The sequence below is a fragment of the Urtica dioica genome, chromosome 3 (assembly GCF_054948205.1).
Source record: "Urtica dioica subsp. dioica isolate 48M chromosome 3, U.dioica_male_clone48M_v1_H2, whole genome shotgun sequence".
Lineage (NCBI taxonomy): Eukaryota > Viridiplantae > Streptophyta > Magnoliopsida > Rosales > Urticaceae > Urtica > Urtica dioica.
The window spans coordinates 16,343,579-16,415,667 of NC_142758.1; the positions used below are offsets into that span (position 1 = coordinate 16,343,579).

General features: G+C 39.3%; 2 protein-coding genes and 2 long non-coding RNA genes across 4 annotated transcripts in view; 3 read left to right on the plus strand and 1 right to left on the minus strand.

Annotated features, from left to right (window-relative positions):
- Positions 1 to 326, plus strand: part of LOC149402433 (leucoanthocyanidin reductase-like) — a 3,642-nt gene extending 3,316 nt beyond the window's left edge. The window contains exon 5 of the mRNA XM_089608872.1: positions 1 to 326. This exon is cut by the window's left edge and continues 92 nt beyond it. Within this exon, the coding sequence (XP_089464998.1) occupies positions 1 to 171 (171 nt within the window). The 3' untranslated portion in view covers positions 172 to 326.
- Positions 327 to 663: 337 nt separating this feature from the next.
- LOC149402434 (uncharacterized) lies at positions 664 to 5,296 on the minus strand. Its single transcript, XM_089608871.1, has 14 exons — positions 5,060 to 5,296; positions 4,398 to 4,488; positions 4,207 to 4,291; positions 3,941 to 4,010; positions 3,744 to 3,813; positions 3,482 to 3,551; positions 3,227 to 3,272; positions 2,874 to 3,126; positions 2,550 to 2,776; positions 2,394 to 2,468; positions 2,012 to 2,072; positions 1,816 to 1,896; positions 1,229 to 1,308; positions 664 to 1,098 (listed from the first exon to the last, which is right to left on the minus strand). The coding sequence occupies exons 1-14, from the start codon at positions 5,194 to 5,196 to the stop codon at positions 1,020 to 1,022; spliced, it is 1,425 nt and encodes a 474-aa protein (XP_089464997.1). The 5' UTR covers positions 5,197 to 5,296; the 3' UTR covers positions 664 to 1,019.
- Positions 5,297 to 33,606: 28,310 nt separating this feature from the next.
- LOC149402435 (uncharacterized) lies at positions 33,607 to 34,244 on the plus strand. The gene is made up of 3 exons (XR_016296148.1): positions 33,607 to 33,743; positions 34,020 to 34,061; positions 34,177 to 34,244. It is a non-coding gene; the product is annotated as an uncharacterized LOC149402435 (long non-coding RNA).
- Positions 34,245 to 34,729: 485 nt separating this feature from the next.
- On the plus strand, positions 34,730 to 36,324 carry LOC149402436 (uncharacterized). The gene is made up of 4 exons (XR_016296210.1): positions 34,730 to 34,830; positions 34,981 to 35,046; positions 35,784 to 35,891; positions 36,110 to 36,324. It is a non-coding gene; the product is annotated as an uncharacterized LOC149402436 (long non-coding RNA).
- Positions 36,325 to 72,089: the final 35,765 nt, after the last annotated feature.

Below are 72,089 nucleotides of genomic sequence, written 5' to 3' on the forward strand. Positions count from 1 at the left end.
GACGTGGACGTGGAAGCTTTGTATCCCGGAGAGAGCTTCAAGACTTTGGACAAGTGCTTCGACGATTTTGCGGTGAGAGTGAAGGACATGCCTGAGCCCAAAGACCACAAAGTCCCTCCCAATACCCATGTCATCAAAGCCACCCCTGTCGCCGCTACCTGCGCTTCATGAGAAGCTCTTCCAACATTTCCAATTACTATTTAATGTCTATTTTTTTTCATCTTATTTAAATATATATGTTAATTTAGTTGCTCCTCTGCCTGGATATGTTTATGGAGCAACTACTTGGAATTTGAACATCTTATGGTCTTAAGGGTTCATATGTCTCTCTGTTTTGTTTTGATAAGCTTAAATTGAAGAAAGTCTAGTGCAAAACATGGCATTGGACTATTATTTAATTATTACCACTGTTTATGTGATATTATGTTCTCCATTTACACTAGGATTTTTTCTGAAGAGTACTAGTACATGAAAAAAAAGATTTTTTTTCATATTATTTTTTTTTTATATACATAAAAGACTACTTATTAAGGCATTGTATTTTAGATGCATAGGGGAAAACAAAAAAGATTAATCTTGATACGTTTTATTCACCCGTTAACTGTCAAATATCAATGAAATTTACACACGTATATCTACTAGTCAAAACCATTGATAGGTGAATTTATAGACAACAGATCAATATATGGATAAACAAATGTTCTCAAAACTCTGGGAATACTTTCTGTTGAACATACAATTGTTCCTTCACAACAAGGAATGTCCAATACTTGGATTTCAAAGCAGCATATTTACAATTCACTGATATATGGATAAACAAATGTTCTCAAAACTCTGGGAATACTATCTCTTGAACATACAATTGTTCCTTCACAACAAGGAAGGTCCAATACTAGGATTTCAAAGCAGCATATTTACAATTCACTGACACTGTTATTTGCTTCATCTAACGAGCAAGTATGTCAAGGCCTAGTGAAATGTACTTCTTATTTCTGTCCTCATGTCAGACAATATACAAGCTATACATCGTAAACGGGCAATCGCTCTTCAATGGGGACGCGGCATATGGGACACTTTTTACACTTCTCACAGCAAGTTCTGAGATTGCATGAAACACATTTAACAGATTCAGGCACAGAGAACACACTAAAGTTTTAATCTTTATTGTTAAAGTTAAGAGATGGTCGGTTGAGAAAGAACTAGCTAATATAAGGGTATGTAAATATACCTGCAAAGAACGTGATGTCTGCACGGAAGTAGAACGATGTTGATTTGGTCTTCAAAGCATACTCTACAGAGGATCTTTTCCTGAGTTTCATAAAATCAGAATGTTCAGAAGAACAAAAGAGTCGGTGAAACTAATCCCGTTTAATAAACAGTTGTCATAACAGAAACAAATGTGAAGAAGAATAAATAGATGGCGTAGTCTATTCATAGCAAGGGACTTTATGGTTTACAGTGGTCCATCATCATCTGTGTAACTTAATAGGAACACTAATTAAAGCAAATGAACTGTCCCCATATTTATATAAATAGATTTTTTCAAAAGAGACCAGTATTATACACCCAATTGATCCCTAGTGGGGCCTTGTATTGTATATTTGTAAAATATAGTAAATTATAACTACATTTTGTACAAGATTTATGTTCTTTTTTGTCAAAATAATTTCAGAATAAGAATTAATGCAGCTAATAGAGCAGGTTCATAGTGCACCAACTCCACACAGGAAAATAACTGAAAAAAAATTCAAATTCCGTTCACAATGAAATAAAAATTAGAAAATAATAACTCAGAGCCAAGCTCATGAATATTACATTCTGAAGTCTTTCAAACTCCTGCTGGCTGTATTTAGTGATTTCAGTTTGCTCACTTAGTGCTGCTTGTAGCCTCCAAATCTGTTAAACGATGATTCATTATACCCTGATTAACTATAGAAAGTTTTTTTTTTTTTTTTTTTCAGTTCTGATGGCAGACAAAGTAGTGAGCAAGTACTGTTGGAAATCATTTTACCTCATCGACAAGATCAGCCTTGGGCATTTTCTTCACTGTATCAGGTGTAAAAGTGTCGTACCTGAATGCCATATAGCGAAGCATTACTTAGATTGGGATTTAACCAGGAGCCCAGTTTTATATTCGAAAACCCTATTGTTCATACAGCATGAAATCAATAAATATTCTAAACTGAACAAAAGGAGTTTCGGAAAAGTAAGATCTGATAAACTACTTGATGGTAAAAGCTAAACCATAACACATTTTCTCAATTTGCAGCGACACACGGAGATCAACTTTCGACCTAATATATAGTATTATAAGTTGCCTAATCAAATTTCTTTTGAAACGCCACGAAAATATTTTGGGTAACATCTCTATCAAGAGTACAGAAACTACGAACCCTGAAGTCCCAATTGCATACAGCCTGGCCTGTTCCTCTCGACTCCCTTCATCAATCGACCACCAACCCAACAATCTGTTACAATAAAACATTGGATCAACAAGATAAAAATACAGCCACTCATTCTAATATTGAAAAGTCTTATCAAATCATTACCTTGAACCACGATGCAGGAATCCAAAAGAATCTTGAACTTTCGATGCAATGGAAAAGTATCTTCGAGAGCCAGCCCTGTTTCTCCTTCCAGAGCCATCACTATACCGAAGAATAACAATTTTCTCGACAATTCTATATATTGCGAATAAAATCCCCGCCCCTTGTAGCACAAAAAGAGGAGAAAAAACAACTGCGATTGAGAGATGCCTGGTCCCAGATGGCGTTCCCTGAAATGTGTTGAGCGTTGAAACCAACTATGAAACCTTCCTAAAGCAGCCAAAAATTGCAGCTTCCATGGCCTCTGTTGTAGCATATATGACCTACCTCTAAATACATGAAAAGCATGATCTGGAACACGATCAGAGGTATTTTCATGACATGTCCACCGATATCTTGCAAGTCGCATAGCCCACTAGGGTTTTGATCTTCGTCTGAAATGACTAAACCTCTGTTCCATTCTAGATATCTCGTACTAATAGTAGGTTCAGAGCCAGAGGATTCTGATATGTGGGAATGCCTATGAATTGCTGGATTATACCACTTCGTGCATACGAGAAAGGAAAACCCCTCTGCAATTCTACGAAATTATAAAATAAATATCATTTTTTACTACCCATTAAGGTCAAGAAAAAGTTTCATTTTGTTTTTATATTCATAAAGAGATAATTTTATCGTACCCGAAGTTAATGAATAGGTCCCACCAACCTAGAGCAGCTACGTCACCTGCCATGAAATAATGTAACACATATTGTTGGAAAATTAGCTGAGTATAATAGTTGACATAAGCCCAAGGAAATATATTTGAAGCATCTCAATGAATGAAATTTGAGCAAGGGTATACGATGACACTCGAGGATCTCTGAGATAGACCCCAAATTAATCTTTCTAATTGAATGCCACGTTTATGTATAAGAAATAAAACAGAGGCTCACCGCATATCTTTAGAAGAGTGAATATTGTTGCAGCAATGAAGAAAACCATAGATATTGAAACCCAGAAGTGCTGGAATATAATGTGAATTTAGTAATCAAATCAAAGAGAGGACAGTTTGTTCTTATAATAGGAATCTCATATCACATATCTGAGAAAAATCAGAAAAAGAAATGGTGAATATTTCCTTGAAATTTGATCTTTAAGACCTTAAACTAGTTAAATAGTACTGAACTACTAAGATATACATGATCGTAGACTTACAGGAAGCGTCTCCCATATTATGTCATCACTCATAGTTTCTTCGTCACCAGGCATTAAAGCCCTACACATCCTGTAACACAGAAAAAGGTAAGAAATTAAAACCGAAGGTGAAATAAATTATGTTCTCGCAACTTTTCATGATTATTAGTAGTACAATAAAATTTAAACTGGAAATGAAGAGCAAAATAAGAGAAAACCTTATATTATCAACCAAAATTGCAGCCTCGAAAGCTAGCAAAGGAATAAAGACAATCTTCAACTTGACGACTGCGAGAAGTTAAAGAATAACGTCAAGGCCTTCAAGACTGAATTACAATGATACATGGAGACTCATCAATTAATCTATAATACATTTATCAATGATGAAACCGCCTTTCATGTCGGATAATTGTCACCCGATGCATAAAATGATCTCAGAAAGACAAAATTTGCTTATAATTTCTAAAGTACGTCCATGTCATACCATGACTGCTCTCTAAATACATACAAAGGAGAAGCTCAAAAGCTACAAGCAAAGGGGTCGCCATGACGGAGTGATGTGGAGCCCACTGTTCGAAGAAAAGACTTGATATCAATCTTGTTGTTTGTAAACAATGAAATTAAAATTTTGGCAAGATTCTAATTAAAAAAAATGAATAAATGTAAATCCAATACGTTTCGATCATGGGGCGGGGACGGAGCTGGCAACGAGAATCTACTCCGCGCTACAACCAAATGGAAAAGCCAAAGTGGGGAAAATATTATCCTACAGGGCAATGGAAAATCCTTAGAGAAGATAATGAGACTCGTATTAGAAATGCACACATACATAAATTGTCACAATAAAAACATTTTCTAGTGAGAGCTGAAATCTCTGTTGTCTCCTAAAACCTAGTGTTGGGTTTAAAAAAAAATAACCATTTAGAAAACAAAAGGTGAGAATCTATGACGGTAAATGTATCTACATATTTGGAAGCCTTGACACTACCACAATAGGAAAGTTTCGGTTAACGTTACATCTGATATTCTTTTCTTTACACTGTTTACCAAAATTGGGTTGAATACGATTGTTCGAAAGTACAGTCAATCCACAACAAGCTCAATGCAGCAAATTTAAACATATAAACACTTCTCAAACTTCAAATAAATATCGAACATACAATTCAATAGAGCTCGTCAATTCACTAACTTACTTTCCATCGGCCAAAGAATAGATTCTAATTTTCTCCATAAGATTTAAACTTTAATGAATCGACTTTTGTTCATCCGCACAGTTAAATATTAAAAATCTAAAAGAGGAAAAGAAACAAAGAGAACGAAGAAGAATAAATACTAACCACCAAGGGAATAGAACACCATGGTCGAGCTTGACGACGAGAAGAATCGTGAAGGAGAAGAGCAAGCCGTGGGCGACCAGCGCGTGGAGAGACTTTCCCACGCGCCGCCACGTCATCGCTCTCCTCTGGACTATCATCTCCCTCTCTCTTTCAGACACGAAGAAAAAGGATCTTCGGTTAATTCCAATACGAAGAATAAAAAAGATGCCAAGACTGATAATGTAATGATCGAACTATTCGGCCATAGAACGAGCGTTTTTTATTGCCTAAAAACAACTTCACTTTCACGCAATCTGGAAGAGTTTATTGGACGGAAATGCCCTCTGTTTGGCGTGGAGCGGGGCCAGGAAAGTATGGGCAAAATGGATAAGCCTGAAAATTTTGGGAATTTTGGCATTACTTTTATTTTCACGTTGTCAATTGTTGTTGTGTTTGTGGCAAGATTTTAAATGCCGTTTCGTTGCCATTTCGAACCTCTTGATTTACGAAAAACTATCATATCAATGGAAAATCGAACGAAAAAATGTGGAAAATGGTAAATAAAATGTCGTTTTCGATGGAAAATCGACGTGTCGACGGAAAACCGAAACGAAAATAATGTGGCGAAACAAATGAATACTTATGTATTTCTATAGTCCAAATTTAAAACACTTCAAATCATACATATCTAGCAAAAATGTTCCATACAGAATGACATACTACGAAATTGTTCATGAAATAAATATGATTTACAATTTTTATAGTTACAATAGAAAATTAAATGTATAAAATAGAATCCCGATGGATGTCCTGGTTGAATACAACTCGGTTGATTTTCTTAAAGCTCGCAATATTGGCACCATGTGAAATGCCTCTTATACGATTGTTGGAAGTTTTGAACATGTCTGTCGTAGTCGGCTTGATCATACCCAACGTTTTCACTTATTAGTGGGCATCCTAGTGCACATGCTATATGTGCTCGGCACCGAACCGATCTATGCGTACACCGAAGGTACGACGCCCACTTCCTTGCCGATTCACCTGTGACTGTGGCATTCCTATCGGATTAGAATAAAAGTAAGAAGGACAAATATACGAACCATCACTCCGTGTGTCTGATGTAGTAAATGACATAGTGTCGAACGGAGACATCATGTAATCGACGTCGTATTCACTGCCAAAGGACATGTAAGCCACATATCCTTGTTGAAAATCACTGCCGTAATCATTGCTGGGTCAGATTTTCGCAAGCCCAAAATATAAAGGACATAAGCCTCATGGAGCAAAGACAAAATTAAAATTCTAACCTAATCTTTAACATACACACCTCATATATAAAGAAAAAGAGACATAATGGTGCTCACACCTGCCTGAAAAAAGGACACAACCGCATAAATAAATAAATAAAAAAAGAAGATCTATGAGTTTGACTCTTTCCTCTTTACAACTCCCACGGCATAAACCAAAAAAAAATAAAAAAATGAAAAAGTCGTTCTTCTTCATACAACTCAATATCCAGAATACAAAAGAAAAGCCAAAGAAAAATCCACTCCTACTCCCACGCTCATGAGCAAGCCACAAAGAGAAGGAACATCTCCTACTCCTTCACACACATTCACACACGCAGCCACAAACGAAAAAAAGAACAAAAATATAAATAAAAGAAAACTCTTCTCTCTTTTTCCTGGGGACTGACGGCAACACCATAAAGAGGGAGAGAAAATCTTGTTCTGAGTCCCACCTTTACTCTCCGTGAAGACAAGCACACCCACGAGCACATCCCAAAAAGAGTATATTCAGATGAAAGCAGGGGCGGAACTAGGAATTGAAGTTGAAAGTGGCCAAGAAAAAAAAAATTATATAAATTAAATATCAAAAAAAAAAATGTATCCTAATACATAATTTAATTAAAATAAAGAGCGTCTTGATTCCATATCACGAAAATCATCTAATATTGAATCTATGTTAAACATCTCAACAATTTCTTTCTCAATATTAATGAGCAAACAATCCGACAAGAAATCATCTTCCATCTTGTTACGAAGTGCAGTCTTCACTATCTTCATCGCTGAAAAAGAACGTTCAGTAGTAGCGGTAGAAACTGGAAGTGTGAGAATAAGAGTTATCACTTTATACACCAAAGGAAATATTTCTGATTTTCTTGTTTTCACCAACCATTGACATAGATCAGAAATCGTTGTCAATGATATGAAATCTGGAAGTTGCCGAACCTGATCAAAATGTTGAAGCTCCATATGCAACAATGTCATCTCATATTCCGCAAAATCTTCTGAGTAAAATTTCTACACAAGTTTACATATATCATCACCTCTTAATGATGCGCGCATCTCTTTCGGATCTAAAGCTGAACTGAGAATCATCAACTCCACTGTATTATCATTAAATCTGCTATTCAATTCTTGCAGCTGAGAGTCTATCACTGTATAGAATATATCAGCTTTATAATAATGCTCCACTGTAATGTCACGAGCCATTCCCCACCGTGCAACATGAAAAGCACTAAAATTAAGCACTTCTATATTGACACTTCCACAAAACGATCTCACTTTTTCAACCAAATTGCTCCATCCATCATCTCTAAGCTTCTGAAGGAGTGACTTAGTTGATGAAACAAGTTGCATTGCATTTAAAATATCTTGAGATTGAATCTGCAAAGCATTGCAAAGCATGCTAGTGATCTCTAGAATTTCTTTCATCAAATGCATAATGAAGACAAAGTAATAAGAAGTCATTGTCTCATAAGTTGAACCTGCTTCACCACGTTGGTTATGAGTAGTTCCATCATCAATGATGTTTAATAACACTTCACATGTTGCACTAAACATTTTAATCATACTAGAAATTGATTTAAAGTGAGATGTCCAACGTGTATCAGCCGGCCTTTGCAAAGAACCTATCTGGTTAAGGCCTTTCCCACTTTCAAGCTCCTCAATATTAAGCAAATAGGCAATATTTGAGGCATGAGCATCTTTAAGTTGATCGTTACGCTTACATGATGCACTCACAATATTGACAATAAAATTAAGCTTAGTAAAGAAAAAACTCACATGATAAACTTTCTTGGACACCGCAACTAGTGATAATTGCAGGCGATGGGCAAAACAATGAACATAATAAGCATACAGGCTTTGATTTGAAACTAAGGCTTGCAAACCATTCCATTCTCCACGCATGTTACTTGCACCATCATAACCTTACCCTCGTATAGATTGCACATCAAGACCATAACGAGTGAGCATCGAGAAAATACCATCTTTCAAAGTCAATGCTTTAGTATCTTTGACATGAAGTAAACCAAAAAAGCCCTCTTTTTATGCAACCATCCTTGCCAACAAATCTCAATACAAGTGACATTTGCTCCCTTTTAGATTCATCTCTAGCTTCGTCCACAATTATACAGTACTTCGCACAATCAATCTCTTCCCGGATATACTTTTTTGCTTTACTTGCCAAGACATGTAATATGTGCTTTTGTATCTTCGGTGATGTATACGACGCGTTTCGTGGAGCTTTATCCAAAACGTTTGCTACATTATCATTTAAAGCTGCAGAATATCTCAACAATTCTAAAAAGTTTCCGCGATTTTTTTGATGTGCTAGACTCATCATGACCTCTAAATGTGCATGCCTGGTATGCAAGCCACTTAGCTACTTCAATGGAGGTTTTAAGACGAAGTCTATTATCTATTATATCTTGAGATATAAAATTTCCAAACCTGTTTGGAATATGAGCAGACTGATTCAAGAGATCTGACAAGGCATGTTGTGTCTTTTGATGAGGAGAATTATGATCCTTTCCAACATGTGCCACCAGTGAACAATTTTTCCCTCCCACTTTACTCCACGTCCGAAACCCATTAACAGTGAATGAATTGGATCCCGATGGTCCATCTTCTTTATGAAATAAGAAGCACCGTAGAAAAAATATAGCATCTATTGCAGGAGAATATTCCAACCATGGTGCAAAGCGGGTAAACATAGATGGCTGAACACTTCGAGAATGTTTTTCACCTGATTTTGGATACATAGAAAGTATAGGCTGATATGGTCCATTCTTAATATAAGCTCTTCCAACTTCGTCACGCTTATCGAATGGATACTTCCATATTTGTGTTCGTAAACCTGGATCACGTTCTAATTTATCGATATCAAATTCGGCAACAACTTCAACTCTTTGTAATTTTGAAGCATGATCCTCAGACTGTAATTGACTATCTGAAGATGAAGATTCAATATTTTTTATTTTGAAGAACGAATGAATTGTAGGTGTTTTCATCTGAAAAAAAATAATGAATTAAAAAAATATATATTGAATAAAAAATAATGAATTAGAAAAAATATATTGAATAAAAAATAATATACACATGTACATATCCTCAAATTCGCTTCAAGCTAAGAGAAATAAAAAAAATAATATTATGTCAGGATACATAAAAGCAATTGCTTTGCGTGACTAATTTGTTCAACAAACAACCCAAAAGGCAAAAAAAAAGTACAATAGATGAATAGATAAAATAAAGTGAATAGCTTCACCTGGTAGTGTACGCAAGTGTGAAGTATTGACTTTTCTTTATTTTTTTAATCAAGCAATATAATATACAAAGAATTAAATGAGTAAAAGAAAAAAAAAATTACCTTATTTGCGGCAGGCTTTAGAAGAACAGAGAAGGACAGGCGGCAGACTTCGGAAGGGCAGAGCACTGTGGGAGGGAGTTGTGCGACGCAGGAAGATTAAAGAATAGGGTTTTTTCTCATTTAAATAGCGAATTGACTCCGATTTTTTGGTCTTTTTACTATTATTAGTGTATTATAATTATTTTTTATTTATATTTAATTTTTAACTAATTAAAAAATTATTAATTTCTGAAAGTGGGAGTGGCCCGGGCCACCCCCGTTGACTATGTGGGTCCGCCCCTGGATGAAAGAACCGGAGGAGGAGGTTGTTAGAAATATAAAAATTATTTTAGGAATAAAGACGGATTATTATTAAGGAGAAAAATTGAAACGAAAAATTACAACTAGATTAAATAACGAAGAACAACAATATAATAAAGAACCTTCACCGAAACAAGATGAAAAAGAAAGGAAAAATGTTGAGGACTGTTGGACAGTTTCCTTGAAGCTTTGTTGCTCTCCCACCGGTACATGATCACTTGAACAAGGTTTCCCAGGATACAACGATAAACTCGACGAACAATGGTACCACAAAGTACGTCGAACAACGAACTAGAACCGAGGCAGAACTATCACCAAACTCGGACAAAAGAAGAAAAAAATTTCTGGTAACAACAAGAGAGAGAGGGAACAATAGGGAATATGAAGGAATGTCAACTTCTGGTATCTTCAAATGAGAGAAAGGCTATGCCTTTTATAGGCGTAGAGACCTGAGCATCAGCTCCCAAAAACGTTTGCCATAAGCACCAATAATGGCTCTTTACTTCAGTATAAAAGATATGTTACAAGCCTGAAGAATGAAGATCAACGGACATGCGTTTTTGCTTCTGATGAAAAGTGATATCCACGTGCATGCATGTGGCACGCAAGCCCAAGCCAAATCCAAAATGAAAATTGCACACTAGTACAAAAAACAGCATTGGGTGCGACTTTTTTCCCAAATCCAGACATTCCCAAATCCAAAACCCGAAACCCGGACTCGGCCCGGCCCGGCTCGGCTCGGCGGCGGCGTGTGCGTGTGTGTGTGTGCGCTCGTGAGGGTTAAGAGATAACCCACACACACTCTCCTCTCTTGCACTTGGATGACCACTAATCAAAGAGGATAGTATTTACTGTTGTCAATGGTGCCCACAAGAAGAGTAGTAGTGTCTATTTATGTACATTTGATGTCATATAGTCTTACGAAGACTCTTGCTTGTAATTTCTTATTCATTAATAAAGTTGAAACGTTCATTCATTCTTTCTTTGTTTGAAGCTTTATGATAAAACCTTAGTCTTTTAGTCCATAAACAAACTTAACAACTTACGAAGAGACAAATGTAGATTTGCATGAACAAACTCTTCGTAGTTTGCTTAAAATGATATATTCGCAATCTTAGGGTCAAAGGACTATTGACCTCAGTATGATTGTTAGAAGAATCTATGATGTCTGGTTATGAGGCATTGAGAGTTGGGGACTCTATAGTTCTTCTAGGTATCTTCCGAAGGTACTGAATTGACCAGTGCACTTCTAGAGACAATATAAGAACAAACCATTTAACCTCTTATGTCTCGAAGTCACTATGTATGAATTGCATCATGCTTACCTTAATCCTGAAATGAGACATGCCATTTCACACCTTAGTATTCTCATTTGAGAAAGTCAGAGTTCGGACTCAGTATGTGATTCCGAACATGGCCTATTGGTGAAGTACTAAGCTGTGAGAATGTCATGAGTAACTTTGTGAAAATCTCATAGATATGGAATTCATGTACAAGATTGCAGAAATGCAATGTATATCACCTCATGCTTTGTTCCTTGGACTGTGAATAAATGAACTGGCCAGTGTCCAAATTGAGTCTTGACTCTTTTGGATGAAACAATGTGACTTGTTAGCTCCTCGTCAATACATTGTTTCTAACTTATTCGCAAGCGACAAAGGAGTTGAGGAAATAACAGCTAGAAGGGTAAAATGTTAATTTTGTAAATCCCGACTAGCTGATGATATTCATGAAGGGTAAACATAGATAATATTCAGTGGATCCGCTCATTACAATTAGGTTGAATTCTTGAGTAGAAAATAAATTCATTTGAACCGAGAGATTTTCAGTGTCAACTCTTTAGTGGAGTCAGTTGACATTAAGCTAAAATTGGAAAAGGTTTGTGAACTTTTGAGTCCAAGTGTTTAGCTCAAGCTTTTTTCATTTGGATCCATGAGGTCACTATCACAAATCATATCGAGTAGGAATAGTTAAACTAGCAGCTAAGTCAAAACAAGAACGAGACAAGTTTTGTGTAAATTGTCTAAAGGGTATTTTTGTCTTTTTAGACATAGGACGAAATGAATGTCAATAAATTTTTTGACATTGTCATATGATGAAAAATGAAATTTAAATCACACGGCCAACTTAAAGAATTTGGGCCTTGAGGATTAATTTCATTTCATAGAATTTTACTTGAAAATTCTTAATGGGCTTTTCTTATGTTGTCATGAACAAATGAAGAAACATCTAGAAGCTCCTTCTAGAAGCTCAAATTTCGTCCAACCCAAGGAAAATAAGGCTGAATTTCGTTCATGCCATAGTGGGAAAGAGAGTTTATTTTGTGCATTAATGTATGAAGATACTTGCCAAAAGAAAAAGAGGAAACAAATTTTCTCTAGAAGGAAAGTGCATTTTCGGCCAACTAAGAGAGAACGAATGAGGAAACAAATCCAAGGACTTGCATGACATGTCATGAACGTCCAACATGGCTAGAAAAGAGGAAATAAGATTTGCTCATGCCTCCCCTATAAATAGAGACCTCATTTCTCTCATTCTAGTCATTCCACATAAGTTAGAGATTGAGAGCTTCTCTCTCTAGACCTTGTGGCCGATTCTCTCTCTCTCTCTCTAGTTATTTTCGGTTTTTGTTTTGGCACCTAAGTCCACATTTGACCTAGTGTTTTAGCTCTTCGACTCTAAGACTTGTTCTTGAGTTGTCGTGTTTAAAAGTGCCCACACACTAATTCCTTTCTTTCTCGAGTGATTCTTGTGATAGAAACTTTCGTGGTTGCTCGAGTTAACGAGGAAAGGAAGAGAGACGTGCTGCGAGGGAGACGAACGTTGCAACCTTTTCCAAAAGCTCTTCAACGTTCAAGCTTCTAAAAAGGTTAGTAATCTTTATGCTCATATTAGTTTTTATTTACATGTGCTTGCTCTTTGTCTAGGTTAGTAAAAACTGTTTTACTTGAAAAAGAAATTTTTAAAACTCCGCCGCTTAACGAAGCGTTACACATTTTCTTAAACCCTAGATCAATTCCAACATTTACACACTACCACGACATACATCCCCAACCAATGTGGGACTCTTGCAATTCCACTTCCACAATACAACATCAATGTGTTTCTTTTAACCTACTTTGAGCATCAATTTCTCACTCATCCTCGGTCCAATTTTGGCAAACATATATTCAATCTTATACTATTCATTACGAGGAATACGCAGCACTTGGAATTATTCAATTTCGATGAGTGGACCCTACTCAAATTGCTGCCACAAATCAGCCATTTATTCAACATTATTCCAAGAATCCCCCACATGAATGAAATTGAGTAACGTCAATACAAGGACACGACTCAGAAAAACATGGTGATAGATGTTGTCAATGGTGCCCACAAGAAGAGTTGTAGTCTTTTACTTTTGTACATTTGATGTAATAAAGTCTCACGAAGACTCTTTCTTGTAATTGCTTATTTATAAATAATAAGTTGAAACGTTCATTCATTATTCCTTGTGTGAAGCTTTATGATAAAACCTTCGTCTTTAGTCCATAAACAAACCTAACAACACATGAAGAGACAAATGTAGATTTGCATGAACAAACTCTTCATGGTTTGATTAAAACAATATATTAGCAATCTAAGGATCAAAGGACTATTGATCTTAGTACGATTGTTAGGAGAATCTATGATGTTTGGTTATGGGACATTGAGAGTTGGAGACTCTATAGTTCTTCTAGGTATCTTCCGAATGTACTGAATTGACCAGTGCACTTCTAGAGACAAGATAAGAACGAACCATTTAACCTCTTATGTCTCGAGGTCAGTACGTATGAATTGCATCATGCTTACCTCAATCCTGAAATGAGACATGCCATTTCATAGCTTACGTATTCTCATTTGAGAAAGTCAGAGTTGGAATTCACTATGTGATTCTTAATAGGACCTAGTGGTGAAGTACTAAGTTATGAAGATGTCATGAGTAACTTTGTGAAGTTCTCATAGATATGGAATTCATGTACAAGATTGTTGAAATGCAATGCATATCACCTCATGTTTTGTTCCATTGGAATGTGATTAATGAACTGGCCAGTGTCCAAATTGAGTATTGACTCTTTTGGATGAAACAATGTGACTTGTTAGCTCCTCGTCAATACATTGTTTCTAACTGTTGTCAATGGTGCCCACAAGAAGAGTTGTAGTCTTTATTTTGTACATTTGATGTAATAAAGTCTCATGAAGACTCTTGCTTGTAATTGCCTATCTATTCATTAATAAAGTTGAAACGTTCATTCATTCTTTCTTTTTTTGAAGCTTTATGATAAAACCTTAGTCTTTAGTCCATAAACAAACTTAACAACTTACGAAGAGACAAATGTAGATTTGCATGAACAAACTCTTCGTAGTTTGCTTAAAACGATATATTCGCAATCTTAGGGTCAAAGGACTATTGACCTCAGTATGATTGTTAGAAGAATCTATGATGTCTGGTTATGAGGCATTGAGAGTTGGGGACTCTATAGTTCTTCTAGGTATCTTCCAAAGGTACTGAATTGACCAATGCACTTCTAGAGACAATATAAGAACAAACCATTTAACCTCTTATGTCTCGAAGTCACTACGTATGAATTGCATCATGCTTACCTTAATCCTGAAATGAGACATGCCATTTCACACCTTAGTATTCTCATTTGAGAAAGTCAAAGTTCGGACTCACTATGTGATTCCGAACAAGGCCTATTGGTGAAGTACTAAGTTGTGAGTCTGTCATGAGTAACTTTGTGAAGTTCTCATAGATATGGAATTCATGTACAAGATTGCTGAAATGCAATGTATGTCACCTCATGCTTTGTTCCTTGGAGTGTGAATAAATGAACTGGCCAGTGTCCAAATTGAGTCCTGACTCTTTTGGATGAAACAATGTGACTTGTTAGCTCCTCGTCAATACATTGTTTCTAACTTATTCACAAGCGACAAAGGAGTTGAGGAAATAACAGCTAGAAGGGTAAAATGGTAATTTAGTAAATCCCGACTAGCTGATGACATTCATGTAGGGTAAACATAGATAATATTCAGTGGATCCGCTCTTCATAATTAGGTCAAATTCTTGAGTAGAAAACAAATTCATTTGAACCGAGAGATTTTCAGTGTCAGCTCTTTAGTGGAGTCAGTTGGCATTAAGCTAAACTTGGATAAGGTTTGTGAACTTTTGAGTCCAAGTGTTTAGCTCAAGCTTTGTTCATTTGGGTCCATGAGGTCACTGTCACGAATCACATCGATAGGAATAGTTAAACTGGAAGCTAAGTCAAAACAAGAACGAAAATAGTCAAAAAGGGTATTTTTGTCTTTTGAGACAAAGGATGAAATGAATGTCAATAAATTTTTTGACAAGTTCATTTGATGACTTAATGTCACTCGGCCATGACTTGATCATTGGGCCTTGTGAATTAATTTCATTTCATAAGAATTTTATTGAAAATTCTAAATGGGCCTTTTCTTATGTTGTCATGAACAAGTGAAGAAAATTCTAGAAGCCTTTTCTAGAAGATTATGGGCGCCTACCCTATAGAGAAATAGGAGAGTTTATTTTGTGCATAAATGTATTTAGATACTTGCCAAAAGAAAAAGAGGAAACAAATTTCCCACACATGCATGGGGAATTTCGGCCAAGTGAGAAAAGGGCAAGCCAAGGAACAAAAAAGGAAACAAATCCAAGCCTCTAGGAGGCAGCCTTGGGCGCCCAAGATGGAATGGGAAATAAAGGATTTTTGCTCATGAATATGTGATATTCTATAGAAGAGGAAACTACCTTATTGAAGGTAAAACCTCTCCTATAAATAGGAGCCGCATTCCTCATATTTCATTCATCCAAGTTTAAGAGATTTGAGAGACTCTTTACTTCAGTATAAAAGATATGTTACAAGCCTGAAGAATGAAGATCAACGGACATGCGTTTTTGCTTCTGATGAAAAGTGATATCCACGTGCATGCATGTGGCACGCAAGCCCAAGCCAAATCCAAAATGAAAATTGCACACTAGTACAAAAAACAGCATTGGGTGCGACTTTTTTCCCAAATCCAGACATTCCCAAATCCAAAACCCGAAACCCGGACTCGGCCCGGCCCGGCTCGGCTCGGCGGCGGCGTGTGCGTGTGTGTGTGTGCGCTCGTGAGGGTTAAGAGATAACCCACACACACTCTCCTCTCTTGCACTTGGATGACCACTAATCAAAGAGGATAGTATTTACTGTTGTCAATGGTGCCCACAAGAAGAGTAGTAGTGTCTATTTATGTACATTTGATGTCATATAGTCTTACGAAGACTCTTGCTTGTAATTTCTTATTCATTAATAAAGTTGAAACGTTCATTCATTCTTTCTTTGTTTGAAGCTTTATGATAAAACCTTAGTCTTTTAGTCCATAAACAAACTTAACAACTTACGAAGAGACAAATGTAGATTTGCATGAACAAACTCTTCGTAGTTTGCTTAAAATGATATATTCGCAATCTTAGGGTCAAAGGACTATTGACCTCAGTATGATTGTTAGAAGAATCTATGATGTCTGGTTATGAGGCATTGAGAGTTGGGGACTCTATAGTTCTTCTAGGTATCTTCCGAAGGTACTGAATTGACCAGTGCACTTCTAGAGACAATATAAGAACAAACCATTTAACCTCTTATGTCTCGAAGTCACTATGTATGAATTGCATCATGCTTACCTTAATCCTGAAATGAGACATGCCATTTCACACCTTAGTATTCTCATTTGAGAAAGTCAGAGTTCGGACTCAGTATGTGATTCCGAACATGGCCTATTGGTGAAGTACTAAGCTGTGAGAATGTCATGAGTAACTTTGTGAAAATCTCATAGATATGGAATTCATGTACAAGATTGCAGAAATGCAATGTATATCACCTCATGCTTTGTTCCTTGGACTGTGAATAAATGAACTGGCCAGTGTCCAAATTGAGTCTTGACTCTTTTGGATGAAACAATGTGACTTGTTAGCTCCTCGTCAATACATTGTTTCTAACTTATTCGCAAGCGACAAAGGAGTTGAGGAAATAACAGCTAGAAGGGTAAAATGTTAATTTTGTAAATCCCGACTAGCTGATGATATTCATGAAGGGTAAACATAGATAATATTCAGTGGATCCGCTCATTACAATTAGGTTGAATTCTTGAGTAGAAAATAAATTCATTTGAACCGAGAGATTTTCAGTGTCAACTCTTTAGTGGAGTCAGTTGACATTAAGCTAAAATTGGAAAAGGTTTGTGAACTTTTGAGTCCAAGTGTTTAGCTCAAGCTTTTTTCATTTGGATCCATGAGGTCACTATCACAAATCATATCGAGTAGGAATAGTTAAACTAGCAGCTAAGTCAAAACAAGAACGAGACAAGTTTTGTGTAAATTGTCTAAAGGGTATTTTTGTCTTTTTAGACATAGGACGAAATGAATGTCAATAAATTTTTTGACATTGTCATATGATGAAAAATGAAATTTAAATCACACGGCCAACTTAAAGAATTTGGGCCTTGAGGATTAATTTCATTTCATAGAATTTTACTTGAAAATTCTTAATGGGCTTTTCTTATGTTGTCATGAACAAATGAAGAAACATCTAGAAGCTCCTTCTAGAAGCTCAAATTTCGTCCAACCCAAGGAAAATAAGGCTGAATTTCGTTCATGCCATAGTGGGAAAGAGAGTTTATTTTGTGCATTAATGTATGAAGATACTTGCCAAAAGAAAAAGAGGAAACAAATTTTCTCTAGAAGGAAAGTGCATTTTCGGCCAACTAAGAGAGAACGAATGAGGAAACAAATCCAAGGACTTGCATGACATGTCATGAACGTCCAACATGGCTAGAAAAGAGGAAATAAGATTTGCTCATGCCTCCCCTATAAATAGAGACCTCATTTCTCTCATTCTAGTCATTCCACATAAGTTAGAGATTGAGAGCTTCTCTCTCTAGACCTTGTGGCCGATTCTCTCTCTCTCTCTCTAGTTATTTTCGGTTTTTGTTTTGGCACCTAAGTCCACATTTGACCTAGTGTTTTAGCTCTTCGACTCTAAGACTTGTTCTTGAGTTGTCGTGTTTAAAAGTGCCCACACACTAATTCCTTTCTTTCTCGAGTGATTCTTGTGATAGAAACTTTCGTGGTTGCTCGAGTTAACGAGGAAAGGAAGAGAGACGTGCTGCGAGGGAGACGAACGTTGCAACCTTTTCCAAAAGCTCTTCAACGTTCAAGCTTCTAAAAAGGTTAGTAATCTTTATGCTCATATTAGTTTTTATTTACATGTGCTTGCTCTTTGTCTAGGTTAGTAAAAACTGTTTTACTTGAAAAAGAAATTTTTAAAACTCCGCCGCTTAACGAAGCGTTACACATTTTCTTAAACCCTAGATCAATTCCAACATTTACACACTACCACGACATACATCCCCAACCAATGTGGGACTCTTGCAATTCCACTTCCACAATACAACATCAATGTGTTTCTTTTAACCTACTTTGAGCATCAATTTCTCACTCATCCTCGGTCCAATTTTGGCAAACATATATTCAATCTTATACTATTCATTACGAGGAATACGCAGCACTTGGAATTATTCAATTTCGATGAGTGGACCCTACTCAAATTGCTGCCACAAATCAGCCATTTATTCAACATTATTCCAAGAATCCCCCACATGAATGAAATTGAGTAACGTCAATACAAGGACACGACTCAGAAAAACATGGTGATAGATGTTGTCAATGGTGCCCACAAGAAGAGTTGTAGTCTTTTACTTTTGTACATTTGATGTAATAAAGTCTCACGAAGACTCTTTCTTGTAATTGCTTATTTATAAATAATAAGTTGAAACGTTCATTCATTATTCCTTGTGTGAAGCTTTATGATAAAACCTTCGTCTTTAGTCCATAAACAAACCTAACAACACATGAAGAGACAAATGTAGATTTGCATGAACAAACTCTTCATGGTTTGATTAAAACAATATATTAGCAATCTAAGGATCAAAGGACTATTGATCTTAGTACGATTGTTAGGAGAATCTATGATGTTTGGTTATGGGACATTGAGAGTTGGAGACTCTATAGTTCTTCTAGGTATCTTCCGAATGTACTGAATTGACCAGTGCACTTCTAGAGACAAGATAAGAACGAACCATTTAACCTCTTATGTCTCGAGGTCAGTACGTATGAATTGCATCATGCTTACCTCAATCCTGAAATGAGACATGCCATTTCATAGCTTACGTATTCTCATTTGAGAAAGTCAGAGTTGGAATTCACTATGTGATTCTTAATAGGACCTAGTGGTGAAGTACTAAGTTATGAAGATGTCATGAGTAACTTTGTGAAGTTCTCATAGATATGGAATTCATGTACAAGATTGTTGAAATGCAATGCATATCACCTCATGTTTTGTTCCATTGGAATGTGATTAATGAACTGGCCAGTGTCCAAATTGAGTATTGACTCTTTTGGATGAAACAATGTGACTTGTTAGCTCCTCGTCAATACATTGTTTCTAACTGTTGTCAATGGTGCCCACAAGAAGAGTTGTAGTCTTTATTTTGTACATTTGATGTAATAAAGTCTCATGAAGACTCTTGCTTGTAATTGCCTATCTATTCATTAATAAAGTTGAAACGTTCATTCATTCTTTCTTTTTTTGAAGCTTTATGATAAAACCTTAGTCTTTAGTCCATAAACAAACTTAACAACTTACGAAGAGACAAATGTAGATTTGCATGAACAAACTCTTCGTAGTTTGCTTAAAACGATATATTCGCAATCTTAGGGTCAAAGGACTATTGACCTCAGTATGATTGTTAGAAGAATCTATGATGTCTGGTTATGAGGCATTGAGAGTTGGGGACTCTATAGTTCTTCTAGGTATCTTCCAAAGGTACTGAATTGACCAATGCACTTCTAGAGACAATATAAGAACAAACCATTTAACCTCTTATGTCTCGAAGTCACTACGTATGAATTGCATCATGCTTACCTTAATCCTGAAATGAGACATGCCATTTCACACCTTAGTATTCTCATTTGAGAAAGTCAAAGTTCGGACTCACTATGTGATTCCGAACAAGGCCTATTGGTGAAGTACTAAGTTGTGAGTCTGTCATGAGTAACTTTGTGAAGTTCTCATAGATATGGAATTCATGTACAAGATTGCTGAAATGCAATGTATGTCACCTCATGCTTTGTTCCTTGGAGTGTGAATAAATGAACTGGCCAGTGTCCAAATTGAGTCCTGACTCTTTTGGATGAAACAATGTGACTTGTTAGCTCCTCGTCAATACATTGTTTCTAACTTATTCACAAGCGACAAAGGAGTTGAGGAAATAACAGCTAGAAGGGTAAAATGGTAATTTAGTAAATCCCGACTAGCTGATGACATTCATGTAGGGTAAACATAGATAATATTCAGTGGATCCGCTCTTCATAATTAGGTCAAATTCTTGAGTAGAAAACAAATTCATTTGAACCGAGAGATTTTCAGTGTCAGCTCTTTAGTGGAGTCAGTTGGCATTAAGCTAAACTTGGATAAGGTTTGTGAACTTTTGAGTCCAAGTGTTTAGCTCAAGCTTTGTTCATTTGGGTCCATGAGGTCACTGTCACGAATCACATCGATAGGAATAGTTAAACTGGAAGCTAAGTCAAAACAAGAACGAAAATAGTCAAAAAGGGTATTTTTGTCTTTTGAGACAAAGGATGAAATGAATGTCAATAAATTTTTTGACAAGTTCATTTGATGACTTAATGTCACTCGGCCATGACTTGATCATTGGGCCTTGTGAATTAATTTCATTTCATAAGAATTTTATTGAAAATTCTAAATGGGCCTTTTCTTATGTTGTCATGAACAAGTGAAGAAAATTCTAGAAGCCTTTTCTAGAAGATTATGGGCGCCTACCCTATAGAGAAATAGGAGAGTTTATTTTGTGCATAAATGTATTTAGATACTTGCCAAAAGAAAAAGAGGAAACAAATTTCCCACACATGCATGGGGAATTTCGGCCAAGTGAGAAAAGGGCAAGCCAAGGAACAAAAAAGGAAACAAATCCAAGCCTCTAGAAGGCAGCCTTGGGCGCCCAAGATGGAATGGGAAATAAAGGATTTTTGCTCATGAATATGTGATATTCTATAGAAGAGGAAACTACCTTATTGAAGGTAAAACCTCTCCTATAAATAGGAGCCGCATTCCTCATATTTCATTCATCCAAGTTTAAGAGATTTGAGAGACTCTCTCTCTAGAACTTGTGGCCGAAAATCCTCTCTCTCTCTCTCTAGTTTATTTTCGATTTTTTCTTACCTTGGCACCTAGGTCCTCACTCGACCTAGTGTTTAGCTCTGCGACTTCGAGACTCGTTCTTAAGTCGTAGTGTTTAAAAGTGCCCACTCACTGATTCCTTCTTTTCGAGTGATTTAGTGATAGAAACTTTCGTGGTTGCTCGAGGTGCCGAGGAAAGAAAGAGAGACGTGCTGCGAGGGGAGACGAGCGTTGCAAACTTTCCAAAAGCTTCTTCAAAGTTCAAGCTTCAAGAAAGGTTAGTAAACTCTTTAGCTCATATTGGTTTTTAATTACATGTACTTGCTTCTTTGTCTAGGTTAGTAAAACCTGTTTTACTTGAAAAGAATTTTTTTAAAATTCCGCCGCTTCCCGAAGCGTTTAATCTTTTTCCTAAACCCTAGATCAATTCCAACAAATGGTATCAGAGCTATGGTCAAAGATTAGCATGTACATGTATTTAAAAATATGAGCTTGAAAATCGTTTTCGAAAGTTTACTAATTTTGTGACAAGTTAGAATTGTTATCTTAGATTTTTTTTAATTTATTACTCATGTCTTTAAATTAAAAAGTATGTTGATTTTCTATTAGTTTGTGATGTTTTTAAAACACATTAGAATCAGTTCTAAAAGTTTTTAATTTTTTATATTGAAAAACGTGTTTTAAAGGTTTGAGAAATTTCGGTAAATTTTGTGACTAGTTACTTTGTCTTTCTAGTTTCTTTTATTTACCGTATTCGTTTTATGCTTGTTGTTATTTCTTTTATTCTATGTTATTACCCTGCTAATAAAACACAAATAAAAGCTTTAAACAACATCTTAAAACGTTCCGTTACACTTGATTCTTTTTCGCACCTAAATAGGACCAAGCTTTAATTTATTTCTTTTTCTTAGAGCAGCTGGAGTAAACCCGAATTAAAAGTGGCATAACTCTCTGCTCAAAAATCGAAATTTAATGATTCTTGAATCAAATTAAAGCTCTGTCTGTCCTCTGTCCAATTCCACCGGTTTCGGCTCAAAAGGACATCGGAGCCGCCAGATATGGCGATTTTACTCCGAGGTGCGCGGCTGTCTGAAACTCCAGTTTTTTTTAGAAATCCGGATTTTCAAACCCCACTACCATGAGTTATAGAACTCTAATGAGAAAATTTTCTTGAGCAAAAATGTTTTTCATATGATTATAAACATGATGTGTAAGATTAAAATGTTTTGATTTTTGAAAGTTTAATTGAAATTGAATTTTTACAAAACTAGTTTGAATTTTGAAAAACCGTTTTCACTTTCAAACTTGAAAAATATTTTGTCATCCAAATCAAATAAATTTTCAAAATGTTTTCAAAACTATATCTATATCACATATGTTCAAAATCTATATGCTCTTGAAAATTTGAGTGGGAGGTCTCCTTGTAGACAAGCCGAAAAATAAAAAGATGTGTAATCTCAAACTTTCAAGTGTTCGAGTGAGTTGAAGTTCACACTTCCCTCACGCACTTTCCCGAAATAGAAAATAGGAAAAGATCGAGTATGTACCTTGTGCCTTTATGCACTAATAGTGCTCTGAACATGTCGATCTAGGATTCTCTTCTAGTTGTCCGCTCTGTCGCTCTCTAACTAGGAAATTTGTTTCCGAACTTATAAGAGTCGATGAACCATCTCCAAAACTAAGTGGGAGGGTTATATTCGTTGTTTGTAACCCACGATCCCCAACACTAATGAAAGATGCAATAACGTGGGACTAAGAGCCGCTCTTGCGACCCTCACTTAAATGTGAGTACTCCAAGGCGTTATTGCTTCGATCATTGCTCAATGAGCTACGTCCGAGAGTGATGCAATGATGACAAGGCCTCCCCTTGGGGGATTGTTTTTCAAAGCTGATCTTTTGGACTAAGTGGTTGGTTACACACTTAGGCTCAATCCCTAGTAATCCTCCCTTGAGGCTCTGCGAAAGGATGTGAGTGATCAAACCAATTTAAAAGGTGGCTAGTCAAAATAGATGTATTGACATCTTGGCTTAGCATTAATGATGTGTCATTTACTTATAAAAGGAGATTTTTTGCGGCCTTCTCTTGAGGGAGTAAATTATCGTTTGGTTTATAACACCTTTGGATTTTATAAAAGTCTTAATAAAACTTAAATCCTAAACCAAAGACTAATCATAAACTTGTTTCAACTTATATAGGCAATATGTCTCTCAACCATCTCTCAATCTTTCTTTCCTCGATCAAACTCGAAAACGAAAACTACGTAGATTCGAAACGTAACCTCGACATAATACCTACCGTTAACAAGCACAAATGGGTACTCACCACCCCGTGTCCTCCTCTGACGAATGATGATTCAACTCAAGAGGACATAGACGCCTTGGCGGCCTGGCTTCGATCCGATGAGATTGTGAGGTGCTATATCTTGGCATCTATGAACAATATGCTGAAAGAGCAACATCGTGACATCGAGACTGCCGCCGACATGCTCTACAATCTCCTTGAGATGTTTGAAGGGCAAAGGCGTAAAAAAAGGCTACAAGCAGTCCAACAGTTTATGAACTGTCGCATGAAGGCTAGGACTCCTGTTAGGGACCATATGATGCTGATCATTAGTTACCTAAATGAAATGGAAATCCTAGGATCTGAGATTGATGGGAAGAATATCATAGATATGATCTTAGAAACTCTCCCCAAGTCTCTTGATATCTTCATGCTGAACTACTCCATGACCAAGCTAGAGTACACTGTTACCAAGCTTATGAAGGAGCTTCACACTGCTGAAGGTCTCAATAAGAGAAAGAGGAATCAAGGAGAGGCATATGCTACTGAGCAAAAAGCCTCCGCCTCTGGAACTAAGAAGAGGCCTCACAAGGCCGATAAAACGAACTGTCCTGCCTATCTCAAAGCAAAGGAACATAGTATTGTACTAGTTACTGAAGCATGCTTAGTAGCATATAATGTATCAACGTGGATTCTTGACTCCGCTGCTACTAACCATATTTGTTGTTCCTTGAATGGTTTCAAGAAAACCAAAAGCTTAGAGGAAGGCGAGTTCTGTTTCAAATGGGGTGATGAGAGCCTGGTGTCTGCGAAGGCTGTGGGATCCGTGACGCTGTCTTTTGAAGACCGCACTTTAAACTTGGATAATGTTTATTTTGTTCCTACCTTTGGGAAGAACTTAATATCCGTTGCTCGTCTTCTTGAGCAAGATTATTGTTTAAAGTTTATAAAGAATGGAATTCGTATTTCTTTTTCTAATTCTTTTGTCACTGATGCATGTATGAAGAATGGTCTTTTTTACATCTATCCCACTCAACCTTCTCTTTTAGACACCGAAATAGATAACGATCTAATTAGGGAGCCAAAGAGGATCAAACATTCTGAATCCTCCGATCTAACAAAATCAACATACCTCTGGCACTTAAGACTTGGTCATATCAGTCTAGATAGGATTAAGAGACTTGTGAGGGATGGTCCACTCCAAGCCTCTGCAATAGGTTCACTACCTACTTGTGAATCCTGCATAGAAGGAAAAATGACTAAGCGACCTTTCTCCGATAAGGGTCGAAGAGCCACTGAGTTGCTGGAACTAATACATTCTGATGTATGTGGTCCGCTCAACCAACAGGCACGTGGAGGATACGAATACTTCGTTACCTTCACTGATGATTACTCAAGATATGGGTTTATCTATTTGCTTAAACACAAATCCGAGACCTTTAACGTATTTAAGGTCTTTAGGGCTTTAGTGGAAAAGCAGATTGGCAAAGTGATCAAAACCCTTCGATTTGATCGAGGTGGTAAGTATATGTCTGGAGAGTTCGATGACTTTCTTAAAGAAGAAGGTCTCGTTTCTTAGCTTACCGCACCTGGCACACCTCAACAAAACGGAGTGTCGGAGAGAAGAAACCGAACTCTTATGGAGATGGTTAGATCAATGATGAGTTACTCATCACTCCCGCTTTCCTTTTGGGGATATGCCCTCGAAACAGCCGCTTACATTCTGAACCAAGTTCCGTCTAAAACGGTTCCTGGTAATCCTTATGAACGATGGACTGGCCGTAAAGTGAATCTTGGCCGCATCCGAATTTGGGGTTGCCCTGCACACGTGCTGAGGCAAAAGACTACCAAGTTGGCTAGTAGGTCAGAATTGTGCCTGTTTGTAGGATATCCGAAGGAAACCAAAGGTTTTACTTTCTATAGTCCCGAGGATGATAAGACTTTCGTTAGCACGAATGCTCGTTTCCTTGAGGAGGACTTTATGAAGGATGCGAAACCTAGAAGCAAAATTGTGCTTGAAGAAAAGTTGGGTGAGGAAGCTTCTACCTCATCTGTAAGAACTGTTCTTACCCCAACTGAAACACGACCTAACTCATCAGAATCTCGTCAAGTAGTACTTCGACGTAGTGGGAGGGCTGTTCAACAGCCTGACAGGTACATGTCTTATGGAGACTCTCTCGTAGCCGTCTCCGACATGGATGACCCTGTTTCCTATAGCCAAGCGATGGCTTGTTCTGAATCAAACCTTTGGCTTGACGCCATGAAAGTTGAAATGCACTCGATGTATGTCAACAAAGTCTGGAAACTTGTAGACCTTCCTGAAGGGATTAAACCCGTAGGGTGTAAGTGGATATACAAGAAGAAAATGGGTCCTGATGGGAACGTCGAGACGTTCAAAGCACGACTTGTGGCGAAGGGTTATACCCAACAAGAAGGGATTGACTATGAAAAAACCTTCTCGCCAGTCGCGATGCTTAAATCCATCTGCATACTCCTATCCATAGCTGCAGCTCTCGACTATGAGATCTGGCAAATGGATGTCAAGACAGCCTTTCTGAATGGCAATCTTGACGAGCGCATTTACATGGCTCAACCAGACGGTTTCGTGGATAAAGGTCAAGAGACCAAGGTTTGTGAGTTGCTTAAATCCATTTATGGACTAAAGCAAGCATCTAGGTCATGGAATATTAGATTCGATGAAACTGTAAAGAGCTTTGGCTTTGAACAGTCAATAGATGAGCCTTGTGTTTACAAGTTAATACACGAAGGCAAGGTTGTGTTTCTGGTACTATATGTCGATGATATACTACTCATTGGTAATGACGTGGGTAAGTTATCTGAGGTTAAGGTCTGGCTGGCAAAGCAATTCGATATGAAGGATCTAGGAGAAGCCGCGTACATTCTGGGGATCCAAATCTTTCGAGATAGGAAAAACCGGACCCTGTCACTCTCTCAAGCGTCTTATATTGATAAGATAATGGATCGCTTCTCGATGCAAGACTGCAAGAGGGGTCAAACACCCTTTAGGCATGGAGTTTCACTCTCTAAGGACCAGTCTCCCAAGACTGCACAAGAGATTGAAGACATGAGGAAGGTTCCTTACGCCTCTGCCGTAGGAAGCCTCATGTATGCTATGCTTTGCACTAGACCTGACATCTGTTTCGCCGTTGGCGTAGTTAGTCGTTTCCAATCCAACCCTGGACCCGAGCACTGGATTGCTGTTAAGCATGTTCTTAAGTATCTTTGAAGAACTAGGAACTTGATGCTTACATACTCAGGCACTGACCTGACTATGACGGGATATACCGACTCCGATTTTCAAGCGGATAAGGATTCCAGGAAATCCACTTCGGGATCTGTGTTCATCCTTAATGGTGGAGCTGTTGTGTGGAGAAGTATTAAGCAATCTTGCATTGCTGACTCCACAATGGAAGCAGAATATGTGGCTGCTTGTGAAGCATCCAAAGAGGCTGTATGGCTTAGAAAGTTCCTTAAGTATTTGGAAGTTGTTCCAAACGTCGACGAGCCCATGACCCTTTATTGTGATAATAGTGGGGCTGTCGCTAACTCAAAGGAACCTAGAAGCCATAAGCGCTCTAAGCATATTGAGAGGAAATACCATTTGATTCGAGAGATCGTGCAGCGCGGAGACGTGGAAGTGAAGAAGATCTCAACGGTGGACAACCTCGCAGATCCATTCACCAAGGCCCTAGCAAACAAGGTCTTCGACCAACATCGTGAGGGATTAGGCATGAAGGACTACACACACCTTCTTTGAGTCAAGTGGGAGTTTGTTGTCAATGGTGCCCACAAGAAGAGTTGTAGTCTTTATTTTGTACATTTGATGTAATAAAGTCTCATGAAGACTCTTGCTTGTAATTGCCTATCTATTCATTAATAAAGTTGAAACGTTCATTCATTCTTTCTTTGTTTGAAGCTTTATGATAAAACCTTAGTCTTTTAGTCCATAAACAAACTTAACAACTTACGAAGAGACAAATGTAGATTTGCATGAACAAACTCTTCGTAGTTTGCTTAAAACGATATATTCGCAATCTTAGGGTCAAAGGACTATTGACCTCAGTATGATTGTTAGAAGAATCTATGATGTCTTGTTATGAGGCATTGAGAGTTGGGGACTCTATAGTTCTTCTAGGTATCTTCCGAAGGTACTGAATTGATCAGTGCACTTCTAGAGACAAGATAAGAAAAAACCATTTAACCTCTTATGTCTCGAAGTCACTACGTATGAATTGCATTGTGCTTACCTTAATCCTGAAATGAGACATGCCATTTCACACCTTAGTATTCTCATTTGAGAAAGTCAAAGTTTGGACTCACTATGTGATTCCGAACAAGGCCTATTGGTGAAGTACTAAGTTGTGAGTCTGTCATGAGTAACTTTGTGAAGTTCTCATAGATATGGAATTCATGTACAAGCTTGCTGAAATGCAATGTATGTCACCTCATGCTTTGTTCCTTGGAGTGTGAATAAATGAACTGACCAGTGTCCAAATTGAGTCCTGACTCTTTTGGATGAAACAATGTGACTTGTTAGCTCCTCGTCAATACATTGTTTCTAACTTATTCACAAGCGACAAATGAGTTGAGGAAATAATAGCTAGAAGGGTAAAATGGTAATTTAGTAAATCCCGACTAGCTGATGACATTCATGAACGGTAACCATAGATAATATTCAGTGGATCCGCTCATCATAATTAGGTCGAATTCTGGAGTAGAAAACAAATTCATTTGAACCGAGAGATTTTCAGTGTCAGCTCTTTAGTGGAGTCAGTTGGCATTAAGCTAAACTTGGAAAAGGTTTGTGAACTTTTGAGTCCAAGTGTTTAGCTCAAGCTTTGTTCATTTGGGTCCATGAGGTCACTGTCACGAATCACATCGATAAGTATAGTTAAACTGGAAGCTAAGTCAAAACAAGAACGAAAATAGTCAAAAAGGGTATTTTTGTCTTTTGAGACAAAGGATGAAATGAATGTCAATAAATTTTTTGACAAGTTCATTTGATGACTTAATGTCACTCGGCCATGACTTGATCATTGGGCCTTGTGAATTAATTTCATTTCATAAGAATTTTATTGAAAATTCTAAATGGGCCTTTTCTTATGTTGTCATGAACAAGTGAAGAAAATTCTAGAAGCCTTTTCTAGAAGATTATGGGCGCCTACCCTATAGAGAAATAGGAGAGTTTATTTTGTGCATAAATGTATTTAGATACTTGCCAAAAGAAAAAGAGGAAACAAATTTCCCACACATGCATGGGGAATTTCGGCCAAGTGAGAAAAGGGCAAGCCAAGGAACAAAAAAGGAAACAAATCCAAGCCTCTAGGAGGCAGCCTTGGGCGCCCAAGATGGAATGGTAAATAAAGGATTTTTGCTCATGAATATGTGATATTCTATAGAAGAGGAAACTACCTTATTGAAGGTAAAACCTCTCCTATAAATAGGAGCCCCATTCCTCATATTTCATTCATCCAAGTTTAAGAGATTTGAGAGACTCTCCCTCTAGAACTTGTGGCCGAAAATCCTCTCTCTCTCTCTAGTTTATTTTCGATTTTTTCTTGTCTTGGCACCTAGGTCCTCACTCAACCTAGTGTTTAGCTCTGCGGCTTCGAAACTCGTTCTTAAGTCGTAGTGTTTAAAAGTGCCCACTCACTGATTCCTTCTTTTCGAGTGATTTAGTGATAGAAACTTTCGTGGTTGCTCGAGGTGCCGAGGAAAGAAAGAGAGACGTGCTACGAGGGGAGACGAGCGTTGCAAACTTTCCAAAAGCTTCTTCAAAGTTCAAGCTTCAAGAAAGGTTAGTAAACTCTTTAGCTCATATTGGTTTTTAATTACATATACTTGCTTCTTTGTCTAGGTTAGTAAAACCTGTTTTACTTGAAAAGAAATTTTTTAAAATTCCGCCGCTTCCCGAAGCGTTTAATCTTTTTCCTAAACCCTAGATCAATTCCAACACTAACTTATTCACAAGTGACAAAGGAGTTGAGGAAATAACAGCTAGAATGGTAAAATGGTAATTTTGTAAATATCGACTAGCTGATGATATTCATGAAGGGTAAACATAGATAATATTCACTGGATCCACTCATTACAATTAGGTTGAATTCTTGAGTAGAAAATAAATTCATTTGAACAGAGAGATTTTCAGTATCAACTCTTTAGTGGAGTCAGTTGACATTAAGCTAAACTTGGAAAAGAATTGTGAACTTTTGAGTCCAAGTATTTAGCTCAAGCTTTGTTCATTTGGATCCATGAGGTCACTATCACAAATCATATCGAGTAGGAATAGTTAAACTAGAAGCTAAGTCAAAACAAGAACGAGACAAGTTTTACGAAAATTGTCTAAAGGGTATTTTTGTCTTTTTGGACATAGGACGAAATGAATGTCAATAAATTTTTTGACATTTTCATATGATGAAAAATGAAACTTAAACCACTCGGCCATGAATAGTTTATTGGGCCTTGAGGATTAATTTCATTTCATAGAATTTTACTTGAAAAGTCTTAATGGGCTTTTTCTTATGTTGTCGTGAACAAATGAAGAAGCATCTAGAAGCCCATTTTAGACAACATGGCCGTCCAACCCAAAGGAGAAAAAGCTAGATTATTTTGTGCATCAATGTATCAAGATACTTGCCAAAAGAAAAAGATTAAACAAATTTCCTCTATAAGGAACAAGGGATTTCGGCCAAAGCAAGAGGGAAGTAGAAGAGGAAACCAATCCTAGGCTTCTAGAAGCTCTCTTGGCCGCCCAAATGAGAAAGAGAAAGAGATGATATTTGCTCATGAATATGTGATATTCTATAGAAGAGGAAACTATCTTATTAAAGGTAAAATTTCTCCTATAAATAGACCCCTTATTCTTCTCATTTCATTTATCCCAAGATTTAGAGATTGAGAGCCTCTCTCTCTACCTTGGCCGACTCACTACTACAAAACTAGGATTCTACAACGCTTAAAAACAGTTGTAGAATGATTCTACAACGCTTATCAAGCGTTGTAGAATCCTGCGTTGTAGAAGCTTCTACAACGCTTAAAAATCCGTTGTAGAATCCAAGAGCTTTCTACAACGCTTAATTATCCGTTGTAGAAACTAAGCTTCTACAACGGATATTTAAGCGTTGTAGAAGCTTCTACAACGGTATGAATCCATTGTGTAATTTTTAAATATTTTCAAACACCTCGCCGCGGCGAAGTAGAATTCCCGCCGCGGCGAGATATTCTACAACGGATATAAATATCCGTTGTAGAATATCTCGCCGCGGCGAGAACTATACGTCGCCGTGGAAAGTTGTGTGCCGCGGCGATGTATGTTCTGAGCCGCGGCGACAACATTCTACAACGGATTTCATTCCATTGTAGAATTCTGTCGCCGCGGCTAAAATTAGACATCGTCGCGGCGAGATGTTAGCCGCGGCGACGTATGTTCTGCGCCGCGGCGACGGGTTTCTACAACGGTTAGATATCCGTTGTAAATGGTTTATGATTATTTTTTTAAAAACCCGCCGCGGCGGCGTTTTAGGTTAGCCGCGGCGTAGCGCATGTCGCAGCGGCGAAACAAAAACATCGCCGCGGAGAGGTTTTGATTTATAAATAATGTGCTCTCGGTATCTTTTTTGCCGCGGCGACTCTTATTTTGCGCCGCGGCAAACGTTATACGCCGCGGCGAAATGTCAAGGTCGCCGCGGCGAGAGGCTTCTTTTTGAACCTGAAATCATTTTTTACACGTACTAAAATCCGTTGTAAAAAATATGGCACCTAAAATAACCTTCAATCCAAAAAATAATATCTACATTTTCAAAACATTCAAAAGAAATATTTACATCTAAAACCAATCCAAAATTGAATATAAAAACTAACTAATCATCACAATTAATAAAGATTGAATGAACGTTTCAACTTTTTATTAATGAATAAGCAATTACAAGCAGGAGTTTTCGTAAGACTATATGACATCAAATGTACATAAATAGACACTACTATTCTTCTTGTGGGCACCATTGACAACAAAATGTGTGTGAATCGTTTATCGGTACGCTTCTTGATGATCCAAATAAATCGAAAGACGGATTAAAATCTCGAATGGATCTCAAAGAGATGAATATAAGAAGCATTTTGCATCCCCAAGAGGGGGGTGGAAAAAAAACAAAATTGCCACCAGCAAAGTACACTCTAGATCGAAAGGAGAAGAAGAAGTTGTGTAGCTGGTTTGCTTCTATTAAAGTCCCCGATGGTCATTCATCAAACTATAAGAGGTTCGTGTCTTTGAAAGATTTGAGACTTATTGGAATGAAGACTCACGACTGTCATGTACTGCTACAGCAAATGTTGCCTCTTGCTTTGCGAGGAATTGTGCCAAAAGATGTGGGCACTATCAGAAATGTGGGATATAACTACAGTTTTTTTTTAACTTCAGTTTAGCCTTTTAATGGAGTCTTTGAATACAGACTACGGTCACCTTTTTCTAGGCCTATATTAGACTCTAGTCGAACAAAAGTTGTAGTTAATGGTCTTTTTTTCTCTACAGTCAATATAAAGAAGTAGTGGTAATACCAAAAAATTTAAAAATTACCAAAATTTCACCACTTTTGAATGGAAGGAAATTTTCCACTAAAATTTAGCACATTTCACTACAGCTAAATCTAAAAAAGTAGTGGTAGCACTAAAAAAAAAAAAACTAACATTTCATTATTTTGATGTTGGAGGGAAATTTCCCACTAAATTTTTTGTTTTAACAAGTACATCAAAATCTCAATTCTAAAATTGACTAAGTAAAAAAAATTAACCTCAAGTACATCAAAAACTCTCTCTCATATTCGTATATCTCACATTCTCAGTCACTCTCTCTTCGTAAACCTCAGATACTCTCTCTCTCTCTCTCATCTCGTATTTTCACCCATCGCCGTCAATCTTCTTCATCTTCTCCGGTCTTATTCTTCCACGTTTCTTTTACCCTCCGCGAACTCGTGACTGAGCTTGTGGTTCCTTGGTTTCAGCGAGATTAAGCGTTGATTGGGAGGAAGTGAAAGAGTCCCTGAGTGCTCTGAAATTCGTTCAAGCAAGGTAAAACTTAAAACCCTTAGCAGCCTTGAATATGAGATTAGGTATTTAGTTTCGGATATTTGGGGCTTTTCATTGTGTTTATCTCTCGTGGGTCTTTGTTGTTGATTTCCGTGGCTGAGATTGTTTTTTAGATTGTGCTGTATTTATTTGTAATTATCAATGATCTTCGTCTGAGTAAGGATGGTCTTGTGAGTGATTTTTCAGTTGATTGATCATGTGGACAAGACAGTTGACAGAGACTTGTCTCTCATTCCAGAATTGGGGCTTAAGCTTGTATACGCGATGAACACTCATGTCCACGCCGATCACATCACCGGGACCGGTCTCATTAAGGTTTGTCAACACACTACTCTTTCCCTTGACTCAGAACTTGTGATTGTTTGAAATCGTATGGTCATTGTAATTTTTTATTTTTTGGGATTTTGATTGATAGTTGAATTGAAACGCAATTGATTTGAGCAGGGCAAAGTGGCGGGCGTGAAGTCAGTGATTTCTAAAGGAAGTGGTTCAAAAGCTGATGTTCTCACCGAACCGGGTGATAAAATCCATTTTGGGGGTCTTTCTCTCGAGGTAATTAAGGATTATAAAAGTCAGAACATTACTGTCTTTAATCCTCGAGAGTTGTAGGGTTTAAGCTTTGCTTTAATAGGAGTAAACGTCAATGAATGTGAACCACTAAGAACACCATTGCAGAATTCGACATAGTTTTATATGAACGTAGGCTCAAATTTTCACACCTCTTATCCCTTGGTGCCAATTACACGATGATGTTAGAAGAGAGAGATATGAACTGGTGTAGAAATGTAAACATAGGATAAGCTTACATTTCAGAACTAGCTAGATACGCATTGTTAATGAATAGTTGCGCTTGTGGTTTTCGATTGTCGAAAAGAGAGGCTTGGCAACAGTGATTTATGATAATGACATTTAGTCTTTATTGCTGAATTGCCAACAAAGAGGCTGTATTTGGATGCAGGTTCGTGCTACTCCGGGCCACACACAGGGCTGCGTCACTTATGTTACTGGTGATGAATCGTACCAGCCTCGCCCTAGAATGGCATTCACCGGAGATGCTGTGCTGATTCGTGGATGTGGAAGGACCGACTTTCAGGTACGCTTGATTATTTGGATTTTCATATCACACACGAAATTTGAAATTTTTGGGTTATTTGACTGTACATTCTCGGTTTTCTTGTTTCAGCAATATTGCTTCTTATTTTCTTCCGCCAAACACTTTTAACGTGTTTGGAATACTTTTTAATATGTTACACCTCATGTTTGGTTAAAATGAAATGGGATTAAGGGATATATCTTTTTTTTTGTAGCAATGTATTTCATGAGAAACATCAATACTTGTGAGGTTTTAACATAGCTACGTCTTTTGCAGGGTGGAAGTTCAGAGCAGCTCTACAAATCTGTGCATTCACAGGCATGAAAAATGATATGTATAAATATGTTATGAAGCATTTTTAGATAATTTTTTATTGAACAAATTTTGAAAAAAGATTTTATATATATATATGGCACATACATCATGGAGGCAGATTTTTACATTGCCGAAAGAGACGTTGATCTATCCTGCTCATGACTACAAAGGATTCACTGTGAGTACAAAATGAAACTGTTATCAATCACATGTCTATGCTGTAATGCCATAATCCCAGGCGGGATCGCTGCCACCGCACAGTCAGCCGCCACCGTTGAGCTCGAGGAAAACAAGACCAAGCTCAAGGATTTTCTCACAGTATGTTTGTGAACCATTTCTATGTGCATCACTTTGTGTGTTTCAGCGTACTTGCAACAAAATATAGCACAATAATATATAGTTACTTTTTCAGAGACAATACATATATTTGATTTAATTATAGGATACTCAATTAATTTCATAATTTGTGGAATCCATTTGAGAATGGTAAAGAAAAAATACATGCTCACATGCCAACCTTTGCTTATTGATCTGCCCATGGTTTCAAACTCCTTTTCAATAGGTAAGTAATATCCTATAGGGACTTAAGTCCAATAAGAGCTCAAAAGGCAGAACCAAACTCTTCACTCTTACAAACCATTCTGAGTTTACGTGTGTTCGTGTGTTTGTACGAACAGCCACAACGACAAGGATCCATAGCGTTTCAGGGAAATTCGCGTATAGTCTTCGATGTTCCCTTTGGGCTGAACACTTGGGCCTACATGCAGGAGAGGTTGGTTTTGATATTGATTGAACCTTCATAGCTATTCAACAGCATTTTATTTTTCTGTTATACAGACAAACGTTTTGTTCTCTTGATTTGGTCCTATTTAAGAGTCGTAGATAATGAAATTGACATTCCAAAAACCTGGACTCCTCTCAGATAAATCAAATCAGTGATCCTGTATCAGACACAACATACAAGGATCTGTGGGTAGCAACTGCAAAGGTGAGATCAGTTTATTTTTTTTTTTAGATCAGTTTGAATTATTTTCCACAAGTTTTTGAACTTTTTAATAAATAAATCATTTTTCACTATACCCATCATTTAAGAAAATGGATATCACAGTGGTATGAACCCAGGATTTTGATCTCGTGATACGAGAAGCTGTGATGAATTAGCGCTAACAAGAAATACTTATGAATGCAAATCTCCATGGAACCTAATAGCTTCTAGTTTTTAGAGAGATTAAGTGAATTAGTTGGAGCCTATTTTGCTAGTAAAGGGAGACTCATTTGTTCGTAAGTCTAAGGAAAATTTTGAAATAAAGTAACTAAACCCTAGTTGACTTAAAACCTTAAATTCATAATAATAATAAACATGGATAAGTTAAAATAATATTTGAATAGACCAAGTTTTTAATTAAAACCCCTAATGGCTATACATTGCATTTTGGGAAAATATACGGTTACATCGTGGACAGCATTAGAATAGCAATTAAAGCTTTCTGGCAAGCACATTTATAACCACGGGATTTGAATTATTGTTGTAGCTCCTCTTTTTTTTCTAACTAGATTCTAATAATGCTATCGAACGTTTTTGGTGGGCATACTCTGTGACCATGATTAATAGGCATCAAAGACAGCTTTATCACTCTTAGTATCTGAACAATAGTTGAGTATATTTTCTGTGATTAAGTTTGTAAGAAATAATTCTGGGAATTGATTGTTGTCCTTGGAGGAAAGGCAGCAATGCAGGCTCTCGAGGAAGATATGAAGAAATGACTTGGCTGAGATCGACGAGCAACATTCTAGGGAAGATTTACAGTGCTGTGACGTCTCTCGAAATTTGGGGTAAGCTTTACTCATTTGGTTTGTGTGTGAGTGTGTGACTCTGTACATATTGGTTCAGTTTTCACTAACACTTTTCCCACTTAGATCAAGAAGTTGGTGAGGAAGTACTTGGTCAATCTGGTATTTTTTTTTTTTTTTTTTTTTTTATAAATGTTTGTTTTAAGCTTTTATGTCATAACTTGTTTTTGATATGGTTTCTCTGATTCTCTGCTCTCAAGGTTGGCGACCAAGATAAAAAGCTCACAGAGGGAATTAGACTTTATGTCGTCCGGTCCAGCCACTCTCCCCGGTGAAACTTTATTGCGTTTTGTTTAATTATTTTTTTCATGTGAATGGGTATATTAATTTTGCATGCTAATGAACTGATATCAAAACATGCTTAATAGCTTGTTTGGCCAAGTATGCAATAAATTAGACATGAATTTTATTTGTATGACACTATAATGATATTGATTGATGATTTAATGGAATATGAGATTTATTTGGATATCATGTGTTTTTTTAGATATTCATTTATGTATTTAATTTTATATTTATTTAAATATATTTTTATTTTAAAAAATTGCTCTACATAAATAAGATGTAGTCTATATTGTTAAAATATAATTTCATGAATATAAACTACAATTAAAAAATGTAGTCTTCAAGAAAAAAGACTGGAGTCATAGCCAAATAGAATAGACTTTAGTGCTATAGATGACACAAAAACACAGTAGTCAGTCAAATTCAATTAATTAAAACTACTTTCTAAAGTTGTAGTGTTTATGCACTCTTAACTTCAACAACTACATTTTAAAGATGTAGTCTTCAACAGAAAAAACTGGAGTCGTAGGCAAAGAGATAAGACTCCAGTGCAATAGATGACACAAAAACGCCGTAGTCTGTCTAATTAAATAAATTAAGACTACTTGTTAAAACTGTAGTGTTTTTTTTCTTATGTAATTGAGTTATATATAACTACATCATAACGCTGTAGTATTTATAGATGAGACTAGTAAGACTACATCTATAAAATGTAGTTATATATTTTAACTACAGTCTTATAAAACAGATACACTACGGCCAAAAACTGGAGTCATAATCAAAGATATAAGACTCCAGTGCAATAGATGACAGTCGGTAAACTGTAGTCGACTTAAAATGACTACGGCGTTCGGCAGTAGTTAGAGGCCAAATTTCTGGTAGTATCGAGATTCGCAATATCAAAGATATGTGTATTCTTTAACTCAATTTGCTCGAAGGTCATCGATCCTACTCGTCTAGATTTAATGCAGTCAGAATTGGTGAAAACTCTCTGCTTGCTTGAAAAGTTGTTTCCACCTTACGGTGGATGTATCCAATCGAACATTACATGAAAATGTTGAAAAGCTACGTGAAGAACTACAATAGGCCCGAAGGAAGCATAGTTGAAAATTACATAGCAGAAGAGTCGGTTGAGTTTGGTTCTGAGTATTTAGCTAAAGCAGACGAAATTGGGGTACCCAAAAACACCAATTTTGATTCAAAAGCTCTATCTACAGGTATGTTTTTGACACTTTATTTGTTACTTTAAATTATGAGCGTTCTTGTTTAAGTATGTTTTTATTTATAGGTACCTATACGAGTTTCAACCGAAAAGAATGGGAGCAAGCCGGTCTCCATGTGCTACACAACGTTTCTGAGGTCACGCCATTTGTGGATATTCATTTGAATGAGTTGAGAGTGAATAATCCAAAGAAAGGCAGAAATGAAAAATGGTTACAAGAAGAGCACAACCGTTTATTTCAGAACTGGCTTGGAAAACTCTTATTTAAAGAGGCAGGACATTCATCTACATTGAGTAAACTATCTGGCGGGCCTTCCTCAATGGTTACAAGGTACACTGGTTGTTCTGTTAATGGTTTTACATTTTACACAAAAGAGAGAGACAACAAGCATCCCGTTCAAAATAGTGGTGTTACATTGTTTGCCGAAGCATTACATGTTTCGTCGGCCAAAGATAAGAATCCAAAACATGATTTTATGAACTATTATGGATACATTGAAGACATTTGGGAACTTGATTATTGCGGGTTGCGAGTCGCATTATTCAAGTGCAAATGGGCAGATAATAATCATGTTAAAGTTGATAATGACGGAGTTACAGTTGTCGACTTTAGACATCCGGCTACGAGAATGATTCATTTATTTTGGCTTCGCAAGCAAGTCAAGTGTTTTATGTTTCGGATCCAGCCAATCCAGAGTTATCGTTAGTAGTTCATATGAAAGCAAGAAATAGTAACGATGAAGAAGACGAAGACATGTCTAGCATTCCACCGTTCACATCGGGATTACCTCCTATTGATCAAGAGATGGATGATTTTGATGATGACGATGTTTCTCATCTACTTCGTAAGGATATAGATCCTATTTTTGTTTGATTTAGAATAGTTAACAATGTATTTTCATTTTGGATTTTATGTTATTCTCTTATGAACAACATTTCTACAGTGTTTGAATTTAAAATATCATTTCTAGACTCTTGCCGCGGCGAAAATAATTATTCGCCGCAGCGACTAAGTTAATACGCCGCGGCGAGATCAACTTTCCGCAGCGAGAATATGATGTCGCCGCGGCGAGGTCAACTTACAAAAAATGGAGGCTCTCGGTATGTTTCTCGCCGCGGCTAAGTGTGTTTTGCGCCGCGGCGAGAACTTTCTACAACGCTATGGAGAGCGTTGTAGAATCTCTCACCGCGGCGACTATGTAATTCCGCCGCGGCGAGAAAAACATGCCGCGGCGAGACAATCATGTCTCCGCGGCGAGATCATGTTTAAAAAAATGCATGCTCTCGGTAAGTTTCTCGCCGCGGCGACAACATGTCGCCGCATCGGGAAAATTTTATCGCCGCAGCAAGAAAATGATGTCGCCGCGGCGAGATCATGTTTAAAAAATGTATGTTTTCAGTAAGTTTCGCGCCGCGGCGATGTATGTTGTCCGCCGCGGAGAGACGTTTCTACAACGCTTGAAGAAGCGTTGTAGAATCTCTCGCCGCGGCGACTATGTAATTCTGCCGCGGCGAGATAAACTTGCCACAGCGAGAAAATTATTTCGCTGCGGCGAGGTCATGTTTTCAAATATGCATGCTCTCGGTAAGTTTCTCGCCGCGGCGATGTGAACTTTTCGCTGCGGCGAGGACTTTCTACAACGCTTTGCAAAGCGTTGTAGAATGCCTCGCCGCGGCGACGTAGAAAATACGCCGCGGCATCGATTGCACGCCGCGGCGAGTATAGTACATCGCCGCGGCGAGATTAGAGTATAATAACCTCATCATTCATATTTCACTTTCTTTCCCATTTTAAACCTGTTTTTCAACAAAAAATTACTATTCAAATAAAAAACCATCACACATTCAGATTTCACAAGCGGTAAATATTAATCAAGTCTCAAACACACATTAAATAAAACACGAGTCTTAAACATAAACATAAACAAACCAAGCGAGTCTTTATTTAAATTTAAAAAGAGTCTGAAATTGTTATTGAGGAGTTGGTGTTGTTGGTTTACTCGTCATTCGGTGGTGGTGGTGGTGGTGAGTGCGCCGGATATTGAGGAGGTGCCATATGCGGTGGCCACTGTGGTGGTGGGTACGGATAGTCGGAGTATTGAGGATATGGAGGAAATAACACCTGGTTCTCTTGGTTGATGTCCCACCGAGAGTAGAGATCGTTCAATTGGTTGATGTGAGAGGCGCCATACTCCGCTTGTTGGTGCATGTACTGTTGCGTGTGTTGGAACCCGCCGACGAGATAGTTGGAGCATTGAGCTATGTAGTCGATGGTGGCGGGGTCGACTACCGGGGGTGCTTGCAAGAACAATCGAGGCTCGTGGTCCCTCTTCCCCTTCTTCCTCCGCTTCCTCCGCTTCCTCCGCTTGTGGTTCCTCCCTAATCTTATACCGATCGATGATGTTATTCGTAATAGGCCCCATAGGACCCTTGATCGTATCCCTTTTCGAGCGTCCTACCCCCGCATTTGTACAAAGGCCGGTAATGATTGACGGATATGGCAAACCGTGTCGTTCATTAGTATAGTCTAGACTCTTCATCCAATTGTAGATGAATCGACCGACGTTGATAGAATAACCTTTTATGATGCAGAACAACACCTGGATACGACCCTCGTCAAGAGTGGTGAAGTGCTTGATCGGAAAGGAGGCGAGCGCAAACAAAGTAAATCCAAGCTTTAGCAATCCTGGTGAGTTGGTCACGCTTGAGTACCATTTTTCCTTTTTCAAGGACCCACTCCTCTCCTGGAATGCACAGCAACCTCGCCATCTCCTCGTGGCTGCAAGTTCTTAACCATTCCCGATAGCCTTCATTCTTGAAAGACACATCTGGGGTCCCAAGCAAATCGTTGATCGCTTCGACGCTCACATCGACCGGTCTACCTCGGACCGTCACAACATCTCCATTGTGATCTGGTAAGTTTGCGTAGAATTCGTACACGAAGTTTAAGTTCACCTCGAACTCGGGAACGGCACAATACTTCACCCAGTCATGAACTTGAATATTGTTGCGGATTAACACTCCTATTTTGGTGTTAGAGCTAACATTGAATCCCCGCTCAGGGATCACACTGCGCGACGTGATTTTGTCTTAACGATCCTCCGCGGCCTTGCTAGTGAAGATACTTGTGTTATAATCTGCTTCAAGGGACGGTTGACGAGCTCGCTTACCTTTACTTTTACTAGGACCTTTGGAAGTGCTCGGAGCCGTGGCGCCTGCCGGATTTTTTGTTCGAACCATTTTTCACCTTCACAAAGCATAATCATAAAAAATTCAATCTCGACATCTACAATCAACATAACCATTTTAAATACCAACAATGTCACAATAATCACAAATTCTATATCAATTCCAACTTCATTTAAACATAACAATATCAAATTCATAAACAATTCCAATAATCAGAAATTCATAAACAATCCCAACAATTGAGAAATTCATAAACAATTCAATATCAACATTAATCAATATAACCATTTTAAATACTAACCGATGTCACAATATGTCAAACACTATCCGGATATTACAATCTAACTCAAATTCATTCTAACACAAATTCTAACTCAAATTCATTCTAACACAAATTCTAACTCAAATTCATTCTAACACAAATTCTAACTCAAATTCATTCATAATATGTCAAACAAAAACCTAATTTCGTGTTCTAAACAAAGAAAATAAAATAAAAACACTAATTTTGTTAAATCAATAACCACCTTAAATCAATAACCCTAATTTTGTTAAATTAATAACCACAACATGCAACTCGGGGAAATAACATGAAATCCATATTCAAATACACGAAATCCATATCAACAACACGAAATTAAATCAATAACCACCTTAAAAACTTAGAAAATCATACCTTACAATGTTAAAGAGAGAGTGAGAGGCGGCGAGAGAGAGAGATGCGCGGGAGAGTGTGGCGGTGAGGACGTGGCGAGCGAGAATGGCGGCGAGGACAAGGCGACGGCGAGAAATCGGGGCGGCGAGGACGTGGCGAGGGAATTTGGAAGAAAAAATTAGGACAGAATCGGCCGAAATGGTTGTCTCGCGTTTGTATTTTGAGGAGAATGAGAAAAAAACTGAAAATGGGCTTATATAGGGTAAACCTTGTTGTCAATGGTGCCCACAAGAAGAGTAGTAGTGTCTATTTATGTACATTTGATGTCATATAGTCTTACGAAGACTCTTGCTTGTAATTGCTTATTCATTAATAAAGTTGAAACGTTCATTCATTCTTTCTTTGTTTGAAGCTTTATGATAAAACTTTAGTCTTTTAGTCCATAAACAAACTTAACAACTTACGAAGAGACAAATGTAGATTTGCATGAACAAACTCTTCGTAGTTTGCTTAAAACGATATATTCGCAATCTAAGGGTCAAAGGACTATTGACCTCAGTACGATTGTTAGAAGAATCTATGATGTCTGGTTATGAGGCATTGAGAGTTGGGGACTCTATAGTTCTTCTAGGTATCTTCCGAAGGTACTGAATTGACCAGTGCACTTCTAGAGACAATATAAGAACAAACCATTTAACCTCTTATGTCTCGAAGTCACTATGTATGAATTGCGTCATGCTTACCTTAATCCTGAAATGAGACATGCCATTTCACACCTTAGTATTCTCATTTGAGAAAGTCAAAGTTCGGACTCACTATGTGATTCCGAACAAGGCCTATTGGTGAAGTACTAAGTTGTGAGTCTGTCATCAGTAACTTTGTGAAGTTCTCATAGATATGGAATTCATGTACAAGATTGCTGAAATGCAATGTATGTCACCTCATGCTTTGTTCCTTGGAGTGTGAATAAATGAACTGGCCAGTGTCCAAATTGAGTCCTGACTCTTTTGGATGAAACAATGTGACTTGTTAGCTCCTCGTCAATACATTGTTTCTAACTTATTCACAAGCGACAAAGGAGTTGAGGAAATAACAGCTAGAAGGGTAAAATGGTAATTTAGTAAATCCCGACTAGCTGATGACATTCATGAAGGGTAAACATAGATAATATTCAGTGGATCCGCTCATCATAATTAGGTCGAATTCTTGAGTAGAAAACAAATTCATTTGAACCGAGAGATTTTCAGTGTCAGCTCTTTAGTGGAGTCAGTTGGCATTAAGCTAAACTTGGAAAAGGTTTGTGAACTTTTGAGTCCAAGTGTTTAGCTCAAGCTTTGTTCATTTGGGTCCATGAGGTCACTGTCACGAATCACATCGATAGGAATAGTTAAACTGGAAGCTAAGTCAAAACAAGAACGAGACAGTTTTACGAAAATTGTCAAAAGGGTATTTTTGTCTTTTTGGACATAGGACGAAAAGAATGTCAATAAATTTTTTTGACATTGTCATATGATGACAAATGAAATAAATATTACTCAGCCATATTAGTGTAATTGGGCCTTGAGGATTAATTTCATTTCATAGAATTTTACTTGAAAATTCTTAATGGGCTTTTCTTATGTTGTCATGAACAAATGAAGAAACATCTAGAAGCTCCTTCTAGAAGCTCAAATTTCGTCCAACCCAAGGAAAATAAGGCTGAATTTCGTTCATGCCATAGTGAGAAAGAGAGTTGATTTTGTGCATTGATGTATGAAGATACTTGCCAAAAGAAAAAGGGGAAACAAATTTCCTTAAGAAGGAAAGTGCATTTTCGGCCAACTAAGAGGAAATCAAATGAGGAAACAAATCCTAAGCCTTCATGAGGCATGTTGGACGTGCAAGGCAATAGCAAAAGAGGAAACTACCTTTTGAAGGTAATCCTCCTCCTATAAATAGGAGGCTCATTCCTCACATTTCATTCATCCAAGTTTAAGAGATTTGAGAGACTCTCTCTCTAGAACTTTGGCCGAACTCCTCTCTCTCTCTCTCTAGTTTTTTTTCGATTTTGTTTTCGCACCTAGGTCCTCATTTGACCTAGAGTTTAGCTCTGCGACTTCAAGACTCGTTCTTAAGTCGTAGTGTTTAAAAGTGCCCACTCACTGATTCCTTTCATTTCGAGTGATTTAGTGATAGAAACTATCGTGGTTGCTCGAGGTGCCGAGGAAAGAAAGAGAGACGTGCTGCGAGGAGACGAGCGTTGCAAACTTTCCAAAAGCTTCTACAAAGTTCAAGCTTCAAGAAAGGTTAGTAAACTTCTATACTCATAATAGGTTTTAATTACATGTACTTGCTCTTGGTCTAGGTTAGTAAAAACTGTTTTTACTTGAAAAGAATTATTTTTAAAATTCCGCCGCTTACCGAAGCGTTAATTATTTTCTTAAACCCTAGATCGATTCCAACAAACCTAAAAACACTCGCCGCGACGAGAATATGTCTTCGCCGCGGCGAGAAGGTCCTACAACGGATTTTATAACCGTTGTAGGATCATCTCGCCGCGGCAGGATTGCTTCATCGCCGCGGCGAGGAAGTTTCATAAAAAACTGCTTTTCCACGGTATCCTTCTCGCCGCGGCGGAGAATATTTCTAGCCGCAGCGAGATAATGTCGCCGCGGCGAGAGATGAATATCGCCGCGGCGAATGGTTTCTACAACGCTTTAAAAAAGCGTTGTGGAAAGAGTCGTCGCGGCGAGGTTGAAATCGTGCCGCGGCGAGGTCCATCCTTCTGTAACGCTTTTACCTTGCGTTGTAGAAAGGTTTCGCCGCGGCATAAATCACGTGGTGCCGCGGCAACGATTTTACAATGGATAGTGTAAACGTTGTGGAAAATCTGAAATTTATGTACTTCTACAACGCTTTACACAAGCGTTGTAGAATCACTAAGTTTCTACAATGCTTAGCTATAAGCGTTGTAGAAACCATCAGATTCTACAACGCTTATCCAAAAGCATTGTAGAAACACCTAGATTCTACAACGCTTAGCCATAAGCGTTGTACAAACACTAATATCGACCTTGTGATTGAGAGATTGAGAGCCTCATTCCTCTCATTCTATTCATTCCACATAAGTAGGACCCTCATTCCTCTCATTCTATTCATTCCACATAAGTTAGAGATTGAGAGCCTCTCCCTCTAGACCTTGTGGCCGACTCCTCTCTCTCTCTCTATAGTCAATTTCGTTTTATTGTTTTGGCACCTAGGTCCTCATTTGACCTAGTGTTTAGCTCTGCGACTTCAAGACTCGTTCTTAAGTCGTAGTGTTTAAAAGTGCCCACACACTAATTTCTTTTCTCTCGAGTGATTTAGTGATAGAAACTTTCGTGGTTGCTCGAGTTGCCGAGGAAGAAAGAGAGATGTGCTGCGAGGGGAGACGAACGTTGCAACCTTTTTCCAAAAGCTTCTCAACGTTCAAGCGTCTAAAAAGGTTAGTAAACTTCTATGCTCATATTAGTTTTTATTTACATGTGCTTGCTCTTAGGGATGGCATTTTTACCCGAAACCTGTTAGCCCGTCCGTTACCCGGTCTTAACGGGTCGGGTAATACCCGTTCAAAATGAGTTAACGGGCTAACGAGTATTATCCGTTAGTATTTTAGCGGGTACGGGTCGGGTAGCGAAAATGTTAAACCCGCCCCGTTAACCCGCTAACCCGCCCGTTAATTATTTTTATGTAAAAAAACTAGATATTTTTTTAAGAAAACTTTAGATTACATCATAATGAGTAGGTTGTTGTTTTGATCTTATTAAAAATTATTTTTTTATTTTTTTTAAACGGGTTAACGGGTTAGCGGGTGCTCAATTTTGGCACCCGTCACCCGGCGGGTATACCCGTTACCCGCCCCGTTGGGAAAACCGGGTTAACGGGTACGGGTTAACGGGTATTTTAATAGGCGGGTACGGGTACCGGTATTGGTGTACCCGCTAAAACCCGTACCCGTCGCCATTCCTACTTGCTCTTTGTCTAGGTTAGTAAAATTGTTTTACTTGTTTTACAGAAAATTTTTAAATTCCGCCGCTTTCTCGAAGCGTTAAACTTTTTCTTAACCCTAGATCAATTCCAACAAATGGTATCAGAGCTATGGTCAAAGATATGCATGTACATGTAATTAAAATTATGAGCTTGCAAATCGTTTTCGAAAATTTACAAATTTTGTGACAAGTTAGAATTGTTTTCTTAGTTTTTTTTAAATTTATTGCTCATGCCTTTAAATTAAAAATCATGTTGATTTTCTATGAGTTTGGGATTTTATTAAAACACATTAGAATCAGTTCTAAAAGTTTTTAATTTTTTATAATGAAAAACGTGTTTTTAAAGTTTGAGAAATTTCGGTAAATTTTGTGACTAGTTATCTTGTCTTACTAGTTTCTTTTATTTACTTGATTCGTTTTACGCTTGTTATTATTTCTTTTATATCATGTTATTAACATATTAATAAAACACAAATAAAAGTTTTAACAACTTCCTAAAACGTTCCGTTACACTCGATTCTTTTTTCGCACTCAAAGTCCGACCTTTAATTATTTCCAGTTTTCTTCGAGCTCGAGAAAATCTGCAGTAAAAGTGGTATAACTCTCAGCTCAGAATTCTAAATTTAATAATTCTTAAACAAAATTAAATGTCTGTTTGTCCTCTTTCCAATTCAATTGATTTCAGATCAAAAGGACATCGGAGCCACCAGATATGGTGATTTTACTCCGTGGTGCGCGGCTGTTCCGAAAATCCAGTTTTTTAGAATTCCGGATTTTCAGCCCCACTACCATGAGTTATTGAACTCTAATGAGAATTTTTTTTTTGAGAAAAATTGGTTTTTATAAGATTATAAACATGATGTGAAAGATTAAAATGTTTTTTTTAAAGTTTAATTGAAATTGAATTTTTACAAAACTAGTTTGAATTTAGAAAAACCGTTTTCGTTTTCAAACTTGAAAATATTTTGTCATCGAAATCAAATAAGTTTTCAAAACTATATCTATATCACATATGTTCAAAATCTATATGCTCTTGAAAAGTTGAGTGGGAGGTCTCCTTCTAGACAAGTCGAAAAACAAAGATGTGTAATCTCTAACTTTCAAGTGTTCGAGTGAGTTGAAGTTCACACTTCCCTCATGCACTTTCCCGAATAGAAAATAGGAAAAGATCAGAGTATGTACCTTGTGCCTTTATGCACTAACACTGCTCTGAACATGAAGCTCTAGGATTCTTTTCTAGTTGTCCACTCTATCGCTCTATAACTAGGAAATCCGTTTCCAAACTTATAAGAGTCGATGTACCAACTCCAAAAACTAAGTGGGAGGGTTATACTCGTTGTTTGTAACACACGATCCCCAACACTCATGAAAGAAGTAACTAACGTGAGACTAAGAGTCACTCTTGTGGCCCTCTCTTAAATGAGAGTACTCTATGGCGTTTTTGCTTCGATCATTACTCAATGAGCTACGTCCGAGAGTGAGACGATGAAGACAAGGCCTCCTCTTGGGGGATTGTTTTTTCAAAGTTGATCTTTTGGACTAAGTGGTTGGTTGCACACTTAGACTCAATCCCTAGTAATCCTCCCTTGAGGCTCTGCAAAAGGATGTGAGTGATCAAACCAATTTAAAAGGTGGCTAGTCAAAATTGGTGTATTGACATCTTGGCTAAGCATTAATGATGTGTCATTTACTTATAAATGGAGATTTTTTGCGGCCTTCTCTTGAGGGAGTAAATTATCGTTTGGTTTATAACATCTTTTGATTTTATCAAGTCTTAAATAAAACTTAAATCCTAAACCAAAGACTAATCATAAACTTGTTTCAACTTAATTAAGCAACATGTCTCTCAACACTCTCTCGATCATCCTTTCCTCGAACAAACTCGAAACCAAGAACTACGTAGATTGGAAACATAACTTCGACATAATACTTACCGTTAACAAGCACAAATGGGTACTCACCACCCCGTGTCCTCCTCTGACGAATGATGATTCGACTCAAGAGGGCAAAGACACCTTAGCGGCCTGGCTTCGATCCGATGAGATTGCGAGATGCTATATCTTAGCATCAAAGAACAATGTGTTGCAAAAACAACATCGTGACATCGAGACTGCCGCTGACATGCTCTACAATCTCCTTGAGATGTTTGGAGGGAAAAGGCGTCAAACAAGGCAACAAGCAGTCCGACAGTTTATGAACTATCGCATGAAGGCTAGGACTCATGTCAGGGACCATACGATGCTGATCGTTAGTTACCTGAATGAGATGGAAATCCTAGGATCTAAGATTAACGAGGAGATCAAAATAGATATGATCTTGGAAACTCTCCCCGAATCTTTTGATACCTTCAAGGGGAACTACTCCATGAATAAGCTAGAGTACATTGTTACCGAGCTTGTGAAGGAGACTCACACTGCTGAAGGTCTCACTAAGAGAAAGAGAAATCAAGGAGAGGCACATGCTACTGAGCACAAAGCCTCCGTCTCTGGATCTAAGAAGAGACCTAAAAAAGCCGAGAAAAAGAATTGTCCTGCCTATCTCAAAGCAGAGGAACATAGTATTGTACTAATTACCGAAGCATGCTTAGTAGCTGATAATGTATCAACGTGGATTCTTGACTCTGCTGCTACTAACCATATTTGTTGTTCCTTGACTGGTTTCAAGAAAACCAAAAGCTTAGAGGAAGGCGACTTCTGTTTCAAATGGGGTGATGGGAGCCTGGTGTCTGCGAAGGCTGTGGGATCCGTGACGCTGTCTTTTGAAGACCGTACTTTAAACTTGAATAATGTTTATTTTATTCCTACCTTTGGGAAGAACTTAATATCCGTTGCTCGTTTTCTTGAGCAAGATTATTGTTTAAAGTTCATTAAGAATGGAATTCATATTTCGTTTCCTGATAATTCTTTTGTCACTAATGCATGTATGAAGAATGCTCTTTTCTACATCTATCCCACTCAACCTTCTCTTTTAGACACCGAAATAGATAATGATCTAATTAGGGAGCCAAAGAGGATCAAACTTTCTGAATCCTCCGATCTAACAAAATCAACATACCTATGGCACTTAAGACTTGGTCATATCAGTCTAGATTTTAAAAAAAAAATCCGTTTTTTTTTCTTTATTTTTCAGTGGATAGGTTTCTCGTTCTAGTAGCTTAGATTTGTTCCAAATTTTAAGATGAAAAGGAAATAGGATCTTTATTTGAAGACCTTCTGTTAACCAGTTTTTAGGAAATTCTTTTTCTGATAATGGAACAGCGCTATAAGTGCATTTAACATGCATTTCTTTACGCCATTCACAACAACCGGATTTTCGACGAGATTTAATTACAGGCTCAATCCGAGCACAAAGACGTAAAACAATTATTTGTAAATCATTTGAAGCTAATACGAATTCCCCCACTTTTTTGGATCGAATGGAAAAAGAGCTTTCTTTTAATATTTACGAACCAATAAAAGAAAAAATAAAAAATTTTATATGGAAAAATAAAGAATTCAAAATTATAGATTGTACAGAGAAAAAAGAAAACGAGAGTACTAAAAAAAAGCAGCTAACAAAAGAAAAGAAGAAAAAAGAAAAAGAACAGAAAAACACGTATAAAAATAGCCGAAGCCTGGGATAGCTATGTAATTGCTCAAATAATAAGGAGTCTTGTGTTACTAAGCCAGTCAATTATGAGAAAATATATAATATTACCATCATTGATAATAGTTAAAAATATTACTCGTATTTTATTCTTTAAATTTCCTGAATGGTCCGAGGATTTTATAGGATTAATAGACTTGTGAGGGACGGTCCACTCCAAGCCTCTGCAATAGGTTCACTACCTACTTGTGAATCCTGCATAGAAGAAAAAATGACTAAGCGACCTTTCTCCGATAAGCGTCGAAGAGCCACTGAGTTGCTGGAACTAGTACATTCTGATGTATGTGCACCGCTCAGCCAACAGGCACGTGGAGGATACGAATACTTCGTTACCTTCACCGATGATTACTCGCGTTATGGTTTTGTCTATTTGCTCAAACACAAATCCGAGACCTTTAACGTATTTAAGGTCTTTAGGGCTGTAGTGGAAAAGAAAACTGGCAAAGTGATCAAAACCCTTCGATCTGATCGAGGTGGTGAGTATATGTCTGGAGAGTTCGATGACTTTCTTAAAGAAGAAGGTATCGCTTCTCAGCTTACCACACCTGGCACACCTCAACAAAACGGAGTGTCAGAGAGAAGAAACCGAACTCTTATGGAGATGGTTAGATCAATGATGAGTTACTCATCACTCCCTCTTTCCTGTTGGGGATATGCCCTCGAAACAGCCGCTTATATTCTGAACCAAGTTCCGTCCAAGACGGTTCCTGGTACTCCTTATGAACGATGGACTGGCCGCAAAGTGAATCTTGGCCGCATCAAAATTTGGGGTTGCCCCGCACACGTGCTAAGGCAAAAGACTAGCAAGTAGGCTAGTAGGTCAGAATTGTTTCTGTTCGTTGGATATCCGAAGGAAACCAAAGGTACTTTGACGTAGTGGGAGGGCTACTCAAAAGCCTGACAGGTACATGTCATATGGAGACTCTCTCGTAGCCGTTTCTGACATGGATGACCTTGTTTCCTATAGCCAAGCGATGGCTTGTTCTAAATCAAACCTTTGGCTTGATGCCATGAAAGTTGAAATGCACTCGATGTATGTCAGCAAAGTCTGGAAACTTGTAGACCTTCCTGAAGGGATTAAACCCGTAAGGTGTAAGTGGATATACAAGAAGAAAAGGGGTCCGGATGGGAACGTCGAGACGTTCAAAGCACGACTTGTGGCGAAGGGTTATACCCAACAAGAAGGGATTGACTATGAAGAAACCTTCTCGCCAGTCGCGATGCTTAAATCCATCCGCATACTCCCATCCATAGCTGCAGCTCTCGACTATGAGATCTGGCAAATCGATGTCAAGACAACCTTCCTGAATGGCAATCTTGACGAGCGCATTTACATGGCTCAACCAGACGGTTTCGTGGAAAAAGGTCAAGAGACCAAGGTTTGTGAGTTACTTAAATCCATTTATGGACTAAAGCAAGCATCTAGTTCATGGAATATTAGATTCGATGAAACTGTGAAAACTTCGGCTTTGAACAGTCAATATATGAGCCTTGTGTTTACAAGTTAATACACGAAGGCAAAGTTGTGTTTCTGGTATTATATGTCGATGATATATTACTCATAGGTAACGATGTGGGTAAATTATCTGAGGTTAAGGTTTGGCTGGCAAAGCAATTCGACATGAATGATCTAGGAGAAGCCGCGTACATTCTGGGGATCCAAATCTTTCGAGATCGGAAAAACCGGACCCTGTCACTCTCTCAAGCATCTTATATTGATAAGGTGATGGATCACTTCTCGATGCAAGACTCCAATAAGGGCCAAACACCTTTTAGGCATGGAGTCTCACTTCTAAGGACCAGTCTCCCAAGACTGCACAAGAGATTGAAGACATGAGGAAAATTCCTTACGCCTCTGCCGTAGGAAGCCTCATGTATGCTATGCTTTGCACTAGACCTGAGATATGTTTCGCCATTGGCGTAGTTATCCATTTCCAATCCAACCCTGGACCTGAGCACTGGATTGCTGTTAAGCATGTTCTTAAGTATCTTCGAAGAACTAGGAAATCCAGGAAATCCACTTCGGGATCTGTGTTCATCCTTAATGGTGGAGCTGTTGTGTGGATGAGTATTAAGCAATCTTGCATTGCTGACTCCACAATGGAAGCAGAATATGTGGCTACTTGTGAAGCATCCAAAGAGGTTGTATGTCTTAGAAAATTCCTTAAATATTTGGAAGTTGTTCCAAACGTCGACGAGCCCATGACCCTTTATTGTGATAATAGTGGGGCTGTCGCTAACTCAAAGGAACCTCGAAGCCATAAGCGCTCTAAACATATTGAGAGGAAATACCATTTGATTCGAGAGATCGTGCAGCGCGGAGTGTGGAAGTGAAGAAGATCTCAACGGTGGACAACCTCGCAGATCCATTCACCAAGGCCTTAGCGAACAAGGTCTTCGACCAACATCGTGAGGGATTAGGCATGAAGGACTACACACATCTTCTTTCAGTCAAGTGGGAGTTTGTTGTCAATGGTGCCCACAAGAAGAGTTGTAGTCTTTATTTTGTACATTTGATGTAATAAAGTCTCACGAAGACTCTTGCTTGTAATTGCTTATTCATTAATAAAAAGTTGAAACGTTCATTCATTCTTCGTTGTCTGTTTGAAGCTTTATGATAAAACATTAGTCTTTAGTCCATAAACAAACTTAACAACTTACGAAGAGACAAATGTAGATTTGCATGAACAAACTCTTCGTAGTTTGCTTAAAACGATATATTCGCAATCTAAGGGTCAAAGGACTATTGACCTCAGTACGATTGTTAGGAGAATCTATGATGTCTGGTTATGGGGCATTGAGAGTTGGAGACTCTATAGTTCTTCTAAGTATCTTCTGAAGGTATTGAATTGACCAATGCACTTCTAGAGACAAGATACGAATAAACCATTTAAGCTCTTATGTCTCGAAGTCACTACGAATGAATTTCATCATGCTTACCTTAATCCTTAAATGAGACATGCCATTTCACAGCTTACGTATTCTCATTTGAGAAAGTCAGAGTTCGGACTCACTGTGTGATTCCGAACAGGACCTATTGGTGAAGAACTAAGTTGTGAAGATGTAGATTTGCATGAACAAACTCTTCGTAGTTTGCTTAAAACGATATATTCGCAATCTTAGGGTCAAAGGACTATTGACCTCAGTATGATTGTTAGAAGAATCTATGATGTCTTGTTATGAGGCATTGAGAGTTGGGGACTCTATAGTTCTTCTAGGTATCTTCCGAAGGTACTGAATTGATCAGTGCTCTTCTAGAGACAAGATAAGAAAAAACCATTTAACCTCTTATGTCTCGAAGTCACTACGTATGAATTGCATCTTGCTTACCTTAATCCTGAAATGAGACATGCCATTTCACACCTTAGTATTCTCATTTGAGAAAGTCAAAGTTTGGACTCACTATGTGATTCCGAACAAGGCCTATTGGTGAAGTACTAAGTTGTGAGTCTGTCATGAGTAACTTTGTGAAGTTCTCATAGATATGGAATTCATGTACAAGATTGCTGAAATGCAATGTATATCACCTCATGCTTTGTTCCTTGGAGTGTGAATAAATGAACTGGCCAGTGTCCAAATTGAGTCTTGACTTTTTTGGATGAAACAATGTGACTTGTTAGCTCCTCGTCAATACATTGTTTATGACTTATTCACAAGCGACAAAGGAGTTGAGGAAATAACAGCTAGAAGGGTAAAATTGTAATTTCGTAAATCTCGACTAGCTGATGATATTCATGAAGGGTAAACATAGATAATATTCAGTGGATCCACTCATCATAATTTTGTTGAATTCTTGAGTAGAAAATAAATTCATTTGAACCGAGAGATTTTCAGTGTCAACTCTTTAGTGGAGTCAGTTGACATTAAGCTAAATTTGGAAAAGGTTTGTGAACTTTTAAGTCCAAGTATTTAGCTCAAGCTTTGTTCATTTGGATCCATGAGGTCACTGTCACGAATCACATCGAGTAGGAATAGTTAAACTAGAAGCTAAGTCAAAACAAGGATGACATAGGATTTTGTCTTTTGAGACATAGGATGAAATGAATGCCAATTAAATTTTTTGACATGGTCATTTGATGACATGTATCACTCGGCCAAAATTAGATTTATTGGGCCTTTTGGATTAATTTCATTTCATAAGAATTTTATTGAAAATTCTTAATGGGCCTTTTTCATGTTGTCATGAACAAATGGAAAAGCTTCTAGAAGTCTTTTCTAGATGGTTTAGGTGCCCACTACCCAAGAGAAAGAGAGAATATTTTGCCAAAAGAAAAATAGGAAACAAATTTCCTATGCATGGCATAAGGGAAATTCGGCCAAGACAAGTCAAAGGACAAGAAAACATAAAAGGAAACAAATCCAAGGGCTTTCTAGAAGCTCCTTGGCCGTGTGACTCTATGGGCTAATTGGCAAATTTGGCTCATGAATATGTGATATTCTATAGAAGAGGAAACTACCTTATTGAAGGTAATCCCTCCCCTATAAATAGAGGCCTTATTCTTTTCATTTCATTCATCCAAGTTTTTGAGATTTGAGAGACTCTCTCTCTAGAACCTTGGCCGCCCCTCTCCTCTCTCTCTCTATTTAATTTCGGTTTTTTGTTTTGGCACCTAGGTCCTCATTTGACCTAGTGTTTAGCTCTTCGACTTCAAGACTCGTTCTTAAGTCGTAGTGTTTAAAAGTGCCCACACACTGATTCCTTTTTATCTTGAGTGATTTAGTGATAGAAACTTTCATGGTTGCTCGAGTTAACGAGTAAGGAAGAGAGACGTGCTGCGAGGGGAGACGAACGTTGCAACCTTTTTCACAAGCTTTTCAACGTTCACGCTTCTAAAAGGTTAGTAATCTTTAATGCTCATATTAGTTTTTATTTAGATGTGCTTGCTCTTTGTCTAGGTTAGTAAAAACGTTTTACTTGAAAAAGAAAATTTTTAAAATTCCGCCGCTTACCGAAGCGTTAAACTTTTTCTTAAACCCTAGATCAATTCCAACACAAGAAGGGATTGACTACGAAGAAACCTTCTCCCCAGACGCGATGCTTAAATCCTTCGCATACTTCTATCCATAGCTGCAGCTCTCGACTATGAGATCAGGCAAATGGATGTCAAGACGGCCATCTTGAATGGCAATCTTGACGAGCGCATTTATATGGCTCAACCAGACGGTTTTGTGGAAGAAGGTCAAGAGACCAAGGTTCGTGAGTTGTGTTGTCGCTCGTTTTCGGACAACAATTTAGGAGCCAAAAGCGGTCAGACCCAGGGCCGGACCAAGTGATCTCTCTTCGGTTCGAGCATGTCGGACTTTGTATCCCAAGTCTTCCCTTAGCTGTTGAGGATGTCTATCTCTTCCAAACACCTGAAAAGTAAGAAAATGAGTGTGAACTACAAAGGGGAAACATAGGGGGTGCCTCTGTTTACCTCTCCGATGCTCAACATTAGTAGGATTGAGGCGGAATATAGAGGGCTTAGGTGTTTAGAGGCCAAAGATGAGCGAAACGAGTGAGGTATGCGTTCGATAGCGTTTCGGGACTCAAAATTGGATTACCTGTCTCGAGGGGTCGAGCCTCATATTTATAGGCGACAAAGGGACATTTTGAAGGCCCCTTGGCCGAGTGAGGTTGAGTCGGCTATCGGTCGGGTGAGACTCGATCGGCCGATGGCCGAGTGAACTGTTGGAGGCCGGATGAGGTTCACTCGGCCATTGGCCAAGTGAAGTGCTGGACGCCGGATGAGGTTCACTCGGCCGTTGGCCGAGTGAAAAGCCTGGGCTAAGAGAGGATTCACTCGGCCATTGGCTGAGTGAACTGTTGGGCCGGCTAGAGGATTCACTCGGCCATTGGCCGATTGAACTGCTGGGCCGACTGAGGATTCACTCGGCCATTGGCAGAGTGAACTGATGGGCCGGCTAAAGGTTCACTTGGCCATTGGCCGAGTGAACTGATGGGCCAGGTGAGATTCACTCGGCCATTGGCCGAGTGAACTGCTTGGGCCGACGGATGGCCGAGTGAACTGGGCCGGGCATTGGCCGGGTGAGCTCGTCCGGCCGCCCGAAAGGTCGATCGCATCGTCGGACCTCGTCGAGCCGATAACATTAGCCCCCCAAGTTTGCCACCGGGCGTAGCCCATGTGGTAAACTCAAGTGAGCTCCGCCCCTCGTTATCTCGTCGGACCGCCTTGTCTTGAATAGGTAGGCCTCATTCTCTTAACATTATTTTATTATTTTTCCGACGTGTTCATCGTTACACATGTCCATGGGGTCCCCCAACCACCTGTCGGAAAATGGGCCCTCCGAGGACCTCTTCACTTTTTTCCTCGACGATTCTTGTGAGACCCTAGATGACTTCTTAGGCCAATTCTCACCGCCTCCCGTTGATTACCAATCTCTCCCAACTTTGGGTTTGATTTTTCAGGACCGGGTGACGTTGGGCTCAGGTGATTTTTCTTCCGTGGACAAGTGGTTGGCCGGTGAGGACTTCCACCTGGGAGCCAGCAGCGCTATCGCGTCGCCAGGACCGGCCGAGCAGACCCCGGGCGGCGCAGAGGAGGCGCCGGGCGAAGCGCGCGCCGGGGACGTGCAGGGCGGCCGGGACAAGTGCCCCCGGACGAGGCGAGCGTGGGGATGGTCCTGGGTAGCTCGGGCGACGAGTGCGCGATCGAGGAGGGGGCCCAGGAGCATCTTGGCGGGCCGCGCGCGACAGATCCGGCTGAGACGCGCGTCGGGGGAGCTGCTTCCCTGGGTGATGGCGACACCGAAGGACCGCGCGGGCTGGGCGGGGCCGTGTCCGGCCGGGAGCGCGCTGGAGGCGACGCATCGACTGGGCAGCACCAAGGGGCCTTACGCGCCAGGAGGAGTCGCGCTCGGCTAGGAGCGCGCCGGGGATGGCGCGCCAGCGTCGGTCGAGGGCGGCCGGCCAGGTGTCGCTGCCGGAGACGAGCTGCGCCGGCCAAGCAATGCCGGTTGGGGGGTGGCGGCCGAGGCGCTCTTCGACCAAGCCCTAGGGGCTGGTGGGCTAGGGCTGCGCGAGGGCAACCCACCCGGTCACGGACCGGGCCGCGCTGCTGGGCCGGAGGGGCGTGCCATTGGGCCGGGAGAGAGCCCAGGAGGCCCAGGCGGCCTGGGCGCGCGAGGGAGTGCCCCAGCCGGGCCGCGTGCTGGTGAGGCCGGCCCAATAACCTTAGGCGCTCAACGTGGGGGCCCGGATGGGCCCGTTGGGCAGGACGCGCGTGGAGGGGCTCGTTCGACCAGGCCAAATGCGGGCGAGGAGGATTTTCTGGCCGGCTCGCGTGCGGGCGAGGAAGCACGCCCGGCCGTCCCGGGCGCCGACGTGGGAGACTACCCGGCCAACCCCAGCGCGGGCGAGGAAGCACGCCCAACCGGCCCGGGCGCCGACGTGGAAGACCACCCGGCCGGTTCCAGCGCGGGCGAGGGGACCCAACCGGCCGACCCGGGTACCGGCGTGGAAAACCAATTGGCTGGCCCCAGCGCTGGCGAGGGGACCCAACCGGCCGGCCCAGGTGTGGGCGAGAGAACACGATCGATCGGTCCCGAAGGTTCAGCGAACCCGGAAGGCTCAGTGAACCCGGAAGGCTCAGGTGTGTCCCTTCTACTTCATTTTTTGGCGGCCGAGGTGCGTACCTCGACCGCTCGAGAGGAGGAGCGTGCCTCATCATTCCCTATCGGGGAATCGGCGATTCGAGGCGGCTTTGACTGTTCCGGAGTCGACTTCCCAAGCTCCCTTTCACTTGCAAGTTTTAGAGGCTTGAGGAAGCGATTCAGCATCCCAACCTCAGTATCGTTGTTTTGACTATTGCCCGACGACCTTCCAACTCGTCCGCGAAGGGGATACGCTGCTATTCACGAGGCGAGTCTCCGCGGGGGGTTACAGATGCCTTTCCAACCCGTGATCCAAGATCTTTTGGTTCGACTGAACGTCCACGCGTCGCAGATGTCTCCATCTTTCTATCGCGTGGTGGCGGTGTGCCACATGATGCTTCACTGAGTGAAAGGCCGGGCCGTGACGGCCGACGATGTCAGGAACCTCGTGTCTGTCTACGATGTCCCTGGGAAGCCGGATTTTTACAAGGTCTAGCATCGCAAACGCTTCCACATACTCACCAAGCTATCTTCCAAACACCGTTACCCTTGGGTGTGGGTATCCGAATCCGCCTTCGGGGCGGCGCCTCTCAGCTTCGGCCCTGCGGCCAATTTTCCGGCCGATCACGGCATCGAGAGTTCCGAGCTTGCGCTCGTGGTTGGGGCGGTACCAGATTCGAGGCGACAGGGATCGCTCTTCGAGTCCCCAGATCTTATGGCGACTACCGGGTGGTTCCTGCCTGGCGATGAAGCTCCCCCATGCCCTGGCCTCGGCGCGGAGCTTGCGGAGGACCCCGAGTCAGAGGCGGGGGGTTCGTCTGCTCCCCTCCCCGACGTGGGGGGGTATTAACCATACATATGCTTTTGTGCTATCGAAGCTTTCTGTTGTTTACGCTTATTGTTGTGTTCTAATCGACTGACGACTTCTCTTTTTTGCAGATACCATGGTCCGGGATCAATCGCGCGCGCTAGTGCCGAGGGTAGAACCTACCGCTGAAGCTGTGGCCGCGGCTCGTTCCCAAGTTGAGGCTCGTCGCGGGGGATCGCCAGTGCGGGTGAGGAATGAGGCGATCTCTTCGAACAAGCGACCGTCGTCGTCGATCTCCCTCGGTTCACCCTCCGGCCATAAGCGTGCTCATACGTCGGCAGCGCCAGACGGCATGGATTCGATGCTCCTAGCGGAGGCCGCAGAGCTAAGACGCCAATGTTCCCAAGGAATCCTCGAAACCTCCCTGCGAGATTTCAAGGGTCTCCTGACGACGAGCGACCTCGAGTATTTCCAAAGCGGGATCAGCGACGCCCGAAAGGTATGACTCGCTTGTTTGACTTACACGCAACCATTATACTTATTATGATTGTACGTACACCACCCCTTTTTGCAGATGCTCGCGCATCAAGAACGAGGCGACCGTATTCTCCGAGACCTGTTACGGCGAATGCAGATCATGAAGAGGGACATGGAGAGCGCGGCGGCCGACCACGCTGCCGCTTTAGTGGGGGTTCGGACTGCCCAAGAGTATCAGGCGCTCGAGGAGGAGTCGAAGCGAACCCGTGAGGAATTGGTGTTGGAATCGATCTAGGGTTTAAGAAAAAGTTTAACGCTTCGTTAAGCGACGGAATTTTAAAAATTTTCTTTTTAAGTAAAACTAGATTTTACTAACCTAGACAAGAGCATGTGCATGTAAATAAAAACTAATATGAGCTATTAAAGTTACTAACCTTTTTGATGCTTGAACGTTGATGAGCCTTTGGAAGGTTGGCAACGTTCGTCTCCCCTCGCAGCACGTCTCTCTTTTCTTTCCTCGGGAACTCGAGCAACCACGATAGTTTCTATCACTAAATCACTCGAAAAGAAGGAATCAGTGAGTGGGCACTTTTAAACACTACGACTTAAGAACAAGTCTTGAAGTCGCAGAGCTAAACGCTAGGTCGAGTGAGGACCTAGGTGCCAAGACAAGAAAAAAAATCGAAAATAAACTAGAGAGAGAGAGAAGAGGACTTCGGCCAAGTTCTAGAGAGAGAGTCTCTCAAATAGTTAAACTGGAAGCTAAGCCAAAACAAGAACGAAAATAGTTAAAAGGGTATTTTTGTCTTTTGAGACAAAGGATGAAATGAATGTCAATAAATTTTTTGACAATGTCATTTTATGACATGTTTCACTCGGCCATGACTTGATCATTGGGCCTTGTGAATTAATTTCATTTCATAAGAATTTTATTGAAAACTCTTAATGGGCCTTTTTCATGTTCTCATGAATAAATGAAGAAGCTTCTAGAAGCTCCTTCTAGAAGTGAAATGGGCGCCCATAATACCCAAGGAAAGAGAGTTTATTTTGTGCATAAATGTATTTAGATACTTGCCAAAAGAAAAAGAGGAAACAAATTTCCCACACATGCAATGGGAAATTCGGCCAAGTGAGAAAAGGGAAAGCCAAGGAACAAAAAAGGAAACAAATCCTAGCCTCTAGGAGGCAGCCTTGGGCGCCCAACAAGGAATGGGAAATGAAGGATTTTTGCTCATGAATATGTGATATTCTATAGAAGAGGAAACTACCTTATTGAAGGTGAGACCTCTCCTATAAATAGGAGCCCCATTTCCTCACAATTCATTCATCCAAGTTTAAGAGATTTGAGAGACTCTCTCTCTAGAACTTGGCCGAAGTCCTCTTCTCTCTCTCTCTAGTTTATTTTCGGTTTTCTCTTGTCTTGGCACCTAGGTCCTCACTCGACCTAGTCTTTAGCTCTGCGACTTCGAGACTCGTTCTCAAGTCGTAGTGTTTAAAAGTGCCCACTCACTAATTCCTTCTTTTTGAGTGATTTAGTGATAGAAACTATCGTGGTTGCTCGAGTTCCCGAGGAAAGAAAAGAGAGACGTGCTGCGAGGGGAGACGAGCGTTGCCAACCTTCCAAAGGCTCATCAACGTTCAAGCATCAAAAAGGTTAGTAACTCTTATAGCTCATATTAGTTTTTATTTACATGCATATGCTCTTGTCTAGGTTAGTAAAAACTAGTTTTACTTAAAAAGAAAATATTTAAAATTCCTCCGCTTTGCGAAGCGTTTAATCTTTTTCTTAAACCCTAGATCGATTCCAACATTGCCTTGTCTCTCAATGTGGCCGATTCCCTTGTGCATCCTTATGCAAATTTGTTTCCTCTTTTTCTTTTGGCAAGTATCTAAATACATTTATGCACAAAATAAACTCTCCTATTTCTCTATTAGGGTAGGCGCCCAAGTCTCTCTAGAAGGAGCTTCTAGAAGCTTCTTCATTTGTTCATGACAACATGAGAAAGGCCCATTAAGAATTTTCAATAAAATTCTCATGAAACGAAATTAATTCACAAGGCCCAATGATCAAGTCATGGCCGAGTGAAACATGTCACAAAATGACCTTGTCAAAAAATTTATTGACATTCATTTCATCCTTTGTCTCAAAAGACAAAAATACCCTTTTAACTATTTTCGTTCTTGTTTTGGCTTAGCTTCCAGTTTAACTATTCCTATCGATGTGATTCGTGACAGTGACCTCATGGATCCAAATGAACAAAGCTTTAGCTAAACACTTGGACTCAAAAGTTCACAAACCTTTTCCAAGTTTAGCTTAATGCCAACTGACTCCACTAAAGAGCTGACACTGAAAATCTCTCGGTTCAAATGAATTTATTTTCTACTCAAGAATTCGACCTAATTATGATGAGCGGATCCACTGAATATTATCTATGTTTACCCTTCATGAATGTCATCAGCTAGTCGGGATTTACTAAATTACCATTTTACCCTTCTAGTTGTTATTTCCTCAACTCCTTTGTCGCTTGTGAATAAGTTAGAAACAATGTATTGACGAGGAGCTAACAAGTCACATTGTTTCATCCAAAAGAGTCAGGACTCAATTTGGACACTGGCCAGTTCATTTATTCACACTCCAAGGAACAAAGCATGAGGTGACATATATTGCATTTCAGCAATCTTGTACATGAATTCCATATCTATGAGAACTTCACAAAGTTACTCATGACAGACTCACAACTTAGTACTTCACCAATAGGCCTTGTTCGGAATCACATAGTGAGTCCGAACTTTGACTTTCTCAAATGAGAATACTAAGGTGTGAAATGGCATGTCTCATTTCAGGATTAAGGTAAGCATGATGCAATTCATACATAGTGACTTCGAGACATAAGAGGTTAAATGGTTTGTTCTTATATTGTCTCTAGAAGTGCACTGGTCAATTCAGTACCTTCGGAAGATACCTAGAAGAACTATAGAGTTCCTAACTCTTAATGCCTCATAACCAGACATCATAGATTCTTCTAACAATCATACTGAGGTCAATAGTCCTTTGACCCTAAGATTGCGAATATATCGTTTTAAGCAAACTACGAAGAGTTTGTTCATGCAAATCTACATTTGTCTCTTCGTAAGTTGTTAAGTTTGTTTATGGACTAAAAGACTATGGTTTTATCATAAAGCTTCAGACAAGGAAGATTGAATGAACGTTTCAACTTTATTAATGAATGAATAGGCAATTACAAGCAAGAGTCTTTATGAGACTTTATTACATCAAATGTTCAAAATAAAGACTACAACTCTTCTTGTGGGCACCATTGACAACAAACTCCCACTTGACTCAAAGAAGGTGTGTGTAGTCCTTCATGCCTAATCCGTCACGATGTTGGTCGAAGACCTTGTTCGCTAGGGCCTTGGTGAATGGATCTGCGAGGTTGTCCACCGTTGAGATCTTCTTCACTTCCACGTCTCCGCGCTGCACGATCTCTCGAATCAAATGGTATTTCCTCTCAATATGCTTAGAACGCTTATGGCTTCTAGGTTCCTTTGAGTTAGCGACAGCCCCACTATTATCACAATAAAGGGTCATGGGCTCGTCGACGTTTGGAACAATTTCCAAATACTTAAGGAACTTTCTAAGCCATACAGCCTCTTTGGATGCTTCACAAGCAGCCACATATTCTGCTTCCATTGTGGAGTCAGCAATGCAAGATTGCTTAATACTTCTCCACACAACAGCTCCACCATTAAGGATGAACACAGATCCCGAAGTGGATTTCCTGGAATCCTTATCCGCTTGAAAATCGGAGTCGGTATATCCCGTCATAGTCAGGTCAGTACCTGAGTATGTAAGCATCAAGTTCCTAGTTCTTCGAAGATACTTAAGAACATGCTTAACAGCAATCCAGTGCTCGGGTCCAGGGTTGGATTGGAAACGACTAACTACGCCAACGGCGAAACATATATCAGGTCGGGTGCAAAGCATAGCATACATGAGGCTTCCTACGACAGAGGCGTAAGGAATTTTCCTCATGTCTTCAATCTCTTGTGCAGTCTTGGGAGACTGGTCCTTAGAGAGTGAAACTCCATGCCTAAAGGGTGTTTGACCCCTCTTGCAGTCTTGCATCGAGAAGCGATCCATCACCTTATCAATATAAGATGCTTGAGAGAGCGACAGGGTCCGGTTTTTCCTATCTCGAAAGATTTGGATTCCCAGAATGTATGCAGCTTCTCCTAGATCCTTCATATCGAATTGCTTTGCCAGCCAGACCTTAACCTCAGATAACTTACCCACGTCATTACCAATGAGTAGTATATCATCGACATATAGTACCAGAAACACAACTTTGCCTTCGTGTATTAACTTGTAAACACAAGGCTCATCTATTGACTGTTCAAAGCCGAAGCTCTTTACAGTTTCATCGAATCTAATATTCCATGACCTAGATGCTTGCTTTAGTCCATAAATGGATTTAAGCAACTCACAAACCTTGGTCTCTTGACCTTTATCCACGAAACCGTCTGGTTGAGCCATGTAAATGCGCTCGTCAAGATTGCCATTCAGAAAGGCTGTCTTGACATCCATTTGCCAGATCTCATAGTCGAGAGCTGCAGCTATGGATAGGGGTATGCGGATGGATTTAAGCATCGCGACTGGCGAGAAGGTTTCTTCATAGTCAATCCCTTCTTGTTGGGTATAACCCTTCACCACAAGTCGTGCTTTGAACGTCTCAACGTTCCCATCAGGACCCCTTTTCTTCTTGTATATCCACTTACACCCTACGGGTTTAATCCCTTCAGGAAGGTCTACAAGTTTCCAGACTTTGTTGACATACATCGAGTGCATCTCAACTTTCATGGCGTCAAGCCAAAGGTTTGATTCAGAACAAGCCATTGCTTGGCTATAGGAAACAGGATCATCCATGTCGGAGACGGCTACAAGAGAGTCTCCATAAGACATGTACATGTCAGGCTTTTGAGTAGCCCTCCCACTACGTCGTAGTACTACTTGACGAGATTCTGATGAGTTAGGTTGTGTTTCAGTTGGGGTAAGAACAGTTCTTACAGACGAGGTAGAAGCTTCCTCACCCAACTTTTCTTCAAGCACAATTTTGCTTCTAGGTTTCGCATCCTTCATAAAGTCCTCCTCAAGGAAACGAGCATTCGTGCTAACGAAAGTCTTATCGTCCTCGGGACTATAGAAAGTAAAACCCTTGGTTTCCTTCGGATATCCTACAAACAGGCACAATTCTGACCTACTAGCCAACTTGCTAGTCTTTTGCCTCAGCACGTGTGCAGGGCAACCCCAAATTCGGATGCGGCCAAGATTCACTTTACGGCCAGTCCATCGTTCATAAGGAGTACCAGGAACCGTCTTGGACGGAACTTGGTTCAGAATGTAGGCGGCTGTTTCGAGGGCATATCCCCAAAAGGAAAGCGGGAGTGATGAGTAACTCATCATTGATCTAACCATCTCCATAAGAGTTCGGTTTCTTCTCTCTGACACTCCGTTTTGTTGAGGTGTGCCAGGTGCGGTAAGCTGAGAAGCGATACCTTCTTCTTTAAGAAAGTCATCGAACTCTCCAGACATATACTCACCACCTCGATCAGATCGAAGGGTTTTGATCACTTTGCCAGTTTGCTTTTCCACTAAAGCCCTAAAGACCTTAAATACGTTAAAGGTCTCGGATTTGTGTTTAAGCAAATAGACAAACCCATATCTTGAGTAATCATCAGTGAAGGTAATGAAGTATTCGTATCCTCCACGTGCCTGTTGGTTGAGCGGACCACATACATCAGAATGTATTAGTTCCAGCAACTCAGTGGCTCTTCGACCCTTATCGGAGAAAGGTCGCTTAGTCATTTTTCCTTCTATACAGGATTCACAAGTAGGTAGTGAACCTATTGCAGAGGCTTGGAGTGGACCATCCCTCACAAGTTTCTTAATCCTATCTAGACTGATATGACCAAGTCTTAAGTGCCAGAGGTATGTTGATTTTGTTAGATCGGAGGATTCAGAAAGTTTGATCCTCTTTGGCTCCCTAATTAGATCGTTATCTATTTCGGTGTCTAAAAGAGAAGGTTGAGTGGGATAGATGTAGAAAAGAGAATTCTTCATACATGCATTAGTGACAAAAGAATTATCAGGAAACGAAATACGAATTCCATTCTTTATGAACTTTAAACAATAATCTTGCTCGAGAAGACGAGCAACGGATATTAAGTTCTTCCCAAAGGTAGGAACAAAATAAGCATTATTCAAGTTTAAAGTGCGGTCTTCAAAAGACAGCGTCATGGATCCCACAGCCTTCGCAGACACCAGGCTCCCATCACCCCATTTGAAACAGAACTCGCCTTCCTCTAAGATTTTGGTTTTCTTGAAACCATTCAAGGAACAACAAATATGGTTAGTAGCAGCGGAGTCAAGAATCCACGTTGATACATTATCAGCTACTAAGCATGCTTCGGTAACTAGTACAATACTATGTTCCTTTGCTTTGAGATAGGCGGGACAGTTCCTTTTATCGGCCTTGTAAGGTCTCTTCACAGTTCCAGAGGCGGAGGCTTCTTCCTCAGTAGCATGTGCCTCTCCTTGATTCCTCTTTCTCTTATTGAGACCTACAGCAGTGTGAAGCTCCTTCATAAGCTCGGTAACAGTGTCCTTTAGCTTTGTGATGGAGTAGTTCAGCTTGGAGGTATCAAGAGATGCGGGGAGAGTTTCTAAGATCATATCTATGATATTCTTCCCATCAATCTCAGATCCTAGGATTTCCATTTCATTTAGGTAACTAATAATCAGCATCATATGGTCCCTAACAGGAGTCCTAGCCTTCATGCGACAGTTCATAAACTGTCGGACTGCTTGTAGCCTTGTTTGACGCCTTTGCCCTCCAAACATCTCAAGGAGATTGTAGAGCATGTCAGCGGCAGTCTCGATCTCACGATGTTGCTCTTTCAGCATATTGTTCATAGATGCCAAGATATAGCACCTCACAATCTCATCGGATCGAAGCCAGGCCGCTAAGGCGTCATTGTCCTCTTGAATTGAATCATCATTCGTCAGAGGAGGACACGGGGTGGTGAGTACCCATTTGTGCTTGTTAACGGTAGGTATTATGTCGAGGTTACATTTCGAATCTACGTAGTTTTCGTTTTCGAGTTTATTTGAGGAAAGAATTGTTGAGAGAGGGTTGAGAGACATATTGCCTATAACAGTTGAAACAAGTTTATGATTAGTCTTTGGTTTAGGATTTAAGTTTTATTAAGACTTTTTATAAAATCCAAAGGTGTTATAAACTAAACGATAATTTACTCCCTCAAGAGAAGGCCGCAAAAAATCTCCATTTATAAGTAAATGACACATCATTAATGCTAAGCCAAGATGTCAGTACATCATTTTGACTAGCCACCTTGTAAATTGGTTTGATCACTCATATCCTTTCGCAGAGCCTTAAGGAAGGATACTAGGGATTGAGCCTAAGTGTGCAACCAACCACTTAGTCCAAAAGATCAGCTTTGAAAAACAATCCCCCAAGGGGAGGCCTTGCCATCATTGCATCACTCTCGGACGTAGCTCATTGAGCAATGATCGAAGCAATAACGCCTTGGAGTACTCACATTTAAGTGAGGGTCGCAAGAGCGGCTCTTAGTCCCACGTTATTGCATCTTTCACTAGTGTTGGGGATCGTGGGTTACAAACAATGAATATAACCCTCCCACTTAGTTTTTGGAGTTGGTTCATCGACTCTTATAAGTTCGGAAACAAATTTCCTAGTTAGAGAGCGACAGAGCGGACAACTAGAAGAGAATCCTAGATCGACATGTTCAGAGCAGTATTAGTGCATAAAGGCACAAGGGACATACTCGATTTTTTCCTATTTTCTATTTCGGGAAAGTGCGTGAGGGAAGTGTGAACTTCAACTCACTCGAACACTTGAAAGTTTGAGATTACACATCTTTTTATTTTTCGGCTTTGTCTACAAAGAGACCTCCCACTCAAATTTTCAAGAGCATAAAGATTTTGAACATATGTCATATAGATATAGTTTTGAAAACATTTTGAAAACTTATTTGATTTGGATGACAGAATATTTTTCAAGTTTGAAAGTGAAAACAATTTTTCAAAATTCAAACTAGTTTTGTAAAAATTCAATTTCAATCAAAACATTTTTATCTTACACATCATGTTTATAATCTTATAAAAAACAATTTTGCTCAAGAAAATTTCCTCATTAGAGTTCTATAACTCATGGTAGTGGGGTTGAAAATCCGGAATTCTAAAAAACTGGAGTTTCAGCACAGCCGCGCACCTCGGAGTAAAATCACCATAACTGGCGGCTCCGATGTCATTTTGAGCCGAAACCGGTGGCATTGGACAGAGGACAGACAGAGCTTTAATTTGATTTAAGAATCATTAAATTTAGATTTCTGAGTAGAGAGTTATGCCGCTTTTAATGCGGGTTTACATTCCAGCTCGAAGAAAAAGAAATAAATTAAAGCTTCGTCCTTTTAGGTGCGAAAAAGAATCGAGTGTAACGGAACGTTTTATGAAGGTTATTAAAGCTTTTATTTGTGTTTAATTAGCAAGGTAATAACATAGAATAAAAGAAATAACAACAAGCATAAAACGAATACGGTAAATAAAAGAAACTAGAAAGACAAGGTAACTAGTCACAAAATTTACCGAAAATTCTCAAACTTTTAAAACACGTTTTTCAATATAAAAAATTAAAAACTTTTAGAACTGATTCTAAGTGTTTTAAAAACATCCCAAACTCATAGAAAATCAACATGCTTTTTAATTTAAAGACATGAGCAATAAATTAAAAAAAATCTAAGATAACAATTCTAACTTGTCACAAAATTCGTAAACTTTCGAAAACGATTTTCAAGCTCATAATTTAAAAACATGCACATGCATTCCTTTGACCATAGCTCTGATACCATTTGTTGGAATCGATCTAGGGTTTAAGAAAAAGTTTAACGCTTCGTTAAGCGGCGGAATTTTAAAAATTTTCTTTTTAAGTAAAACTAGATTTTACTAACCTAGACAAGAGCATGTGCATGTAAATAAAAACTAATATGAGCTATTAAAGTTACTAACCTTTTTGATGCTTGAACGTTGATGAGCCTTTGGAAGGTTGGCAACGTTCGTCTCCCCTCGCAGCACGTCTCTCTTTTCTTTCCTCGGGAACTCGAGCAACCACGATAGTTTCTATCACTAAATCACTCGAAAAGAAGGAATCAGTGAGTGGGCACTTTTAAACACTACGACTTAAGAACAAGTCTTGAAGTCGCAGAGCTAAACGCTAGGTCGAGTGAGGACCTAGGTGCCAAGACAAGAAAAAAAATCGAAAATAAACTAGAGAGAGAGAGAAGAGGACTTCGGCCAAGTTCTAGAGAGAGAGTCTCTCAAATCTCTTAAACTTGGATGAATGAATTGTGAGGAAATGAGGCTCCTATTTATAGGAGAGGTCTCACCTTCAATAAGGCAGTTTCCTCTTCTATAGAATATCACATATTCATGAGCAATTTCCTCTTTTTTCCCTTTGAGATACTCGGCCAAGCTAGGGCTTCTAGAAGCCTTGATTTGTTTCCTATTTTGTTCAAGGCTTGCCTGTTGTCAATGATGCCCACAAGAAGGGTTGTAGTCTTTATTTTGAACATTTGATGTAATAAAGTCTCATGAAGACTCTTGCTTGTAATTGCCTATTCATTCATTAATAAAGTTGAAACGTTCATTCAATCTTCCTTGTCTGAAGCTTTATGATAAAACCATAGTCTTTTAGTCCATAAACAAACTTAACAACTTACGAAGAGACAAATGTAGATTTGCATGAACAAACTCTTCGTAGTTTGCTTAAAACGATATATTCGCGATCTTAGGGTCAAAGGACTATTGACCTCAGTATGATTGTTAGAAGAATCTATGATGTCTGGTTATGAGGCATTGAGAGTTATGAACTCTATAGTTCTTCTAGGTATCTTCCGAAGGTACTGAATTGACCAGTGCACTTCTAGAGACAAGATAAGAAAAAACCATTTAACCTCTTATGTCTCGAAGTCACTATGTATGAATTGCATCATGCTTACCTTAATCCTGAAATGAGACATGCCATTTCACACCTTAGTATTCTCATTTGAGAAAGTCAAAGTTCGGACTCACTATGTGATTCCGAACAAGGCCTATTGGTGAAGTACTAAGTTGTGAGTCTGTCATGAGTAACTTTGTGAAGTTCTCATAGATATGGAATTCATGTACAAGATTGCTGAAATGCAATGTATGTCACCTCATGCTTTGTTCCTTGGAGTGTGAATAAATGAACTGGCCAGTGTCCAAATTGAGTCCTGACTCTTTTGGATGAAACAATGTGACTTGTTAGCTCCTCGTCAATACATTGTTTCTAACTTATTCACAAGCGACAAAGGAGTTGAGGAAATAACAGCTAGAAGGGTAAAATGGTAATTTAGTAAATCCCGACTAGCTGATGACATTCATGAAGGGTAAACATAGATAATATTCAGTGGATCCGCTCATCATAATTAGGTCGAATTCTTGAGTAGAAAATAAATTCATTTGAACCGAGAGATTTTCAGTGTCAGCTCTTTAGTGGAGTCAGTTGGCATTAAGCTATACTTGGAAAAGGTTTGTGAACTTTTGAGTCCAAGTGTTTAGCTAAAGCTTTGTTCATTTGGGTCCATGAGGTCACTGTCACGAATCACATCGATAGGAATAGTTAAACTGGAAGCTAAGCCAAAACAAGAACGAAAATAGTTAAAAGGGTATTTTTGTCTTTTGAGACAAAGGATGAAATGAATGTCAATAAATTTTTTGACAATGTCATTTTATGACATGTTTCACTCGGCCATGACTTGATCATTGGGCCTTGTGAATTAATTTCATTTCATAAGAATTTTATTGAAAACTCTTAATGGGCCTTTTTCATGTTCTCATGAATAAATGAAGAAGCTTCTAGAAGCTCCTTCTAGAAGTGAAATGGGCGCCCATAATACCCAAGGAAAGAGAGTTTATTTTGTGCATAAATGTATTTAGATACTTGCCAAAAGAAAAAGAGGAAACAAATTTCCCACACATGCAATGGGAAATTCGGCCAAGTGAGAAAAGGGAAAGCCAAGGAACAAAAAAGGAAACAAATCCTAGCCTCTAGGAGGCAGCCTTGGGCGCCCAACAAGGAATGGGAAATGAAGGATTTTTGCTCATGAATATGTGATATTCTATAGAAGAGGAAACTACCTTATTGAAGGTGAGACCTCTCCTATAAATAGGAGCCCCATTTCCTCACAATTCATTCATCCAAGTTTAAGAGATTTGAGAGACTCTCTCTCTAGAACTTGGCCGAAGTCCTCTTCTCTCTCTCTCTAGTTTATTTTCGGTTTTCTCTTGTCTTGGCACCTAGGTCCTCACTCGACCTAGTCTTTAGCTCTGCGACTTCGAGACTCGTTCTCAAGTCGTAGTGTTTAAAAGTGCCCACTCACTAATTCCTTCTTTTTGAGTGATTTAGTGATAGAAACTATCGTGGTTGCTCGAGTTCCCGAGGAAAGAAAAGAGAGACGTGCTGCGAGGGGAGACGAGCGTTGCCAACCTTCCAAAGGCTCATCAACGTTCAAGCATCAAAAAGGTTAGTAACTCTTATAGCTCATATTAGTTTTTATTTACATGCATATGCTCTTGTCTAGGTTAGTAAAAACTAGTTTTACTTAAAAAGAAAATTTTTAAAATTCCGCCGCTTTGCGAAGCGTTTAATCTTTTTCTTAAACCCTAGATCGATTCCAACAAATGGTATCAGAGCTATGGTCAAAGGAATGCATGTGCATGTTTTTAAATTATGAGCTTGAAAATCGTTTTCGAAAGTTTACTAATTTTGTGACAAGTTAGAATTGTAATCTTAGATTTTTTTTTAATTTATTGCTCATGCCTTTAAATTAAAAACCATGTTGTTTTTCTATGATTTTGGGATGATGTTAAAACACATTAGAATCAGTTCTAAAAGTTTTTAATTTTTTATATTGAAAAACGTGTTTTAAAGGTTTGAGATTTTTCGAGTAAATTTTGTGACTAGTTTTATTTTCTTGCTAGTTTCGTTTATTTACTTGAATCGTTTTATGCATGTTGTTATCTCTTTTATTCTATGTTATTACCCTGCTAATAAAACACAAATAAAAGCTTTAAACAACTTCATAAAACGTTCCGTTACACTCGATTCTTTTTCGCATCTAAAAGGACAAAGCTTTAATTTATTTCTTTTTCTTCGAGCTGGAATGTAAACCCGCATTAAAAGCGGCATAACTCTCTGCTCAGAAATCGAAATTTAATGCTTCTTGAATCAAATTAAAGCTCTGTCTGTCCTCTGTCCAATGCCACCGGTTTCGGCTCAAAAGGACATCGGAGCCGCCAGTTATGGCGATTTTACTCCGAGGTGCGCGGCTGTCTGAAACTCCAGTTTTTTTAGAAATCCGGATTTTCAAACCCCACTACCATGAGTTATAGAACTCTAATGAGAAAACTTTCTTGAGCAAAAATGTTTTTCATATGATTATAAACATGATGTGTAAAGATTAAAAGTTTTGTTTTTTGAAAGATTAATTGAAATTGAATTTTTACAAAACTAGTTTGAATTTTGAAAAACCGTTTTCACTTTCAAACTTGAAAATATTTTGTCATCCAAATCAAATAAATTTTCAAAATGTTTTCAAAACTATATCTATATCACATATGTTCAAAATCTATATGCTCTTGAAATTTTGAGTGGGAGGTCTCTTTGTAGACAAAACCGAAAAATAAAAAGATGTGTAATCTCAAACTTTCAAGTGTTCGAGTGAGTTGAAGTTCACACTTCCCTCACGCACTTTCCCGAAATAGAAAATAGGAAAAGATCGAGTATGTCCCTTGTGCCTTTATGCACTAATACTGCTCTGAACATGTCGATCTAGGATTCTCTTCTAGTTGTCCGCTCCGTCGCTCTCTAACTAGGAAATCTGTTTCCGAACTTAAAAGAGTCGATGAACCAACTCCAAAAACTAAGTGGGAGGGTTATACTCGTTGTTTGTAACCCGCGATCCCCAACACTAGTGAAAGATGCAATAACGTGGGACTAAGAGCCGCTCTTGCGACCCTCACTTAAATGTGAGTACTCCAAGGCGTTATTGCTTCGATCATTGCTCAATGAGCTACGTCCGAGAGTGATGCAATGATGGCAAGGCCTCCCCTTGGGGGATTGTTTTTCAAAGCTGATCTTTTGGACTAAGTGGTTGGTTGCACACTTAGGCTCAATCCCTAGTATCCTTCCTTAAGGCTCTGCGAAAGGATGTGAGTGATCAAACCATTTTACAAGGTGGCTAGTCAAAATAGATGTATTGACATCTTGGCTTAGCATTAATGATGTGTCATTTACTTATAAATGGAGATTTTTTGCGGCCTTCTCTTGAGGGAGTAAATTATCGTTTAGTTTATAACACCTTTGGGTTTTACAAAAGTCTTAATAAAACTTAAATCATAAACCAAAGACTAATCATAAACTTGTTTCAACTGTTATAGGCAATATGTCTCTCAACCCTCTCTCAACAATTCTTTCCTCGAATAAACTCGAAGGCGACAATTACGTCGACTGGAAACGTAACCTCGACATAGTCCTTACTGTCGACAAGCACAAATGGGTTCTCACCACCCCCTGTCCTCAAACGAATGATGATTCGACGCAAGAGGAGAAAGATGTCCTGGCGGCCTGGCTTCGATCCGATGAGATTGCGAGATGCTATATTTTGGCATCGATGAACAATGTGTTGCAACAACAACATCGTGATTATGAAACTGCCACCGATATGCTCTACAATCTCCATGAGATGTTTGGAGGGCAAGGACGTCAAGCTAGGCAACAAGCGGTCCGACAATTCATGAACTGTCGTATGAAGGCTGGAACTCCCGTTAGAGATCATATGATGCTGATCATTAGCTATCTCAACGAGATGGAGATTCTTGGATCTGAGATTGATGGGGAGACCAAAATAGATATGATCTTGGAAACTCTCCCCGAAACCTTTGATACCTTCAAGTTGAACTATTCCATGAACAAGCTGGAGTACACTGTTACCGAGCTCATGAAGGAACTTCAAACCGCTGAGGCACTCACTAAGAAAAAGAGGGCTCAAGGAGAAGTACATGCTACTGCCTCCACCTCTGGATCTAAGAAGAGACCTCGCAACGCCGAGAAGAAGAACCAACCTAAGGTTCAAACGAAGAAGAAGGCGCCAAAGGCTCCGAAGGTGGACAAGTCTAAAGACA

Coding starts and splice junctions, on each gene's coding strand:
- LOC149402434 (XM_089608871.1), bottom strand. CDS start 5,196: ATGATAGTCCAGAGGAGAGCGATGACGTGGCGGCGCGTGGGAAAGTCT. Junction 4,489..5,059: donor GGTGTTCTATTCCCTTGGTG/GTTAGTATTTAT, acceptor ATTGCCCTGTAG/GATAATATTTTCCCCACTTT. Junction 2,469..2,549: donor TTCCTGCATCGTGGTTCAAG/GTAATGATTTGA, acceptor TTATTGTAACAG/ATTGTTGGGTTGGTGGTCGA.